This window comes from Elaeis guineensis, chromosome 3 (genome assembly GCF_000442705.2).
Source record: "Elaeis guineensis isolate ETL-2024a chromosome 3, EG11, whole genome shotgun sequence".
NCBI classification, from domain to species: Eukaryota; Viridiplantae; Streptophyta; class Magnoliopsida; order Arecales; family Arecaceae; genus Elaeis; species Elaeis guineensis.
This window is the reverse complement of record NC_025995.2, coordinates 5,820,912-5,893,000: the sequence shown is the minus strand read 5'-3', so window position 1 is coordinate 5,893,000 and position 72,089 is coordinate 5,820,912. Positions and strand designations below refer to the sequence as shown.

At 36.9% G+C, this 72,089-nt stretch overlaps 2 protein-coding genes across 6 annotated transcripts; both read right to left on the bottom strand.

Annotated features, from left to right (window-relative positions):
• Positions 1–17,483: 17,483 nt before the first annotated feature.
• LOC105042290 (5'-3' exoribonuclease 4) lies at positions 17,484–49,652 on the bottom strand. 3 transcript variants are annotated; one of them, XM_010919428.4, is made up of 22 exons: positions 49,296–49,652; positions 46,607–46,709; positions 46,431–46,507; positions 46,149–46,340; positions 45,859–45,978; positions 45,709–45,747; positions 45,213–45,359; positions 44,907–45,071; positions 44,625–44,702; positions 40,126–40,212; positions 39,111–39,191; positions 32,877–32,972; positions 28,701–28,771; positions 28,309–28,437; positions 28,142–28,218; positions 27,988–28,028; positions 27,819–27,893; positions 26,091–26,242; positions 25,890–25,994; positions 25,710–25,785; positions 22,853–22,935; positions 17,484–18,227 (listed from the first exon to the last, which is right to left on the bottom strand). In XM_010919428.4, exons 1-22 carry the CDS (start codon positions 49,500–49,502, stop codon positions 17,711–17,713), a joined length of 2,718 nt encoding a protein of 905 aa, XP_010917730.1. In that variant the 5' UTR covers positions 49,503–49,652; the 3' UTR covers positions 17,484–17,710. The 3 variants fall into 3 exon arrangements, with proteins under 3 accessions (XP_010917730.1, XP_010917728.1, XP_010917732.1); XM_010919426.4 differs by having other exon boundaries at positions 45,685–45,747; positions 49,296–49,651; XM_010919430.4 differs by having other exon boundaries at positions 45,685–45,747; positions 45,859–46,034; positions 49,296–49,368.
• Positions 49,653–52,084: 2,432 nt separating this feature from the next.
• LOC105042288 (photosystem II D1 precursor processing protein PSB27-H2, chloroplastic) lies at positions 52,085–69,967 on the bottom strand. 3 transcript variants are annotated; one of them, XM_010919423.4, is made up of 5 exons: positions 69,813–69,967; positions 67,541–67,671; positions 67,023–67,441; positions 52,626–52,805; positions 52,085–52,367 (listed from the first exon to the last, which is right to left on the bottom strand). In XM_010919423.4, exons 2-4 carry the CDS (start codon positions 67,623–67,625, stop codon positions 52,668–52,670), a joined length of 642 nt encoding a protein of 213 aa, XP_010917725.1. In that variant the 5' UTR covers positions 67,626–67,671; positions 69,813–69,967; the 3' UTR covers positions 52,085–52,367; positions 52,626–52,667. The 3 variants fall into 3 exon arrangements, with proteins under 3 accessions (XP_010917725.1, XP_010917724.1, XP_029119558.1); XM_010919422.4 differs by lacking the exon at positions 52,085–52,367 and having other exon boundaries at positions 52,392–52,805; XM_029263725.2 differs by lacking the exons at positions 52,085–52,367; positions 69,813–69,967 and adding an exon at positions 69,574–69,716 and having other exon boundaries at positions 52,392–52,805.
• Between the last annotated feature and the right edge of the window lie 2,122 nt (positions 69,968–72,089).

Sequence of the window (72,089 nt, the reverse complement as noted above, 5' to 3'; positions counted from 1 at the left end):
CCCAACCAACGTCAATCTACGAACCATCATTGAAGAAACCATTGTTTGCTTCTTCTTCTTTGACTATTCATCACCATGTCTATGGCAAATCTTTACCAACGATGAGGTAAGAAGCTCTCAATCCCATCTATTTTTCTTCTCCTATCTTTTTTCTTCTTGATTAAGCCTTCACCAATGGAATTAATTCTATCATGAAATCATCAGATTTCTTCTTGAGGACCAAGCCCATGTTTTCCCATATTTTTCAATCCAGTTTCTTTGATTCTTTGATGTCGATTGCTGCTGCGAACATTAATCAAAGGACCTCTCGGTTGCACTATCGTGGCCCAACCATTGCCGACCATAGCCATGGTCGACAGGAGGCCCGCTATTCTAGGGAAAGAAGGGGAAACTAATCTCTTGTTTCACTAGAAGAAAAAAAGAGAAGAAAAGAAGAAAAGAAAAAAGAAAGAAAGAAAAAGAGAAAAAAAAACATATTCTCTCTCTCTATCCTCTTCCCATCTCAACACTCTCTCTTTCTAAGAAGTTAGATGGACCTTGAGCATCTCTTCCCTACAACTCAATTTTCGTAACTAATTTTTGAACTATTTTTATGGCCAAGCATTGTATTGGTTTCTGTCCGACCTTCATCAAACATCACTAAATATTTTTGGTCATCCTTAATTTGCTATTAACACACCTATATAGATGAAGTTGTTTTGATCTGATCGACTTGAACTATTAGACACTACCATTTAGTCAACTTTGTTCCATCCTCTTAGTTTCTCTCTTTACATAGATTTTCTCTTTCTATTCTTTTTCCTATGATGCTAAGTGGACCCTAAAGTGTCTCTACCGTGTGACCTTGATTGATTCTAGTAAACAATTTTTGAACCGTCCTAGTAGCCAAGTAGTGAATTAGTCCTTAACGATCATCATCAAACACCATTAGATCTTACATCTTTCAATTTATATCAAACCACTTATACTCTAGCCAAACCTTTAATCAAATGTAGTTGCTCTAATTCATTTATCACTTTAAATCCAAGTTGACCCCAGTAAAGAAACTTTGAACCATCCTATGGATCGGGTAGCATGTTCGTACCATCCGAGTTTTTATCGAGCATCTCATGATCTAGTCTTTATTAATCTTTGTCAAGTTCTTGTATCTTAAGTGACTCTGATTAAGTAAAGTTACTTGATCAAATTGACCGTTGATCACCCCACATAATGTACTGGCCTCCACTTTGGCTCTTGCCGGGTACTACTAGATTGTTCACCTTTGATCTCTATTGAACATTTGTATCCTTGTCTAATCATACTCAGATAAAATCATTTTTATTGGATCGATTGAAATATCTAGCACTACTGCTTTGCCAGCCTTATGATGATGTCAAAACTTAAAATTTTTATTTGTAATTAGTTATGACTTAAAATTGATACTAGAATATATTTTGAATAATAGATTCTAAAGGATCCTCTCAGGATTAAATGGATCTATCCATTCATTATTTCTGCAAAGATAGTAATGAAACATCTTCTCAAGATATTTTATTTAAATAATTTTATTTTGAAAGTAGAAAAATTAGTTAATGATTTACATATGTATGAAACTTAATTTTGAATGGAGAGTAAACTTGCAAATTTTGAGATTTTTTTTAGAAAAATATAATTTATTGACTTGTTATGAAATATGCATGTGTTGACTAATATTATGACATGTATGTTACCTTACAAAAATATTTTTGTATGCATTAGATTTGAGCTCTCAACCTAACTATATTTGTATGCATTAGATTTGAGCTCTCAGCCTAACCATATTTAGTGGATCTTGCTAATTGGAGTTATGCATTGGTATTCAGTGGATCCTGCTAATTGGAGTTATACATTGGTATTTAGTGGATCCTGTCAATAGAGATTATGCACTAGTTCAATAGACCCTACCAATAGATATCTCATGTTTGGCACTCTGATTATCATTTAGCTCATTATTTCTATTTTAGTCCTGTCACAAGGTGTGATAATCCGACCCAATTGGGCCCAAAACCAGCTCACAAAGCCCACCAGAGAAAAAAAAAAAGAAAAGAAAAACAGAGCAGGAAGACTCCCGATCGGAGTCTTCCTCTTCCCCGATCAAGAATCGGAGTCCTAGGGCCATTGAAAGACCCTAGGACGAGCTCTATAAGAACCCTTCCCCTCTCCTCTATGGGTAGACCCTGCAGCCACCGATGATTGCTGGAGATTTTTCTTCGATTTTTCCGTTTGAAGCCGCGACTCCTCGACCTGTGTTCGCCGCGATTTCACACCGATGGAGGTCACCGGAGGTTGTGGTAAGGTCCCCTTCCTCTTCCTCTATTCTCTCCCTTCTTTCCCGTGCCTGTGAGCACGATGGCCGGCGACGGGTGTCGCTGGATTTAATTGGAAAGAAAAATCCCCTGTTCATGCTGCCTCTTTCCTCTGATTTTCCGGCGCCGACGGTCACGTCGACCGCCGGCTCTGGCCTCTCCGAGCCCGGGAGAGCCGCCCGTTGCCGCCGGCCACCACCGGGCAAGATATGGCCGGGATCGACCGGTCAAGGCATGGGGACCTCTAGGTCCCCTGTTTCGGCCCAATAAAAGCCCGGGAAGAAGAAGAAGAAAAGAAAAGAAAAAGAAAAAGAAAAAAAAAGAAAAAGAAAAGAAAAAGAAAAAAGAAAAGAAAAAGAAAAAAAAAAAGAAAAGAAAAGAAAATAAAAATATAATAATAAGAAAAGAGAAAATTTTTCTCTCTCCCCTCTTTTTTCCTCTTTCTCTCTCATTCTCTCTCTCTATTATCTCTCTCTAAAAAGAAAAAGAAAAAGAATATATATATATATATAATAAATATATATATATATATATGTGAGAGAAAGTTTCTCTCATTTCTCTCTTAAGTCTTTCTCTCTCTAGAATTAAACTTTCTCTCTACCTTCTCTCTCCATTTTCTCTCTCTAAATTTTCTTCCTATTTTCTCTCTCTAGACCTTTCTCTCTCATTATGAATTTCGTCTCTCTAGGATCATTCTCTCTCTCTGATTACATCACAGACCCTAGGATAAACTTGAGATGAAAATATGATAATCTGGGACTGCTCCGAAATTCATGCAGTAGATCGATCCTGATCCGATTCTTTTTCAAAATTGATAATATCAATCATGGTTAATCTATATTAAGTCACCTTGATATGATCTCTGATGATCTCAATCATGATTGCCACTTTTAAAGGATACGAAGATTCTCTCTCTACTTTCTCTCTCTACTTTCTCTCTCATGACTGACTTTCTCTCTCTAAAAAAAAAAAGATCTATGAATCCTGTATCGAGTGATGCCTTCATTTTTTAGAAGCTTATATTGACTCTAACAAGATGATCTGAAGTTGCTTTGATATCCGTGCTGTATGTCAACCTCATCTAATCGTATCAAAGATCTTTCAAATTTATTATTAAAGAACCCTATTGATTGATTTTAACTTTAATTCGATCTGTGCCTCACGATTTCTTGATCAAGTCACTTGAATCTGACTCTCAGATCAAAGATCCTAAATTGCCCTGGTATCTGGATGGTCCGACACATTCGGTCAATGATCCTCTTTCTTTATGATTTAATCTTATTATATTTATGAAATAGAATTTGTTAATGATTTGATATTTTAAATAGGATTAGCTGATTCTTCTTACGAAGTCTAAAGATCTAAGATGAAAGAGGTAAGTAGATCCTATGCTCCTTATTTATTTTTAAATGATCATATTTTTATGCAAAGAATTGCTATTGATGAAATCAAAATTTTTCATAAAATATGGATCGGCATATATGATATGAAAAAGCATGTTTTATTATGAGCATTAATTTTATGAATATGTCTTATAAAAATAGCATGATTATGAAGCATGAATTTCATTATTTTTCCATCTATGTATATGTATGCTTTAAGAAAAAGATATAAAGATTTCAAAGGCTCTCAGATGGCTATGAATGAATCCCTTCGGGAAGGTCGACATCCGGAGCTAGCATCCACATGAAACATGGCCCTGCCAGCGGGTATAAAGTTGGCACATGAATTAAGAACTCTGTCGATTAAGAACCATGGCCCTGTCACGGGTATAATAGTGACCTTAGCACGAATGTCTGTGAGCAATGTTTTGAAACATGACATGAATACATGATGAAAATGATTTATGATTCATAATTGTGAAATATATATGATTTATGCATGCATGATGAGCTTATAACTTGTTTTATTATATGCTCTATGAAATATTTATTTTTGTAATAATTGTTATTTGCTAAATGATGCATTATCATAGAAAACTTATGCTTGATCTGGTAAGGAAGCGGAAGTCTACTTACTGAGCTAGTGTAGCTCATATTCTTTTTATTTTCTCTTTCATGTACAGAGAAATAAGGCTAGGAGCGAAGGAAAGAGAATCCAAGCTTGGAGATCAGCAAAGCAAGTTTAGAAATTTTGCTCTAGAAAATTCAGTTTATGTTTATGGATTGTAGTCATTATGAATTTTAAGACTTAGATTATTTTATCTCTAGATTTAGATGCTCTGAACCAGTTTTGGTTTAATTAAATAATTTAATTGAATTTTATTATTACATTTAATGGAGATACACCTGTTATTATATTTAAGAAGATGGATTTTGGCTTCATGTTATCGTGGATCCATCCCTCGGTAGCATGGCCGTGTTATGTCCCGGATTCGGAGCGTGACATTTTATGGTATCAGAGCTTAGGTTATAATCTTTGGGGATTATGATATAAATAATATAAATGATTAGGATATGATAGATTAATATCAGAACTTAGGTTTAAGATCATTGAGATTATAAAGTGATATCAAAACTTTATGTATGATCAATAGGATGTGACCGAGTGGAGTATAATGGATAAAATCAGAGATTAAGATTATGATCATTAAGGACGCGATAGAATGATATAAAGTTTAGGTTATGATCACTAGAGAATATGACTTAAGTGGTATTTGAGCTTAAGATTATCATTATTCGAGATTGTGACTTTAATGATATTTGAACTTGAGGCTAAGATCATGAGGAACACGATAGATATAAAAGAAAGGATTCAATAATTTGATTTCGAATCAATAGATATTATGATGAAATTTATGTATAAATGGCATATGATGTCTATAATAAAATTGACGAGTTATATCTTAAATTTTAATTAGCAAGGTTGATCTGAGTACGAGAAGTGTTGACCCTAGAATGAAGTGGAAGGTATTGATATATTATGTTAGGTATATTTGATGATATTGGAATGCTAAACCTATATGGATAAAGGATATGATAATTTTACTGATTTTGATGTTAATTTCTTTGCAAAGAAAAAGTTGGTTTGGAAGTTGTCTAAATGATTGTAAAGTAAATCGAAGGTTAACTCAAATTAATTCTAGACATATTGGATTCTCGAGGAGTAGTGAAACTTATGTAATAAGTTCAAATATAGAAAGTGGATGAAGATTTAATTTTGATGTGCTATAGCTAAGAGATAGTAATGACAAGGAAACCTTAAATTTTACCCTTAATTGTATATGAAATCTGAAAGTTGGATCTAACTTTGATTGATTTAATATACAAAGATATTTTTGATAGACTTAGATAATTGGTAAATTGAGATCAGAGTGCGCAGCAAAAGCATGGTGGTCTGAATTGATTAGAAATATTAATCCTTTAAATCAAAAGATATTATGAAATACGTCAGTTGTAAATAAGAAAGGATTTTACTGATAATAAATGGATGCTAGAAAAAAAAAATTTCCTCTGAATTATTGATCGAAAAGAGCAAGTTCTAAGACGGCGTATCATTCCGTATGTAAAGATTCATTGGAGTAATCATGAAGAGAAAGAGGCTACTTGGGAGCTTGAAGACGATATGAAGACGAGATATCCACACTTATTTGAAAATGAAGGTATGTTAAATTTCGAGGACGAAATTTTTTTTTTAAGGGGGGTAGAATGTGATAATCCGACCCAATTGGGCCCAAAACCAGCTCACAAAGCCCACCAGAGAAAAAAAGAAAAACAGAGCAGGAAGACTCCCGATCGGAGTCTTCCTCTTCCCCGATCAAGAATCGGAGTCCTAGGGCCATTGAAAGACCCTAGGATGAGCTCTATAAGAACCCTTCCCCTCTCCTCTATGGGTAGACCCTGCAGCCACCGATGATTGCCGGAGATTTTTCTCCGATTTTTCCGTTTGAAGCCGCGACTCCTCGACCTGTGTTCGCCGCGATTTCACGCCGGTGGAGGTCACCGGAGATTGTGGTAAGGTCCCCTTCCTCTTCCTCTATTCTCTCCCTTCTTTCCTGTGCCTGTGAGCACGATGGCCGGCGACGGGTGTCGCCGGATTTAATTGGAAAGGAAAACCCCCTGTTCACACTGCCTCTTTCCTCTGATTTTCTGGCGCCGACGGTCACGTCGACCGCCGGCTCTGGCCTCTCCGAGCCCGGGAGAGCCGCCCGTTGCCGTCGGCCACCACCGGGCAAGATATGGCCGGGATCGGCCGGTCAAGGCACGGGGACCTCTAGGTCCCCTGTTTCGGCCCAATGAAAGCCCGGGAAGAAGAAGAAGAAAAGAAAAGAAAAAGAAAAAAAAAAGAAAAAGAAAAGAAAAAGAAAAAAGAAAAGAAAAAGAAAAAAAAAAGAAAAGAAAAGAAAAGAAAAATATAATAATAAGAAAAGAGAAAATTTTCCTCTCTCCCCTCTTTTTCCCTCTTTCTCTCTCTTTCTCTCTCTCTATTGTCTCTCTCTAAAAAGAAAAAGAAAAAGAATATATATATATAATAAAAATATATATATATATATATGTGAGAGAAAGTTTCTCTCATTTCTCTCTTAAGTCTTTCTCTCTCTAGAATTGAACTTTCTCTCTCTACCTTCTCTCTCCATTTTCTCTCTCTAAATTTTCTTCCTATTTTCTATCTCTAGACCTTTCTCTCTCATTATGGATTTCGTCTCTCTAGGGTCATTCTCTCTCTCTGATTACATCACAGACCCTAGGATAAACTTGAGATGAAAATATGATGATTTGAGACTGCTCCGAAATTCGTGCAGTAGATCAGATCCTGATCCGATTCTTTTTCAAAATTGATAATATCAATCATGGTTAATCTATATTAAGTCACCTTGATATGATCTCTGATGATCTCAATCATGATTGCCACTTTTAAAGGATACGAAGATTCTCTCTCCACTTTCTCTCTCTACTTTCTCTCTCATGACCGACTTTCTCTCTCTAAAAAAAATCTATGAATCCTGTATCAAGTCATGCCTTCATCTTTTAGAAGCTTATATTGACTCTAACAAGATGATCTGAAGTTGCTTTGATATCCGTGCTGTATGTCAACCTCATCTGATCGTATCAAAGATCTTTCAAATTTATTATTAAAGAACCCTATTGATTGATCTTGACTTTAATTCGATCTGTGCCTCACGATTTCTTGATCAAGTCACTTGAATCTGACTCTCAGATCAAAGATCCTAAATTGCCCTGGTATCTGGATGGTCCGACACATTCGGTCAATGGTCCTCTTTCCTTATGATTTAATCTTATTATATTTATGAAATAGAATTTGTTAATGATTTGATATTTTAAATAGGATTAGCTGATTCTTCTTACGAAGTCTAAAGATCTAAGATGAAAGAGGTAAGTAGATCCTATGCTCCTTATTTATTTTTAAATGATCATATTTTTATGCAAAGAATTGCTATTGATGAAATCAAAATTTTTCATAAAATATGGATCGGCATATGTGATATGAAAAAGCATGTTTTATTATGAGCATTGATTTTATGAATATGTCTTATGAAAATAGCATGATTATGAAGCATGAATTTCATTGTTTTTCCATCTATGTATATGTATGCTTTAAGAAAAAGATATAAAGATTTCAAAGGCTCTCAGATGGCTATGAATGAATCCCTTCGGGAAGGTCGACATCCGGAGCTAGCATCCACACGAAACATGGCCCTGCCAGCGGGTATAAAGTTGGCACATGAATTAAGAACTCTGTCGATTAAGAACCATGGCCCTGTCATAGGTATAATAGTGACCTTAGCACGAATGTCTGTGAGCAATGTTTTGAAATATGACATGAATACATGATGAAAATGATTTACGATTCATAATTGTGAAATATACATGATTTATGCATGCATGATGAGCTTATAACTTGTTTTATTATATGCTCTATGAAATATTTATTTTTGCAATAATTGTTATTTGCTAAATGATGCATTATCATAGAAAACTTATGCTTGATCCGGTAAGGAAGCGGAAGTCTACTTACTGAGCTAGTGTAGCTCATATTCTTTTTGTTTTCTCTTTCATGTACAGAGAAATAAGGCTAGGAGCGAAGGAAAGAGAATCCAAGCTTGGAGATCAGCAAAGCAAGTTTAGAAATTTTGCTCTAAAAAATTCAGTTTATGTTTATGGATTGTAGTCATTATGAATTTTAAGACTTAGATTATTTTATCTCTGGATTTAGATGCTCTGAACCAGTTTTGGTTTAATTAAATAATTTAATTAAATTTTATTATTACTGTTAGGATTTGACGCCTCGAGATTCAGCCCACATTGAGCCCACAGCGAGGTTCGCGGCGAAAAACGGAGTCCAACGAGACCAAGATCACCTGAAACGGAGCTCGGATGGAGGAGATACGAGCTTTCGAAGTCGGCACGAAAATCGAGGCGGCGGAGGATCGCCGGCGACCGGCGGCGAACGGCAGTGGCGCGGCCGCAGGCGGCGGCGCGCGGGACGCGCGACCCAGGCCCGCACGCGGGGGGCCCTTCGGCCCAGGCGCGCGCGGGCCCGCGCGCAGGCGCGGCCCAGGCCCCCGCGCGCGGGCCGGCCCAGGCCAGCGGGCTGCTGGCCCCTTGCCCCGGTCCACCGTGGATCGGGTGGTCCACGCATTTCTCGCGGTCCACAGAACTATTCCATGGACCGGAGCCCGATCAGACGGCCCAGGTGGCTCCCGATCTTGATCCGACAGTTCAGAGGTTTTTTGGCTTGGTTTAGGATTCCTAATCCTTCTCTAATCAAGTTTAAACCAGGTTTAAACCTATTAAAGCCCTGAGAATGAACAGAAGAGAGTGGGTTTTTGGTTTCTCGCCGCCGTACGAACCAGAGGAGAGAGAGAGGCGTGAGGCGCTGTGAGAGAAGGAGCAGGAGGCTCCTGGACAGCGGTCGCCAGGCTCTTCAGGGGTTCAGGGGGGTCTCCAAGAGAGAGAGAGCTTTTGTGAGGAAAACTTCATGTGAGAGAGAATTAGGTGTACAAGGGTTGAGGGTGAGGTCTCCTCTTGTAAAATTTTCTTTTCATAGTGAAGTTTGCATGCCCCGTGGAGGCGAGCCCTTTTGTGGCTGATCCACGTATTTTGATTGTTTTTCCTTTTCTTTTGGTTCTTCTTTCTTCCTGCTGCATCGCGTGGTACTGAAAGGATCTTGGGAGGTGGTGTCCTGACCAGTCATCCCCCCAACAAGTGGTATCAGAGCAAGGCGGTACAAGGATGCAGATTGCAGTGGTGGTGAGCAAGACTGAAGATGGAGAAAACAAGAACAATCAAGATGGAGATCAACAAGTTCGATGGTAAGAGCAATTTCTCCTTGTGGCAGGCATGGGTGAAGGGCGTGCTCATCCAACAGGGGTTGATCGATGCTCTCTTGTGCGATGAGAAGCCGACCACCATAGAGGTGCAGGATTGGAAACGGCTACAGATGCAGGCGGTGAGTAGCATCCGCATTTGCCTGGCGGATGAGGTGGTGATCCATGTGCTGAGCGAGACTTCCCCGATGGTGCTGTGGTCGAAGCTCGAGGAGTTGTACATGGCGAAGTCTCTCACCAACACTCTTTTCCTCTGGAGGCAGTTTTACCAACTGCGGATGACTGAGGGACAGAGCGTGCAGGAGCATCTGAGCCACTTCCAGAAGATCCTCACCGACCTTCTCAGCGTTGGCGAGAACGTTGAGGAGAAGACCAGGGCGCTGGTTTTGCTGGCGTCGCTTCCTTCTTCGTACGAGTCCTTGGTGACTGTTCTTCTAGTGGGGAAGAGCACTATCAAGATGGACGAGGTCACCGCGGCGATACTCCAGAACGAGGTTCTCAGGAGGGAGAACCCAGCTTCGAGCTCAGGTGGTGATAGCTCAGCTTTGGTGACTTCTGGAGGTGCAGGAGGCGGTAGACGGAGCGACAGGAGATCGCATCGAGGGCGGTCTAAGTCCAGGAGGGACTTGAGCAAAATCAGGTGTTACCGGTGTGAGGAGTTGGGGCATCTAGCCAAAGATTGCCCCCAACTGAAAAATCGGACGGTGGCTGCTGTAGCGACGGCCAGCAGCGATTCAGATGGAGATGTCTTTGAGATATCTGACGAGGTATCTACTTTTTTCCAGCAGTGGATATTAGATTCTGCATGCCCCTATCATGTGTGTTGCAGAGAGGAGCAGTTTAACTCCTTGGAGAACAGTGAGGGCACTGTATATCTGCCGGATGGATCGAGCTATGCGATCAGAGGCATTGGGACGGTCAACTGGAGGACACATGACGGTGCAGTGAGGAGATTGGGGGAGGTCCGATACATACCCGATTTCAGGCGAAATCTTATCTCACTTAGCAGACTGGATTCGAGAGGCTACAGGACGGTAGCTGGTGGAGGAATCCTGAGGGTGCTATGCGGCGATAGGATTGTGCTGGAGGGGAAGAAGGGGAGCAGAGGACATTATTACCTGGCAGGGAGCCCAGTGCGAGGTGGAGCATCGGGAGCCAGGTGGAGCCCAGAGCGAGGTGGAGCTCCAGGAGGCGGATCGGGCACGAGACAGGAGACTCGGGAGGACGAGAGGCGACGTCGCAAGGTAAGATTCCTATTGCCGCAGGATGATGCCCCGAGCAGGTCTCAGGTCAGGAGGAGCACAGCATACGACGGAGATGGGATCGAGCAGCCTGGCTCGACTCCCATGTTTGCCCATCCATGATCAGCAGGCGATTGCCCCAGGGCATGGGGGCGAGGATATCTAGAAGCTCTCGGAGTTTGGAGGAGGCCGAATATTGAGTCGAGGTGGAGATTGTTAGGATTTGACGCCTCGAGATTCAGCCCACATTGAGCCCACAGCGAGGTTCGCGGCGAAAAACAGAGTCCAACGAGACCAAGATCACCTGAAACGGAGCTCGGATGGAGGAGATACGAGCTTTCGAAGTTGGCACGAAAATCGAGTCGGCGGAGGATCGCCGGCGACCGGCGGCGGACGGCAGCGGCGCGGCCGCAGGCGGCGGCGCGCGGGATGCGCGACCCAGGCCCGCGCGCGGGGGGGCCTGCGGCCCAGGCGGGCGCGCGGCCCAGCGGGGCGCGTGGCCCAGGCGCATGCGGGCGCGCGGCCCAGGCCCGCGCGCGCAGGCCGGCCCAGGCCAGCGGGCTGCTGGCCCCTTGCCCCGGTCCACCGTGGACCGGGTGGTCCACGGCCCGGCCTGTGGACCGCGTGGGCGTTTCCCACGCATTTCTCGCGGTCCACGGTACTATTCCGTGGATCAGAGCGCGATCGGACGGCCCAGGTGGCTCCCGGTCTTGATCCGACGGTTCAGAGGGTTTTTTGGCTTGGTTTAGGATTCCTAATCCTTCTCTAATCAAGTTTAAACAAAGTTTAAACCTATTAAAGCCCTGAGAACGAACAGAAGAGAGTGGGTTTTCGGTTTCTCGCCGCCGTACGAACCAGAGGAGAGAGAGAGGCATGAGGCGCTGTGAGAGAAGGAGCAGGAGGCTCCTGGACAGCGGTCGCCAGGCTCTTCAGGGGTTCAGGGGGGTCTCCAAGAGAGAGAGAGCTTTTGTGAGGAAAACTTCATATGAGAGAGAATTGGGTGTACAAGGGTTGAGGGTGAGGTCTCCTCTTGTAAAATTTTTTTTTCATAGTGAAGTTTGCATGCCCCGTGGAGGCGAGCCCTTTTGTGGCTGATCCACGTATTTTGATTGTTTTTCCTTTTGTTTTGGTTCTTCTTTTTTCCTGCTGCATCGCGTGGTACTGAAAGGATCTTGGGAGGTGGTGTCCTGGCCAGTCATCCCCCCAACAATTACATTTAATGGAGATACACCTGTTATTATATTTAAGAAGATGGATTTTGGCTTCATGTTATCGTGGGTCCATCCCTCGGTAGCATGGCCGTGTTATGTCCCGGATTCGGAGCGTGACACAAGGTATAAATGTGGTTATAGTTAAAGATTGTTTAGTTATATATAATTTATTTCAAATCAAATTTTTAATTTCATATGTATATGAATTTTCTTTGCATAAATTAGCATAGAATATATTCTTCTATTTATTCATAATATTATGTTTGAATATCATGTCTTATGATAATTTTTGAAATATCTAGTTAAGATATTTATTACTTATTGAGCTATCAAACTCATTACTTCTCTTTTATTTTCAAATTCGAATAAGTATAGATATGGGTATTACTTGAGAGTGAGATTGAAAGTGAAATTTGGTACTATCAATATTATTGAACTAAGATCTATTATTATCTTTTTTAAATCTTTTGTAGAGATTTATTTGATGTAAGACTTAAATTTGGTTATCCACTGGATTGGTTAATTGATTGAATTTTGAATTTTAGTTATTTAAATTAATTTCACTATGATGTATTGATATTATGTTTAGAATATCTTACATGATTGTAAATAGAGTTTTTCATGAGTATTCGGTAGTTGTTATGACTCTTGGCTCACGATATCAGATTGAGGATGTGACACTTTTTCAATCATCTCTACTCATGGACATAGACCATAAATATAACCATTTGAATTTATGTTCTTCTCTCTTTATTTGTTTTGTTATCTCTAGATTTGGTCTCTTTACACAACAAATTAGTATTAGATCTTGGGTCTAGGGCTTCGAGATGCTATCAAGATTCAAAATTGAGAAGTTTGATGGTTCAAAGACTTTAGTGGCTAATCAAGATGGAAGCTATTCTTACTCAGCAAGGGATGGTTATGGCTTTTTAAGGAAAAAAAAACTTTCTAATCTATACATCTGATAAAAGAAAAGGAGTTCAAAGCTAAAGATCTCGCAGCAATTCAGTTGAACCTTAATAATGGAGTGTTACAAAATATCTATGAGGGAGAGATAGCTAATTAGATTTGACACAAATTAGAGAATATCTACATGTTGGTATGGTCCCTTCTCATATGGGAGCCACATCCTTTTTAAAATAAAAGAAGGGAATGCAAACCAATTTTTTTTGTGGCAAGAGAGTCCTTGCAGTAGTAGAAGGCCAATGGCAGAAACCAAAACAATAGGAGAAAGAAGAAAAAGAAGAAAAAAAAAAGAAGAAGTTTTTGGTGCTATTTTGATGGATAATCGGATGATTGATCAAATCCCAATTTTGATGAAATTTGAATATATTCTTTCCAACATCAAAAGGTACTCTATTGATTATTTTAACCATCCACACATGATTAGATCTATCCTTTATTTTTGTTTAATATTAAAATCTACCTTATCGGTAATTAATGTTTTTGTTGTGAAAGCCAAGATTCAATCTTGATGATATATTTGTATAGCTAGCTTCTAGTTGATGTAAAGAAGATCTATTGTAATCTCATTGTTCTAAATAGTGAAAGACTTTTGGCTAAATTAAGTCCTATAATTTTTCCCTTCATAGGGGTTTTCTACATTAAAAAATTATGGTCGCTCTATTTGTGGGTTGCTTAATTATTTTTCTTGTTAATTACTTATGTAAATTATAGAGATTATTGTCGCTTGATGAATCATAATAATATCTCATTTAATTATATAAAGAGAGAAAAGAAGTTTACGATATTATTGATTATCGATTGTATTTTTTTAACAAAGTGGATCGAATAAAATTGTTGGTGACTGAATTTTCTTATGTTGATTAAATAGAAGAACATATGGATGGCAATATGGTTGAACTCATATCTTCTAATTATTCAATTTGAAAGCTTCAAAAAAAATATTATTATTTTGTAAAGATTTGTATAATCTCATTGAAAAGGATAGTGCCAAACCAAATGACAAAACTCAGCAAAAATAGAAAAACATAAATAGAAAAATAGTTGGATTAATCTAATAGTAGATAGATGATAGTGTTTTTTATCATTTTGCTATGGAGATTAATACTCATAGTTTATGAAAAAAATTGGAGTCTCTATGAATGAAGAACTGCACAGAACAAAGCATTCATGATCAGAAAGCTTGTGAATATAAAATATAAGATGAAAAATTCAGTTGCTAAGTATTTGAGTAGATTTCAGGATATAGTAAATCAGTTGACTATTATGAAAATAATTCTAGATGATGAGTTGCAAGTATTGCTATTACTCAGCTCCTTACATGATAGTTGAGAAACTCTAGTTGTAGTACTAAGTAATTCAGCTCCAATGGTGTGGTAACATTGGGAATAATAAAGGATAGTATACTTAATGAAGAGATCAAAAAAAGAGAACAGGTTATGACTATATAATCAAAGGTATTAGTTGTGGAAAGACAGGAGAGTAAAACTAGAAACTTGTTAAATTTTATCAACCATGATAAGTTTAGGGGAAGGTTCAAACTCATAAAAGAGATAAAATATTTTCATTGTAGCAAGCCAGGGTATATGAAAAAGGAGTGTAGAAAATATAGAAGAGAATAATCAAGGGAGAGATGTGACAAAAAAAAGGAAAGATATAGCAGCAGTTACATCTGATGTTAATATTGTCATAATTTATGATGATGATTATGTAAACCTTACATATCATAATTATATTTCAATTATTTTTTTATATTATTTCTTTTATGTTATTTTTCGATATTACTTCTTCATATCTTATACCAGTGGTAATTTTGGTAGTGTCGAAATGGATAATGATAGAATAACTAAGATTGTGGGTATGAGAGGATTGCTTGAAAATCAATATTGGATACTAACTATTACTAAAAAATATGAGATATGTTCTTAATCTCCACTTGATCACTAGTGAAGTATTTGATGATGGAAGTTATCATAGCCACTTTGGTGAAGGTAAATGGAAGCTCACCAAATATTCTCTAGTAATAGCAAGAGGAAAGAAATCAAGCATACTTTACATGATACAAGCAAAATTATACAATGAGGTAAATACAGTTGAAGATTTCTCCATTGAGTTATGGTATAAGCAGCTTGACCTCATGAGTAAGAAGGAACTTGATAGTCTTGCTAAAATGAAACTTTGTTCTATAAAAAGTATGCCTCTAAAGATATAAACTCATTGTTTAATTGGCAAACAATACAGAGTTACATTTCAAAATCTCCTCCATATAGAAGATCACATATTTTGTATTTAATTCACACTAATATTTGCACTATAGATGCTAGAACTCTTGGTGGTGCTTTAAATTTTATTACTTTTATTAGTGATCATTCTAGAAAAATATGGACTTTTGCTTTGAAATTTAAAGACAAAGTGCTCGATGTGTTCAAACATTTTCATACTAGTGCTGAAAGAAAAATAGAAAGACAATTAAAATATATTTGAGCAGATAATAGTGGTAAATATAAAAATTTATTTGAGAAATAATTGCAGAGATCATGGCAACAAGCCTGAGAAAAATATTTTTAAAATATCTCTGTACAATGGAGTTGTTGAGAGAATGAATCATACTATTTATGAAAGAATTTGATATATAATCTCTCATGCCAAATTGCTTAAATCTTTTTGGAGTGAAGTGATGAAAACTGTAGTAGATTTGATCAACATTTCTCCTTTGGTTTCCCTTAAGAGTGATATGCTAGAAAGAGTATGGATTGGGAAAGATATATCTTATGAGCGCCTGAGGGTATTTGGTGGTAGAGCATTTGTTCATATTCTTAAAGATGAGAGATCCAAGTTTCATAGAAAATTCAACAGTGTATCTTACCATGTTATGTACATGAAAAGTTTGGTTATAAATTACAGGATATAGAAGGTTGTCAGAAGTAGAAATGTTGTGTTTTTAGAAAACTATGCTATTGAAAATCTTAAAAAGATGAAGCCAAAATCTATCACTAAAAATTATGTTGATCTAGTCCAATGCCTTTTATCATGGTGAATAATGATAAAGAGGAAGATGCATAGGAAGATGATAATAACACAGCAGATGAATTCAAATCTATAATAATGCGGCAGATGAGCATGTTGAGCAAACCCCTCCAGAACCACCAATTGAGGCTCAATTAAGAAGATCTACTAGAGAGCATTGACCTTCCTAGAGATACTCTCCTTATGAGTACGTGCTGATCACTGATGAGGAAAAATCAGAATGCTATCAGGATGGTATGAATCTTGAGCAAAAGAGATAGTTAAATCTCTCTCTCTCTCTATCTCACACACACATGCACACACGTATAAAACTTGAGTTGTTCCTTATTAAAATCCTTCCACCTATGCACCATGATATGTAATTGTTTCTTCTACTTGGAACAGGGGTAAACCTGGCTTTTAAACACCAAAATTGGTTGTTCGGTAGTTTTTTAGGAGACAAATCCGGAGATTTTGGACAAGGTCAAGCCCTGTCCATAAAGTAAATGAGAATAGTAAATTTTGGGGTTTTTTGGTGATTTTTCTAATTTACTTGAGTATTTTCCATTATAGCAGTTTATTCTTCTATATGGAGGCCTTCTTCATGCTTTGACCTGCATGTTAAAAAGCTTTAACCTGCATGTTAAAAAGCTTCAGAGTATTCTAGCGCATATTTCAGATGCATACAGAGTATCTTCTTGTTTTTGTGCAGCCATAGTCTTAGATCCTTTGCTCTCAATCTGCACCATTGAACATCATCTCATGGTTAACAGCATCTTGACATACTAAATCATTCTAACAAATACGAATTATGTATGTATCATTAAGTACAAAAAAATTTACAAACCACTTACAACATATTCACACCGGAGTAAAAGAAGGAAAAACCTCTTTCGTGCTTGTAATTCTTCATGCCTAATGGTATATACTTTGCTATATTGACTTACAATTTTCCCTACCATACATTTCCTATTTCTTATTTACCAGTTTGCAAATTATCCTGGAATTATGCTCGGCAGCCAAACTTGTAGCAATTTTACAGCTACAATCTCAGTCATAAGATCATCTAGGCATCTCCATGAAAAGCATAGGAAATTCAGCAAGATCCCTGATAACCTGTATTCGATTATTTCTCCTTAGCATTCTGATCACATTATTCGATTATTTCTCCTTAGCATTCTGATCACATTGCAGTGCATTCATGCACCTATATCTATATCGACAGCCGGTGCACACGATAAATGAATTTCTATCCCTTGATATAAAATTTGCAGTCAGGTATATAACACAGGTTCCTTAAATAGAGCAATTGTTACATTCATATCCGCCAGGGGATGGGGCAAAAAACAGAAGCTACAAATTATCCCATAGGTAACAAATTCCTTGACCCCTTATACACTGGTCTGACATCAAGAAACTATAAAAAATGTAATCTAAAAACAACCAGCCAAATACCAACATGATACTTTTAGAAGACATCACATTTCTGAACGTGTCTAGAAGATTGAGAAATTTGTTAGTGTACACCATTTTCACTGCTGAATTCTAGAGTTTAATTGGTTGAGCTCCTAATCTAATTGGGTACCCATCCTCCACCTCCCGCCGCTTCTAGAATTTAATTTGTGTTGAGGTGCTCCTGGTCCGATTGGGTACACAGCCTTCACCTCCTGCTGCTTTTCATGCTCGACCTGAGGGGTCTCTTACAGGTTGCCTACGGATCCAGTTTGTAGGAGGCGAAGGCAATGGAGGTCCATTTAGGATAAGCTGCTGCCGATTTGACCAGAACTCGTCATCTGACATCTTTGGATGTTGTTGGCAATTTTCCTGCTCTTCAATTCTCAAATTTAACATCCCTACATATATATTCTGCTGCTGATTTTGAGAATTCAACCTTTCCTGTACTCTGAGGTTCTGCCTGCTGCATTCAGCTTCATTGAAGTTCTGAACTGACCGCGAATTTGGAAAATCTCTGGGCTTGTGATTTGAGCAGTGGTAATAGTTCAGGTCTTGGACAAAGCTTCTCTTGTGCCCTAAGGTTCCAGTTGGCCTAGGCTTGTAAACTGCCTGAGGGGCATTCCTGTAGGGTCTCTCAAGCAATCCTGAGTTGTTGGCCTTCAGCTGTAGTGTATTTCTGAGGATACGATGGGCCGCTGCACCTAGGTGTGGACCTGACGCAGCTACAGACAGCTGTGACCTGGAACCACAATCCATTGCATAAAGAGGTAAATTAGATCTGGAGAATTTCAAATTTATATGAGAGAAAACAAAGGCAGCCACAATCCATTGCATAAGCAGGTAAATTAGATCTGGAGAATTTCAAATTTATATGAGAGAAAACAAAGGCAGGGAATCCAGAGATCTGACTACCAAAACATGTCACTACCAAAAAATAAAGAGAAACCTGCAACACGAGTACAGACAAAACAACTATCCTGGATTCTAACGTTATCCACAGGGTTGATGCAATATGCTACCCTATGAGTCCAAGTCTAATAATTTTCCTAGTGTTCATAAGCGTAGCACTTACTGCAGTCAGTAGGTGGAGTCCACGCTATCAGTAAAAGGCAGATGACAGACCAGGGGAACATAAAGTACTCGTGTGTCTCACCTGCTATGTGCTGCTAGAAAAAGGGGCAAGCTTCTTGTTAGAATTCTCTCATACCAACATAGAGAATTCAATGCTCCAGTTTTAACATCAAATAAAATATTAAATGATGAAGATCTGGAAGCCTTTTCCTTCATTAGGTAACACAATAGAATAAGAATCTAAAGAGCAATTTACTGTGGATTGCTGACAGAAGGATCTTCTAATGACTAGAGGTTGATGAGGTCATAACAAGATTTGAATTTCATTCTTTTAGCTTTCCTTTCGAGTCATTCTTTAAGGTCCCCATGCAATATCAGTCATCTTTATTTGAATGTACTTGGTAGAAGGCCAAGGATCGCTAGCATTTCAAGTGGGCTAGATGCAGAGCAAGATCCATAGGTGCAGTGTGGCAGATTGCAGTAAATCAGCAATCTTCCCTCTTCAGTTTCATGGTAATAGTTCTGATTTAAGCTTTGTAGCAAGATACTTCTACCAATAGGGCTGCACCAACTTCAGAATCTTTTAGGAAACTTGCCCGTTAGCCACTTCCTCTTTTCTTTTTCCTTTTTCTATCATTTTGTGTGTGTGTGTGTGTGAAAGAGAGAGAAGATTCCCCACATCCACGCTAGCACCTTCAACCGAATCCACTCCCACAGCTGCTCCTGATTTAGGTGACAGATATTAACCATTTAATAGACTTCATAATTTGCCCCTAAAACCCCATTTAAGTCTTATCGTTTGTTTGTTGCTAACCAAATAAATTACCTTCTTCGTTAAAAGAAGAGAAAGAATAACATGTAAAGGTTGTTTGGTTGTTTGTGAGTTTTCTAAAACAGTCACTAATAAAACGTGGATTTTGTAAAACATGTTTTATGAAAAAACGAAGGGGGGTTTGTTTTCATAAAATTCATTTTTCAGGTTTTATGACTTGCCAATTTTTGCAAAATGGGTTTTATAGAAAACAACTAAATGATCAATTCTAGAAAACTCATTTATCTCAAACTATGTATAAACTTGTTTTGGTAAAACCAATCAACCAAACAGTCCCATAAGGATTGTAAAGTGATATTTTGGAGAGTGTCTCCACATAACCTAGATTACTATTCTTAGTTACACATACTAAGTACAAGAAGAAAGGAAAAGAAATTAATAAATGTCCAAAGATAAGATGGTGGAATTGAAAGGGAAAAAATATGATATCTTTTAGGGATACATGATTATAGGAGGGAAATTGGAATTTAAGGTGTGAACCAACAAACATGTGAGACCAAATGGCAAACTGTTTTAAGAGGGTAGCTAAAGATGTTTTAGGAAAGACAGAGGAAAACGTATACCAAAAAAGAAAAAAAAAAACTTGGCGGTGGGAAAATGAGGATAGCAGGAAATTAAAATAAAACGAATTTGCTTTAGACAATGGGGAAAAAAAAGATGTCGAGGATACAATAAAATATAAGAAATCTAAGAAGGATAAAAAATGGTTAGTAAGCTGAGGCAATTCATATGATATGTTGCATTCAAAAGGAAGTTAATGGAATTCAGAAATTGCTATAGTTAGAGAAAGGAAAATTTAAGATATTGATCAAGTTAGATGTACTAAAAGTGAGGATCATAGGATATCAGTGAAAGATGAGAAAAATTAAAGAAGGATGGAAGTGTTATTTTGAAAAATTGTTAAACAGGAAGAAATCAAGGTTGTACTCGTATAATTTGCAAAAATGTAGTGGAGATAGCTTTGGAATGAACTCAAAAAGGTAATGCATTTAACCAAATGAAATACTAATTGAGGTCTGGAACATCATGGGAGATATTGGGTTAAATCGGCTTTAAAATTATTGATAAAATTATGAAAACTAAGAAAATATCAAATGTTTGGAGGAGAAGTCCTGTAGTACCTGTCTTAAGAACAAAGGTACAAAACTAATCTAATTATCAAGGAAACAAATTTATGAGTCACACTATGAGATTATGGAAAAGGGTAGTTGCACAAAATTTAAGAAAAATAACCACTATATCAGATAATGAATTTGGGTTTATGCATAAAAGATGAACAATGAAGACCATTTATTTCTTAAATAATTGGTATAAAATATTAAAAAAAGAAAAAATCTCCAATAGTCCTTATTGATTTAGAAAAAGCTTATGATAAGGTATCAAGAAAAGTTACATAAACGATATATTGAAATAATGGAGGACACGTATGCTAAAGCAGTTAACAAGTGCTAGAAATTGCTGCAAAACATGTTTTTCCAGTTACAATGGGCTTACAACAGGGATCAGCACTAAGCCCATACCATTTTGTATTAATTATGGATGAACTCAGCTAATATTCAAGATGCACCATCGTGTGTGTTATTTGCAGATAATATAGTATTTAATTGATGAAAAGAAAACTAGATTACATACTAAATTAGAGTTGTAAAGAAAAAATTTAGAAGATAAGTGCTTAAAAATTAATTAAAAAAAGACAGCATATAGAATGCAAACTTAATGAGAATGGAAATGATGATATAACATTGATGAAGATTGATGGATAAGAGAGACCACAAAGGTTTACCAAACCCATACCGCAGGAGGTGCCGGCCAACGACCAGTTCAGCATGATACACGTCCATATCATATCATGCCATTTTGGGGCATACCGACGTAGGGAGAGCCGGAGAGGGATGGGAAGAGGGAGAAGGGAGAGAGATTGGGAGGGAGAGGAAGGAAGGGGAGGGAGAGGTGGAGGGAGAGAGAGAGAGTTAGCTCAAAATCCCTCATTGACAGGGTTGCCTTTGTTTCATTTCGAAATGGAGGATCCCTTATTTTTTGCCAATTTCGAATTGAAATCAGCAAATACTTTGTCAATGCTGACATTTACTGATCTCAATTCAAAATCAACAAGAAAGAAAAGGGCTCTATTGTTTTGAAACGAAACAAGGGCAACCCCATCGATTCATCCTACCAACTGGCAAGGTAGTGGTTGAGGAATCCTATCCTCTTTTTTAACCTTCTAACTATACTGTGAAAGATAAAACCAGCTTTTCTAGTAGCTGCAAATATGCCCTTCTTGAAATAGACCAAACTTTCTTGTCTGAAGTCCATCAGTAAGGTCCATAAAATGAGATTAGAAGATTCCATTCCCTTCATACTTTCTGGCCCTCCTCCAAACTGAATCAGAGAGTCAAAAGCAAGGGATGAATAGGAAAAACCATTAGCAAGGAGGGAAGGATTGGTCTAACAAATCTGACATTTAGGAATGACTCTTGGCTTTCGAGCTCTCTCTCCCTCCCTTTCTCTTTTACTCTCTCCTCTCTCCTCCCTCTCCCCCTCCATAGGAGCATGAAAAACATTGTAGGGATTACATTTTGAACCAACAGGATGAATCATGCCAGTAACCAATTAGTCTTGTTCGGTATGCTTCAAACCGGCCGATTCAGCATGGTTTGATAGACCTTGGAGACCACAGAGTGACCGATTTCGTTATTCAGGATCCATTATACAAAATATAGAGAGATGGACGAAGATATGTAATAGAATTAAGAGGTGGTTGGATGAAGTGGAGCAGTGCATCTGAAATATTATGTGATGAGCGCACACCTTGGAGATTTAAGGGAAAATTTTAGAGAATAGTAAGACCTGCAATGTTGTATGAGTTAAGAGTACTGGGAAATTAGGTATATGAAGACAAACTATACGGCAGATATGAGAATGTTAAGAAGGATTTGTGGCAAAACTAGAAATGATAGAATAAGAAATAAATATATTTAAGGATCTATAAGAGTTGCACAAATGGAGCAAGTGATGGAAAATTGATTAAAATGATATGGATATACACAACAAAGATCAGAGGAGGCTCTTGCAATGAGAGATACTTTAGTTTGTGTAGAGTTGCAAGAAAAAAAGATCTAAACTGACATCAATAGAGACTATGAGGAAGGATATGGAGAAACCTGAAATAACATTAGGTTGATCTTAGATAGGAATACTTGGCAAATGAGGATCTATGAGGACAACCCCAAATAGTTGAGAAAAGGCTGCATAATTATGATTATGATTTGTTCGCTGCTAAACAGAAACTTAGCCCTCATTTTCATAATTTTAGTGAACCTGTGCAACCCTTAATGGCTGTCCGGCATCACAACAATCTCCTAAAATGTTAGGTGATGAGTCTACAAACTAAAGCACTAGCAAAATCCATATAAGGTCTAAAGCAACAATATGTGATCATAGAAGCAAAATAATAGGGATACCTCTCTCTGCCACCTTGATGTCGACTACTGTTGTCTTCATGCCATAACACAGGGAATGGTTTAATGTCTTGAGGTTTCAAAACCTGTGACATAGCAAGATCGGATGAAGTATTTAACAATTATCAAGAAATTAAAAAACATCAAAATAGTAATTAATAAACACAAAGAAGTCATTCCAAGGTTCAACTCCAAATAACTCTCAAATCCAAAAAGGAAAAAAAAAAAAAAATATATATATATATATATATCAGCAAGTATGCTCATATACATGTACAGCTTATATTCACACTTTTGTATTACACAAATAGCAAGGTAACTGCTTGAAATGAGAAGATTGCACCAATAAATAAAGTAATTACATAAGGATCATACTAGTAATAACATAAGGATCATAATGGTCCCCCACATGTACGTATACATCATTACCATTGACAAAGAACATCTTTGGATTTGAATAACGAGTGCACAGGTAAAAGTAGACAGCATGCACGAGACAACGAGTTAGAAACAAGCATGCTGCTATAGCTTATAGTAATTACAAAACTCAAATGGAATATAAATCCATTCTAGCTCAGCCGCAAATGCTCTTGGAAAGCAAAGATAACAAGATGGCTATAGACCATTTTTATAGTGTGGATTTCCTATTTATAGATTTCATCACTTATTTTGCATTGGCAGGACTGAGACATTGGTCGTCTTGGAAGATCCATAAATATATGTGACAGAGAGCGAATGCGCTAAGTCTTAGACTAGAGTCTGATTCTAGTAGCAAAAATAATTGGCACTGCCATGTTAAAGAGAACCTAAACCATATCAAGTTCAACAATGAGCAGCAAACGAGGTGCCTAGTCAATCACATCTAGATGCATGGATTGCTCAACCTATTAGACAAAACCTAGAAGGCACTAGAAGACAAAAACTTGATGAAGAGGGAAAAAGATAGAGGGCATTGGACCACATCAATATCTAAGAGAAGATCAAGTCAATCAATGGCATCAAATCGAAGTAAAGGCCAACAAAGAGATAGGAACATGAGAAGAGAAGAACGGGCCTCTTCCAAAAGCATACAAGAAGAAATGAAGAAATGTTGATATTGGATAAATTCCATATTTAAGAGAAGATCAAATCAAGCAACGACATCTAATCAAGGCAGAGACCAAAAAAAACGAGAGGAACAAGAGGAGAAAACCTTGGTCCTCTTCCAAAAGCATACAATAATATATTGAATAAATGTTTGTAAATACCCAAATTCTAAATTCGGCAGGTAACAACATTTCCACGTACTCCTTGCAGATAGAATCATTTCCGTCAATGAATCCCCATCTACCACAATTTTGCTCTTTTACCCATCTACTAGCCAAATAAACTTGTATGAAACATTAACAGCAATTTGCATTGCACCTAATTTCAACTAACAGTTTTAGATGGTAACAACTCAGAGTTAAGTTGGCATTAACTCGTAAATACCTTTGGAAATGCTGTTTTACTGTAGAATGTAGCAAGGTATGCTGTGTTGCCCGATGGTACAGTACAGTACTATGCGTTCCATTCCAGATCATACCAACACAGTCCTGCCAGCAAGGGAGGGGGAGAGAGAAAAGAGGAGAGAGAAAAAGAGATAAGGAGGGAGGGAGGGAGAGAGGCCCAAGGAGGGCTGAAGGTGGCCTCCATTCCCCTTAAGTGAGGTCGGCAACGCCTGCCAACTTTATCTCACAAAGCCAAAATAAAATAAGAAAAAGAACCTTGGCAACTGTTTCGTTCAAAACAGGGGAACGGAGGCTGCCTTCTACCCTCCCTCGGCCTCTCTCCACTCTCTTCCCCCTCCCACTCCCCCTCTCTCTCTCCCTTCCTCCCTCTCCCTCCCCCTCCTTCGCTCACTTTTCCTCTCTCTCATTCTCGGTCTCCCTTTCCCTCACCAAATTTCTAAAGACTCAGGGCAGAGCCATGCCAATCCGCCCTTAGGACAGCTCGGTATACCTTGAACCAGGCAATTCAGGCCGATATAACATTCCATGGAGAGTAGTTTTACCTAACATATTAGCTCGGCTAATATTAAGTTTGTAAATTTTAAATTGAAACAAATATCCACCAACAATGTTTTCGATATAATTTCTCAGACCATCCAAAATTTGCAGTTAAATATAAGTCAAATTATCAGATCCATTCCATCATACTTAAGACCTTGTAGAATATGAGATATGTTAGTATGCCTTTGCTGATAAAGCATGATATGAAACCATTACCATACAGTACAGGTACATGCTCAGTTTTCTTTAGTACATAACACAACGAAAAATTACTCTGCATGTTATCCAGTAAAGAAAAAGGAAGATGAACATACTATATTTCTGAACTATGCCGACATCAAAGTTGAAATCCTCCAAGAACGTACATGTGAGAGAAGGGGGAAAAGCCATATCATATGAAGACTAGCTATTAGTTCAAACTCAATGAATCGGTGTGTGCTTTATGTTCAACAACATAAAGTGATATTTATTCTTGGAATGGAAAAAAGTATGCTTTCTTACTTTCAAAGCCAGATGCATGATTGCAATAATACCAAAAAAGATCATTCTATAAAGTCAAAAGATAGTGATCTAAGATATAGAATGTAGAAATATATTGTTATATACTTTGGTGCAACTATCACAAGTAAAAGCAAGTACAGTCACATCGCTCGAAGTCCCAAAGCCATTCAATTCTATACTTCTATCATTCACAATAAATATTTATATTAAAAAATTAAAAAAAAATGACATAATTCCAGAAAAGAGTAGATAAGTTAACAGTGATTATGCTCAATGTCTGCTTCCAAGTTTTCTTTTGCAAATATAGAAAGATACTGCTCCAGAAGTACCTTTTCAGGTATGATCACACCTTCAGGAGGTTCTGGAATATGTTGGTGGTATGTAGGATTAAGATACGTGGCATTCCTACATCATAATAGCAAAATGAAACAAAAGCAACTGAGAATTTCCGAATTGATGGTATCATTTTTTCTTTTACTGCTGCAAAGTAGAGGTTGCTGAAAACTTACAAAACTTGGTTATTTTCAAGTCTGCTCAAACCTTTCACTGGCGCAGGTACCATTATGCTGTAAAAGTTCCTCTCACGCAGACAAAGGAATCCATTCATTCCATCACTGCAACAAAGTAAAAGAAAATATATATTTAATAGGAAAAAAAACACTTACATATAAGAATGCACATGAAATAACAAAAAAAAATCGGCTACTGACCTAACAGCTGCATCTATCGGAGTAATTGGTGCCTCTTGAAAAGAAAGCTGATAGCATATGTGATATAGTGTATAAATTTGTGAAGCCACAGAATGATTTATGGAAACATAAAGTATATCACACATCATTGCGTTCCGAAACTTTTCTTCTTCCTGTGTAGGCTCAAAAGATCACAACAAATCAATACATCAGGAAACATAATAAAAACTAAGGTGGTGTTTGGTTGCAGAGTAAGTGGAGGAATATCCCTTGCAGATATCCCTGGCAGTGTTGAAGGAATAGGCCTACTCCACGAAATAAGCCTGGTTGATGAATAAGTGCAGGGAATAGCTGGAGGGAATAATGCACATTGGACTTCCCAATGTTTAGATTTTATTGCAAAAAAGAAATTGCCCTCGCATCTTTTTGAGTGTTTACAGAGTGGATAAGGGCAAAATGGTAATTAAAGACAATTGGGACAAGCTTATTCCATGGTATAAGACTATTCCACCTAGGGATGGTAACGGGTAGGGTACCCGCAAAATTTGCCCTACCCATATCCGAACCCATTTAAAATCTTACTACCCACACCCATCCCAAACACAACTACAAAATTAACTGAAAATCCCGAACCCGTCCCATTTAAAATTGGTATAACCGCCGGTACCCTAACCCCCCCAATTACCCATCATTGATTTGCCTTGAGTCCTTGTCTCTCTTAGTTTGTGGTGGCCGGTGCAAGACACATCAGCCCTTGGAGTTGAATAGCAGAAGAAAGGCCTTGTTCAAGCATCCACATGACAACTCAGAAAGGTGGTATCATACTTCTACCAAGATCAACCTCTCAAAACCCCAAGGAACCAACTCACAGCACACAACTCGCACAAAGTCCTAAAAAAACCCCAAATGGAACCTAAGAAACCCATCCAATCTCCCTCAGGTGCTCTCTTTCCCCACAGAACTCCAAAAAGAGAATGATATGAAAAGAAAAAAAAGCAAAAAAGAAAAAAAAATATCAATCTATGTGGGAAAAGGACTTACCTTTTAATTTTTCACGTCTTTCCTTTGTTTTCCTGGATTTCTCCTATGTTTTCCCCCGATTTCCTCTGTTCTTTTCATCCTCAGGAATCTTAATCGGATGGGAGGTTTGGAACCGCGCCAAATAGGGAAGCTTATATGATGGGGGTTTCCTATGTTTTTCCCCGATTTCCTCTATTTTTTTTCATCCTCAGGAGTCTTAATCGAATGGGAGGCTTGGAACGGCACCGAATAGGGAAGCTTATATGATGGGGGTTTCCTATGTTTTCTCCCGATTTCTTTTTTTTTTTTTTGGTCCTCAAGAGTCTCAAATCTCAATTAGGTGGGAGGTTTGGAGCGATGGCCAAATAGGGAAGCTTACATGATGGCCAGGGTTTTGTGTTAGTTAACCAGGTTCCGGTAGTAGGTACTCAAGGGATAAATCCCAAATCCATTCAGGTTTTAGTTTTCAATCCCAAACCCGTCCCAAACCCTGTAGGATATGCAAAATGGGTCCTATTAGGGTTTGGGATGGGTCGGATACCCAGAAAAACCCATCCCATCGCCATCCCTAATTCCCACTATGTGGGGGGATAACCCCTCCCCCCCAATGGTATAAGCCCCAATTCTCCGGTGTTTGGCAAGAATTTGGGGGCATATCCCCCTATTTATTGCGCAACCAAACACCAAAGTTATAACAAGAAAAGGATGCATAGTCGACGAAATCCTCACCGTCAACGTATCCTCAAGCTTCTTCGTCTCAGCAAGCAGACGCCTTTCATCAATGAATGGCAACTTAGCAATGCCCTGAGTTCAATGAGATATTGAAGCACAATCATTTCCTCAAACATCAATTACCACATGCAAAAAGGAAAAAAATGAATCTATAAGTGCAGCTGACCTGCCATGCAAGGCGTTTACCATTCATGTCTATTTCAAAATCTGTCAAAAAGAAAAAAATATAAAACTTTTGGGTTGCAATTTTATTGGGTAAAATAAAAGGAGAATCAAATTAGGTAGACAGAGAAAAAAGATGCTCAATTATATAGGTATACCATCAGGATAAAAGGAGCTTAAAGGTGATTTTGGATCTGTCATCAATGCTCCATAATGCTTGGGCAATGCATTTGAACTACACAAAAAGATAAATCATCCATGGAGAATCGTAATCCCAAATTTATTATGTAATTACACAAAAACTTTCACTCAAGCCTATGCAAACCTAGCAGCAGGGAGTGTTCCCATTAGCTGATCAAATGGTCTAAATGGCTGTCCCAAGAAAAAGGTGATTTCCACATCAGCCAAGCCTCTAAGATCAGATGCAAATGGAGCATAATGGTATGGGTAGAACCTGAAAAATAGACAACACAAATTTAAAATTATAATATAAGTTAAAGCTTTGGTTGCATAGAGACAAAGAATAACCACTGCAATAGTACTTAACAAGTTTCACACGGGTGACAATAAACAAACTACTTGTTAGTCCTCACATTCATTCTGGACAATGGTGAAACACCCCATGTAATTATAATTAAGAAAAAAAAAAAATTGGGACAGGTGCAAGTGGGAGAAAATGCATTAAACAGTTCTTAGATATATTAAAATTCAACTTACCACTGCCATGAACAGACACCTTGATAGTAATATCGCATGATCCAGCAAAGGCCTTCTACATAGCTCTGGACCTGCCAACAAATCACATCACCATCAATCTATCAAATGATTGGAAACAAAATATTAGCATGTTTTCCTTGAACCACTCTTGGAAGTTCTCTATCCTGTTCCCTAAGCAGGCATGACTGCCCCTAAATGAGTATGTGCCACCACTAAATCATGAACTCCATCACAAACCTAATTTTAAGAGTAATACTAAATGTAGAGGCATACAACCGATAGAACACAAAAATATCCCTACATATTCATGCCGCTTCACAGAATCAAGAAATAACAAATAATTAGCTCAAAGTTGCAATTTAAATCTAACAAGATATCAATGAAACATGTAATAATTAATTAATTTAATTTGTCAATAAAATCAGATTACATCCAAGCAGCAGTTGATGTCCTTTATGTCCCAATGCCCTGGAGAAGTTATAGAGCAATTAAATTGAACATGGAAATAATATGTTAAAGTGCTACTGTACAGGAGTTCAGGATGAGCATAAGAGAGAAAGACAGGACTCAAAACATAAACATAAAGACTAACACGCTAGTTCATATATTATTCATTTATAGTTCATATATTATTCAGGGGATAGAAAAGATTTTGCGTCTTCTGATGGTGATATCAGGACGGACAGGTTTCTGACCTATTCCAGTCCGAATAACTTTAACTTGGACAAGAATTTTAGTCTGAAATTTTAGCTGGAAAATGTTAAGTCATGGATCATTAAGCCATGAGATGAGTCTACTTCTTAATTATAAAGTTTGATGATTTCAGGATTTCCCCTAGGAAGAAACATTTTTGATTGGACCAGCTATTAGTGATATAGACCTGAGAGATGAAAATATCTAGATTAATCATGAATAAAAGAATGGATAGACAAAAGCTAGCATTTAATCCTCTACTACCTCATTTTGAGGTTGATTTTTAATTGTTCGAGAATTTGCAAGACGTTCAGTTAGCACGAGAAGGTAAGTAGCCTCAACCAAACCAAAGTATTTCTAATTATATATCTCAAATATGTATTTATGCTAACACTGTTAAATGCTTTGAAAATCGCATAATCAACTTTGTACGCACCTAAATTCGATCAAGCAAGAGATTGTTATGCCATTGATCATACACATCTTTGAAATTTATGTACGTTCGTAATTATAAATTATTATCATGCTTGCAAGAATTACTTAAAATTTAAATCATCAAAAATCTCTGCATGAAACTTTGAGTTGTGCATTTTTGAAAGTGTTTGAAATAATTAGTTGAAAACCATGCATGTATGTCAAATATTTGAAACTCTTGATACATATAATTGAAGATTTTATGAACTGTTTGAGCCATATTTGTGATTGGAAAATAAGACGAAATGATATTTATAAAATAATTGGAATTTATGTGTTTGTTTTGGCCTCTCAAGCTATGTTTTGGACTCCATCATGGCATTATACATTGGCATTTGACCGTTTCGGGACTCGATTAGTTTGGACCTATGCCACAGGGATTAAATACAGTACTTTGAACCTATTCCACAAGGACTAAATGCAATACTTATGACATACTGCAGGGATTAAATACGGTTTGGACCTACTCTGCAGGGGTTAAGTATGGACCTTCTCCACAGTGGTTAAGTATGGTACTTTGGACCCTGCCATAAAGACAATGTTGTTGTAGTCTCATTATACATTAAATGCAGTACTTTAAGCCCCACTGTAGGTTGTAGTCTCATAGACTGATGAGTTATTAAATACTAGTTTGGAAAATAGTTTATAAATTGATTATTGGATTTATATGTGAAATATTGATTTAGAAAATGGTTTTGAAAAGTGACATATTGATAGAAATACTTATATAAGTGATATGTTGGTTTTGGAATCTGACTTATAAATCACCCTTTGGAATTGGAAGTAAAACACTGGTTTTGAAAAATAGTTCGAATATTCATATTAGGAAATAATTGTATATGAAACAATGATTATGAAATCCTCACTCCGATAATGGTATTGTTCGTTTTATTTGATAAATTGTTTCAAAAAGTGATCATAAATTGCTTAATGAAAACCTTGCATAAGATAATTTAGTTTTGGTGATGACTTATAAAAATACTACTTGGAATTATAATTGGAATACCAATTTGGAAAATGATTTATATATAGCTCATTGGAATTAAATGTATAATTTTGATGACGAAAACCCTATATTGTTAAATATGTTATTCTTTATCGTGCATCGGTAAATTGTTCAAAATTTATTTGTTACACTTGCTCTACCCTTTTGGTCAGGGGGTTGGCTGTTTACTAGGCTTTTTAGCCCACCCTTCTCTCTTTTTCAAGGTCCAAAGTTTAGTCGATTATGGGTTGCAATTGGGATGTGAGCATAGAGCAAGATGCTGAATTTAGTTGGACAGGACTTTATGATTTTGTAACATTTGTCATAATTTGAAGGATTTAAATTTTTTTGTAGGTATATTGTAAATTGCCTTAGGTTGCATTTGGTGCATCACCAGACAATCTTTGAAGGTAATGTAGATTGCCTTCAGGATAGATTGCCAGTAATGTTGATTACTGTGTTTAGTACGCACAGGTAATGTTGCAGTAAAATTATTGAAAATCTTGATGGACATATTTGGTATGATAATTAGATTACCGGTAATGTGAAATCAAATTCTCAAAATACCCCCAATAATTTTGCCATGGGTGCTCTTCTTTTTTCATGGTGAGAAGAACGGAAGTGATGTGGGTGCGGTGGTGGCGCGGAGAAATGGCAGGCCGAAAGGTGTGGGGAACCGCGGGCACTGGGGGGTGGGCGCGTGTGGAGCCATGGGGGTGGTAGAGATGGGTGTAGAGGAGCCACAGGGGGTGGTGGGGGACAAGGGCAGAAGAGCTACGAGCAGACAAAGGAAGATGGAGGAGCCGCGGGCCGGAGGTGCACGCAAAGAGGGGTGGGTGGGATGGGGAGGGTTGGGCAATAGGTTTTGTGTGATTTTTTAGAACGATAATTTTGTCCAAAATTTTTATTACGACATTGCCAAAGAAGTGGTAATCTGGATAGCCACCCCTTCCCAAGACAATCCAAATTGCTTTCCATGAGACAATCTGGATTGTCAAGGCAATCTGAATTACCATCCAAAAAGCATACCAAACACAGTAATCCAGATTACCACACTAAATTGCTAGCAATCTAGATAGATTGCCAGCTACCAAACGCAACCTTAATGTGTAATTACAGCATTGTTAGTAGCAGTTCGGGATTGGCATGCGGCCAATTCAAGTTTGGAAAATTTTAATTAGCCATAGAAATTCTTGTCCTACCTATGTTATTGATTGTTGTTACTTCGTTATCTTTGGCAGGTCATATCACCTTATCTGCATGTGTGGCCCAGCCGTGTGCATCTGCAGTGGGCTGCCACATCCCTCAACACCCTGTGGGTTGGGGCACGACAATTTTCTATTCTACACTAACAAGATTAATTTAAATATAATCTCTTCTTATATATATCATGGTACCTCCTTTTTTACCTCTTGCAGAGTGCAATGTTGATATAAATAACCATATCTAATGCTCTCATTTAACTCCATGCAACACTGGTCTTATACAAAGAACCTTCACTGAAAGAGGAAATCAAACTAAGAAAAATAAAAACATGATGAATGTGGAGTTTGGGTTACATAATAGAATGCATTTTAGTATAAACACCTTTCCAAAATAAAGCCACATAAACTATAAAACACTGAAATGCCTGAAGTCTGAACCAATCAAAGGTCACACCAACCCAAAATTTTAATATCATGTTGCAATGCATATTACTAATGCACAAAAGATCCAAATTAGCTTTTTCAATCTAGAGTTACATGATGATTTTAAAAGAACATTACACCCACAACAGGAAATAATATAAAATCATAACCATAAAGCAACAAGAATTTTCTTATCAGTTTGCAGCTGGACGTTATAAATTCTTCCCTGACACTAGTGCAGGAAATGGGCAGTAAGATAAATAGAGCAATTTTGCTAGCTTTATACAACAGGCAGACTAACTGGTATATGTGCATTTTTTATGTAGCCCACAAGAAAATTATAGTATTTCATGAAGAACCTCAAGTGCAATTGGTGAGCAATAAGAAGCAACTTACAACATTTCTCCTGACATCATCAATTGACTTAGACTCTTTTACTTCAAATTTCTCCATGTAGTACCTTTCTTTATATCCAGGTTCTCCTAATTTTACCTGAAAATGGATGACAGAACTTCATGTTCAGTTTTCAGAAAGAATATTTCCAGCTTGTAGCCGATCATGCATGTGTGAAGATGAAGATACAGCAAGGAAAATCTCAGAACATTTCTTGTACAGTGTTCTCAATAGATTTCAGGAAGCATATAACCAAATTTTTTTCATCTAAAGAGCTCTTCATGCAAAGAAGCATCAAGACTCTGTAACAGAGGCAATAAAGTGGGTCACAAAGGACCCAAGCTTAAGCAAGAAACATCATAAGGGAATGGATGTATGAATCATTCACAAAATTGCATGACCTAAATCATGTGTGAGCAATTCTAAAATACAACAAAGTACAAAGAACAACAGATTTAGCAATATCAGAAATAATTAGAAAAAGAAAACAGAGGCCACTATTCAAGCATCTTCTGGTTCTCTCTAAACTCATGGTGGATAGCATACCATTCCTTTAACAAAAGAGATAGAAGGATCAAAGGTGTGGTGACTCTCTCAATGGGAATGTTAGCTCCAGTATTAGCAAACCAATGAGCTTTGTTACATAAAATAAAATATGTTTCTGTGCCAGAGAACGTCAGCAAAACTCTCAAGGAAAGTTATTAGGAAGCAGGCATCCAGGAAGTGGATGTGGGATCAAAATTTCAAGATATCCCAAAGAATCCTTGGTGAGGGGGGAAATGGACTAAGCAGCAGGTGCAGCACCACAAGTACTACAGCTGTTAATGTAGTAGATAGTTAATCAGACAAAGATGCTCAAAACCAATGAGGGGCAGAGATGCCTTTTAAGAAAGCATGATTACCATTGGAAGCTTATGATCACTAGGAAGTGCCAATAAGATAAAAGCAAGAGAGCAAGCAAACGAGTGTGCGCACATATGCGCGCGCACTTGCGAGAGAGAGAGAGAGAGAGAGAGAGAGAGAGAGAGCAACGGTGCCATGACAGTGATAAGTTTCATATGCAAATAAGCTTAATTGGCATGAGACAGGCTAAATTATGTCATAAAGGACAAAACAGTTTTGACCCTGAAAATGCTGTGAAAAATGTGATCCAGTCTTTGAAGGAAGCCTGGATAAGCATCAATGATTCATTGTCACCTAGTGAAGGGCTACATCATAACATAGACAATCAAGCTGGGGAGGCTAGAAAAACATTCGGGTGGCAAGGTAAAAAAAAATGGGAAGTTAGGTAGCAAAGAAGTGGATAACTAGCTGTGGCAACAAGGTTAGCTAATGGACAAGATATAACTAACCAATGGGCAAATATATAACTAATGTGAATCTACACATGGATAATGCCGATTAGACCACAGCATATGCCGGGCATAACTCGAGTTGGCTCTGTCTGATATCAGTAAAATTTTCTTAGGCCCAATCCCAGCCAAAAAAGTAAAAGACCCGAACCTAATCTGATTGTCTGGGGGAAGGCTAGGGCAAGCTAGGAAGGTTTACTAGTGGTGCATAGCTGGGAGGAGGTACTAAAGAGAGAAAGAGAGGGAGGCAGTGGAGGTCAGCAAGAGCAGGTGCAGAGAGAGAGCGAGAGAAAAGGTGGAGGTGGTGGCCAGCAGAGGATGGTGTTGAAAGAGAGGAGAGAGATGATGACCAGCTAGAAAAGACGTAGTGAGAGAAGGAAGAAGGAGAGGGAAGTGGCCTGTTGGGTGTGCGTGGGGAGGGAGTGGAGAGAGAGAAGGCCAGGTGGAGCCAATGGAGTGACAAGTGGCAGCAGCAAGGAGAGGACACAGAAAGAAAGGCAGGGTGAGCGATTTAAAGTTCTCCCAATCCCCTTCTCCCTTTTCTAAATTTTGAATTCTACATTAGGATAAAAGGCAGAAATAAACAATATAAATACAAAATTATAATATGTATACATATGAGGTCGCTAGGCTCCGACCAACTAGATTTGAGCCCAAATCCATTCGACTTCCCCACCATCCAATGCGCACAGATCTCCATGCAGAGAAAAAAAGTTAACGGCCGTTTTTTTCCACCCGTTTGAGTTTTGAGAAAATATATATATATAAAAAAAAAGGTTAGGCCATTAATACAAATGGGATGGAAAAATATAAAAAAAGCCAGCCCATTAATACAGATGGGATGGAAAAATATAACAAAAGCCAAGCTATTAATGTGCATGGGATGGAAAAATATAAAAAAAGCCAAGCCATTAATGCAAATAGGATATAAAAAAAAAAATCAAGTCATTAATATAGATGGGATGAAAAAAATATTAAAAAAATAGGCCATCAATGCAGAGATGGGATGGGGTGGTGGTCGAGGTTGTGTTTATTCTGCAGCATTCGTGTTTATTCTAGAATGTTTCTGTTTCTTCTGTTTGTGTTTATTCTAGACATATTTATGTTTATTCTAAAAGGGTTTATATTTATTGTATTTAAAGTTTGTGTTTATTGCCGAAAAATGGAAAGTGGCCGGTCCCACCATTAATATAGACGTGACAAGTCACTTTTCGTCTCCCTGCAATCAACACAAACTATGTAAGATAAACACAAAGTTCGGATAGAATAAACACAAACCCCTTCAAAAAAAAATACAAACCTATCTAAAATAAACACAAACGAGTTCAGAATAAACAAAAACAGAAAAAACAAAAACACTCCAGGATCAACACAAATTCGGCAGAATAAATAGGAAACTCCAAAATAAACACAAACTCAATCCCACCCCTATCTCATCTGCATTAATGGCCTTTTTTTATTTTTTTCCATCCCATCTGCATTAATGTCTTGGTTTTTTATATTTTTTAACCCTAAATAGATAGAAAAGTGGCCGTTAACTTTTATTTTGTTGCATGGAGATCCATGCAGATTGGGGGGATCAAACAGTGGAGAACTCGACCGGATTTGGCTCCAAGTCCGTCGACCATATTCTAGCCTACCTCTATATGTATTAACAGGTTAGGGGTAGCTTAAAAAATGCCAAGCCCAACCTGTCTTGATTTTAAATCAGACCTAAACTTTTAGACTCAGGCAGGCCCATCAGGCCTAAAACCTTAGCTCAAGCTCAAGCTTGGGAAAAAAAAAATCATGCTGAGCCGACCCAAGCAGGCCAAGCAGGTTTTGCTTAGGTCCAATGGCAATTATCACACAAGCTCAAGAAAAAACAGGCCATACATGGCAACAAATTAGTCAAGAGCTGTAGCACGCATTTCCACACAACAAAGCTGTTGGAATTCGGGATTTGGTGCATGCATATGTATTTCAAAAACTTTATTTTCTAAACATCGCAGCGGAGAATAAGATTAAAATACTTTTAATCTGAATTATGAATGAATGAAAACATAAAAAGACATGGATCTTTCTCATATGCTGAAATTGATATATGCTGAATTCAGATTGTGATCAAATCACATACCTGTTTCGCAATCTTTTTCTTCGAATCTGGATCTGGAAGAGAAGAGGTTCTCTCTTAGCCGCACAAGTGTCTGACCTCTACGAGTATCCACTCGGGATCAGTCTGGAACAGTCCTCTTTAATCTGAATTTTGGTTCTCTAAAATTCAGCCTGCTAAATCTGAATGAAGCCTGAATCGCGATTAACGCTTGATCTTTCTCATTGATCTTCTTCTTTTCCTCTTCTCTAGAGTTTCTCCTTGCTTTGTGCTGCTACAAAACACCAGCAACTAGCAAATTGTGGGACGCCCAACACCTTGGGCGTGGAACTCCTTGGGACTCGCGTCCCAAGGGATGGGCGTGTAAAACGCCCAAAAGAAGAGAACGGGAGAGGAAGAGAGGGCATAGGGAAAGCCTTTGGGCGTGAGAAGCTGCTGGTTTGGATACTCTAGGGACTTTAGGGGAGGTCCCTTTAAATAGACATGAGGATTGAATCCTGTTCAATCTCATAATACAAGTCCTACTTGCATTGGGTTTCCTATTAACTTAAGTTATTCTACTTACTTTAGGAGACCCTTTAGGCGCCAACAATTGGGACCTTCGCACCCATAATTAGACACCCCAAAACACACCTAAGAGACGCCCCATAAGAGAACTAAAAGCCCTCTAATCAATGGACATGCCCAACTTGATCAAATCAAGGTGGTGCCCAAAAATAACTATCAAAAAAATTAATTAGGAACTTGCACCCTTAATTAATATGATCCATAACCTTAGACACCCAATAATTGGAGTCTCATGAATCTTATATTCATGTAGGTTATAAGCAGGTAATTAAATTAGAATTATCTTATCAAATAAGTAATCCCAACGGAAAGAGAAATTGGGTCCAACCATGTGCTAGCAAGATTATCATGAACCTAATGGATTTTTCTAAACCCATTTGACACTTCATAAGCTTAATTACTTATTCCAGACCTAATCCCTTTGTTGTGTGACCCCATAGGTTCAATTATATCTGATAGTAAGATATACAATGATCTCCATCATTGTATCATTGAAATTCTTTTCAATAGGTCGGAACAATTCCACTCTAACTCAACAAAGATTGTCGATCCAGAACGATCCTAGTGAGCTCTTACAATCCACCAGTGACACCTAGCAGTATGTAGTAGCAACCCAGTAGAACTGAAATGAACCTCTAGGTGTAGTTAACGTGTGATTCGATCCCTCTATCGTGAGTTCCGACTAAATGGCAGGTCATGGATAAATCGTCGAACCTCAACATCAGTCATGTGATAGATTCGATTAGCTCAAGTTCAGTTGTAACTTCTATGAACTCTTTTCCATCAATCACACTACTATGGCCATAGATTCTTTGACTTAATCTTTCAAATCTCATAGGACTACTCTCTATCAAGGTCGATAGATCCTATCTTGATACGCACCCTACTCTTACAGTGGACCAACTGTCACCAACATCCATTACAAGGGCTCATTGAGATTCATGTTTATGTGTCAGTCAAATTTCAGCAGCCTCACTGCAAGTAGCAGTATCATCTCAAGTCAAAGGATCAGTCATACAACTACAGCATCGAGACAATCACTGACGATTGAATAGAAATCCAAGTGATCTCTCGTATCGTCACGCTCAGTACTAGTTGTTCTCTAACAACCACCTGTACTCGTCATCCTGTGTCTCTACACAGTAGACCAAAAACTCATCTATCCCGAAGGAAGCGATTTGTACGCCAGTCTATCCGGATCTATCACCGTCCTCATGATGATCCTATGACCGAAAGCATTTAGAAATTAAATACATGTCTCTAATTCTCAACACTTTGAGAATATGTATCGAAACTAATTCCATGGACGATTCAAAGACACATCACACTTGAATGAAAAAGAAATTGCTTTTTTATTGATCATATCAATATATTAAGTACAAAATTGTGCTCTAGAATTATTACAATATGTCAGCTATATAGGCTTTTAGGACATACATCAAACAAAAGCAAGACCGAAGAAACAAAGACATAAGATGTCAATGCATCTGAGGCAGCAGCAGGTAGTGTAAACCTGCTTTTCAGAACATAATAAACTACGGGTTTTACTTCAGAAATAAATTTAAAAGCAACAATGTGAACTGGAATTCTTAAATGAAATTATCATGCATTCACATTTTAAACTCAAAAATTTCATTCTAACCATGGACCAAATAATAGCATGCTGAATAAAAGGAATTCAGCTGCACCTGACCAACCAGGTGTTCATACAGCACAGATGTGAATTGATTGATTTTAGGACATCACAAATTTTCACTTGGATAGGAAAGCATAGGAAAAAAAATGATACAACGGATCAAATGTCACTGCCAAACAAACTAGCAAGACTGCGAATAGTTTTCAGATATGTGAGAGGCAAGTAACTAGATTATATTTAACATTTAATTTTATCAATATGATTTATTCCAGTGCCTTTTGTCTGGAATATAAGAGCTTACAGCAAGGGGAACATCCAAGGTCATTTGGATGCATAACATTTGTTGCAAAAGATTTGAAAAAATTAACCTTACGACTAAGAAAATGCTGCAGATCTCTAATCTGTTCGAGTTCTACTGAATCAAAATCTGCAGTATTGCAAACTTAAGTCTACATATAGCATTTCTTTAGTTTCATTATAATAATAATGATAAGATCATATCAACTAAACTAGGTTCAGAAGTAAACAATTCAACTAATGTTTTCACAAATATTTCTCACCATCTTCATAACCATCACAAAAAGAGATACCTTGTCTGGAGACACAAATAGAGGATCCTCAGGATTCTCTCCCTTCAACTTAAGCTTCTGCTCTTCATTATTTTTAATTGCCTGAGAAACATTTATCAGAATGTGTGATAATAAGTAATGAAAATAAATTTCAACAAGTCAATTCGAACACTAAAACTGTGTGGAAATATGCTGATCCGAGGTAATTTTCTGAAAGCATGAATACACAAAGGAATTTTATTTGATCCGATCCAAATATCAACATGAAAAGAATTTACACAAGCGATAACCAAAAAATAACCACAAAAGTAAAAATAATAAGGTCAGATATTATACATTTAACTGGGATATCTTAGCAAAATTCATAAAGAAAAAGCATGGATCTAAATTAATCTCTTGTTTCATTATAACAACCTTTTGAGAGATGAAAGTTGATGATGCCAATATTCAACCTTTACAATCTCCATATTCTTTGAATTATTTTGCTAAATTTGACCATTCTTTCCTGAATGAAATGATTCTAAAAATAACCAAGACATCAATGTCATACAAATTTTCTTGAGCTTTACAGCCTTAATAACTTTGACAGCATGAAAACTACCATGTTTAATAAAATATTTCAGTAAAATTTCACAAGCTAAGGCAGACCAATTGATAGTCCTAGATCGCTGCTAATCTTATAGCATAAATCAACCAGAACTATATATGTCTTGAGTCTCAAAAACATTCTCTAGCTATATTGCTAATACAGTCTTTCATCAGATTCCACCCTTTATTCAGACTCCTAAATGTTGCACTCAAACAATTTGCCAGGCATTTTACTTATAGCTCCACTGCATTACTCATAGTCATCTTTCGCCACTATAGCTATTGGCCTATTGCTCCTTGTGTTCATATCAATAATTTAAGAGACATGGACGGTAACACATAGATTCTAATGTGTTATTGCTACTTGTCTAAGAAATGGTAACCATTATTATACGTATAGCCTGACAAGAACAAAGCCATACAAGACTAGCATAGGATGGTCAATCACCTGTTGAATACGAGTACGCTTCTTAAAAATTTGCTCTTCATAAACTGCAACTGCTTGGATAAAATGTTCAACTCGGTCCAATGAAACCTAAACAAATAAAACCATCTTGTGTTAAAAAAAAAAACAACATTAAAGCAGAAGCCAATTCAACTCAATCATCTAATTTGCTGTCTGCAGATACTAAGCTAAGAATAAGAAGCATTAAAGAAAAATAGCATTAGAAGTAACACATCAAAATTGAATTAACGTGTCAGTACTCAATACAAGGACAACAACATGTTTTTCCAATGTAGAGAGAATGTACTGTTGCTTCTTTCAGTTATCAACCACATGGTTCACAACCTCTGGAAAAATTAGAATCATAAGGTAGAAGCAGCTAACTGTATTTAGAATGACTTTGATTAAAATTGTCAGTTGCGGCTGTATGGATGCATGTCTAAGAGCTAGATCCTTTTAGCATCTAACAATTTCCTCTTACGGAGCCACATCCAAGTGTCATATCAATGTCCTTGTTAATTGTCAGGTACTGGTACATTGGGCTGTATCAAAAGGTCTGGGTAACATAGACATGGAAAACAATGAATAGCATGAGGACAAGTACACAGGCATCCAAAAAAAATATTATTGCTTGCTGAAAAAGGACATGTATTCAGCTTAAGAATTGCTCATATAACTAAACAAAAACAAAAAAAGTGAATTTAAAAATCATATGGAAGCAGCAAAGAAAAGAACATAAAAACAGATAAGAGAAAATAGTTTCCTCAACTATCATGTTCATTCTTCAAATGGTAAGAATTGTTTAAGGATGCTCAACTTCCTTCAAGTTTCACATTATTTACTTAGAATTCACAGAGAAACTCATTATCACTAGCCCATTTTGCCAGAGAACTTTAATCATGTTATTTTTGTTAACTTTCATGTTATTTTTTTAACTTTCATTTCTCAAACTTGACATGGTAACCTCTGTAGACACCCAATTTGACCGCTGCAAAAATATCTGGGTGTCTATAAGCAGTGCCGTCAAAGGCACTCCAGGCATGAGGCGAGAAAAGGAAACTCTTGAGCATTTTATCATCCCCAGGCTAGGCAGGTTTACTGAGGTGATGTGAAGCTGTTCACCTTGGACAAAGTGCAAGGCATTTGAGCGAGCGCCTTGCCAATCTCTAGCAGCAATATTCTTGTCCCTTTTTGCCCTGCTTTAGAGATCTGATAGCATCATATGGATGTTGATTTTGGTTTAATAGAACCCTTACAATTAAAGGTGTATTCTAGAGTTTACTCTTTGGCGTTATGTGTTGTTAAAGAAACATGAAACATATTTCAGGAAGCAGTATTCTGCTGCCATGTTTGAACTTTGAAGCTATTTAGGAAGTCTAGTGGTTTATTTTTGCTGAATTTTGTTTAAAAACATGGAATAGGGAGTGGTATTTTGAAATGGTGTTCTGAAAGATATGAAACATGATATCTAATGGTCAAGATGATCATGATTTAGGATGTTCAAACCTGAAAAGTTAATTTTTTGATGTTTGTATAATCTTAGATATTGAATATTGTTTATTTTTAAAACAATTTTAGAGCTTTCACAAACCAGCACCATGTTTTCTTCACGAAAGGGCCTTTTTGGTGCCTAGCACCTCGGGCAATATGGGGCTCTTGCCACCCTAAGGGTGGTATTTTCTCTTGCCAACCTTGTCTACAAAGATAATCATTATTTGGAATGTAATAGCCATTTAAAACTAGTAATTATCATTTTTTGTGAAAATCTTTATTTTCAAATCAGTGCAGATTTTTATGCTTCTATTCAAATAGCCACACTTTTCTAACGCATCAATTCAGAAGTTTCCATTTTTAAAATTTAAAAAAACAAAATCTGAGTAGATGCATAACTGACATGTTAATGCTTATCACTTGTGTGTTCATTGGGAAAATTCCTTTCTTTACCAAACTTTAGATTTAGAATTTCAATCTTTTAAATCAATGCCTAATTCTTGTGTCTGAAATGGTGCACATTTTCCAATCTAGAATCAAAATATTTCCTTTCTTACAAATATACAGATCCTTTTAAATCTATGTACTAATGCACCACTTTAGTGTGTTAATATAAAAACTTCCTTTTTAGAAAAAAAAGATGAAAATTCAAAGTATGGGAACTGCTGCATTTTTTAAGTGTGTTTGTTTGAATAAATGCATATATTTGCACAAAAAATAGAATTTTTTCCTTTCATACCTCAAATGCATAGCAACAAATTAAAAATTTTTAGCTGCCCCCGCATACCATTTTCTCATGCTCATGCTTTACCTGTGTTGCTCTCTTCTTCCACTTTAAGCCCATTAATTCTCATCTAGAAGTAGGAAAACTACCTTAGAACTTGTTTGGTTGATGGAAAGTGGAGGAGAAAGAGGCACTTCCTGGGAAGTGGAGAGAGAGCCTCTTGTTTGATTGGAGTTTTAAGAGAAAGAGTGGAAAAAGCCCTTCTCATAGGAAATCACTTCCCACATTTCATGGGAAGTGGAAACTTATGGGGGAGGTGGGTTTTGACACTTTCCATGAGATGGAAAGTGGTGCTACTTTTTTGTTTTCCAAAATATTCCTTTAGATCCGCGACTAAGATTTTACAAAATATCAATGGATGGTTAGAATAAAATACTGAATAGTGATATAATATTATATTAATATTATCCTAATATTCATATGAATATAATATTAATATTATAATATTTATTATATTTTAATATTATTTTAATATTTATACTAATATGATATTTTTATTAATTAATATAATATTTATATTAATATAATATTTATATTAATATTATATTATATTTATATCTATATTAATAAATTTATTATATTAAAATATTAATATTATATTAATATATATTAGTATTATATTAACACAATAAATTATTATAGCCTACTATTATATTATATTAATATTATATTTATATAAATATAAATATAATATTTATATTTATATAAAGTTTATGAGCAAAAAAAAAAAGATATAGTCTTATATCTACCAAGGATATAATAGATATTTTATACAGTTTTCTAAAGAAAATGGGTGCTCAACCAAACATAAGCTACTCTGCAATAAGTCACTTTTCCACGATCAACCAAACATGCCAAAATCTTATTCCTAAAAAATAACTTTCCAGGAAGCTACAAAATGGATGCTCAACCAAACATAAGCTACCTTGCAATAAGTCACTTTTCCATAATCAACCAAACATACCAAAATCCTATTCTCAAAGAATAACTTCTCAGGAAGTAGCTTCCTGAGAAGCTACTTCTTGAAAAAAAAAATTTCTTCCCGTAAACCAAACGAGTCCTTAGTGTCACATAACATCTTTCTCCACCTAAAACCTCTCTTTCCATCCATGCTCCATTCATGAGCACCCATCTTTGACCCATACACCTTCTTGCCACCTACCATCCATCCTTCATCCACCATTCTCATCCCTTTGCACGATGATAAAGAAGTTGAACTTGTTGGGGGTTAACACTGCTTGAAGAACTTGGATGGTTTACATCAAATTGAAGTTTTCCATCTTTTGATCTCTCCTCTCAATTCCTCTTATTTTATTTTATTTAATGTTTGATTGCTTAGTCTGCACCCATTTCATCTTCTTTTAGCATAGAAAATTATTATTTTCAAATACCTTGGGGGTTTTAATTTGAGCAGGGAGAGTTGATATCTTCATCCATCTCGTCCCCCTAACCCCCAACCAGGTGCATATCATCATCTATTTATTATTTTTATTAGTCTAGAATGGATATTGTACCCCTATAATGTTTCTGATTCTTCTCTTTTTCTTTCCTAGGTCATCTCTACGAAGAGCCACTAGACAGGGCACGCCTTGACCTAGAAAGGCAACCCACATCAGAAAACCTCGCTGGAGCATGTCATGAAAGAGTAGAGCTTCCCACAAGCCACAAGAAGCAGGGGTGGCAATCATGGGCCTCCTTAAGCTAGGTCAAAAAACAAAGTCTAAACCTCATGGCAACCCTTCAGTAAGTGTGAAGAATGGAAAAAAACAAACCCAATACTGTCAAGCAGTATAGAGGTTATCAACAGTTAGGAACACTGCTAGTTTTACAATTAGCAATTAGTTAGAACATTTGGCAAGTGGAGAGGGAACTAGGCACCATTTGGATCAATAGATTAGTACTTCTAGATATGGTTTTATGCTATCCACACTGTGCCTCTGATCATCAATATGTTGAACTTGTGGAGGTATTGATTTAATCAAGTCAAAGAATTCAACATCAACAAAGATATCTATTATCTACTGATAACCTAAATATACAAAGAAGAAAACAAATGCTCATGAAAAGAAAAAGGGCTTACAAGCATCAATCCTATTAGAATGCAACTACAATGGTACCAGCATCTTAAGATAATCATTCTTCACACCAGACACAATCATCCCTTGCTAAAGCAACTAAAAAACTTCTAGCATTTTGCTCAACGAAATCTAAGTAATAATATAATTACCTCCCCTGCATGTGTGAGATATCCACCCATAGCTCTAAACTCTCTCCTATAAACAAACATTAGTAGATGAATTGCACCCTGAAAAATAAAAAGCACTTTTAGCACAAGCATACAAAATAACTGAAAAGAGTCTAAATTGTAGATCACTCAAACATTTTTTTTTTAAGTATCCAAAATTGAAAAGGAATAAAATGATGCTATTGATTTGAAAGGAGACCGCTTCTAACATTTGACTGTTGTTAAACTTATAGACTACAATTTGAAATTAGGCCTATCACAAACCTCACGGATTTCCAAAGTGGGCATATGTGGGAGAAAATCATTTCCAACAAAGAAACATAAAAAGACAAAATCATCCACAAGCCGCTCAAAGTTTATCTCAAAAGGAGAATCAGGAATTTGCATGTCATTCTCCAAGTACTCTCGCAAAACCCAGATATTAAGGAACTGCAGAGAACAAATGATTAAGGATAGGCATATAATGTAGCCAATAAATGTTGATATCAAACTACATAAAAGAGCAAGAGAAGAAACATTGCACTGTTTAAGAAAACATATGAAAAACCATTTGTAGATTATGAACTGAACCTGATATTTCTTTTTGTGAATTGGGGTGTCATTCACAGCCTGCAACTCTGAAGTTTGTTTATCAGCATTACCTCTACAATCAGCAGCAAAATGCCCAATTTTGCCACAGAGAAAACATTTCTCCTGCTGTCCAGGCATCAAGATCACCTGCATGTTCAGTTTAAGGGATCTTCAGTCAAACCTTAACTTATATGCAACAGTTACAGGTACAAATCAGAAGTAAATTTATACTGCAACATCAACAAAATACAGCTGGACTTTGAGATCCATGAACAGAGCACCATACATGCTCAAATGAACAAACAAATGCCCATTTGCATCAAGTTTCTGGCATATATCTGATGTTCGCAGTCATAACACATGGAAACTTTTGTTTTCCAATTGGTATAACTAACATGCATCCATGAACCAGACATGAATATCTAAATAGCATAACTGTGGGCATAAACATGAGGGAAAGAAATCTATAAACCTCTCTTAAAATTGAGAAGTGAACCTCATGAGTAGCCAAAGACAGCATGATCAGATCTGCATCCTGCACATAACAGATCCACTAGGCATCAAGAGAACAGAATATAGAACTTTAGAAAGAATGGAGTCCAAAAATTAAAAAACCAATAGATAAAGTTAAAAATTACAAACTCACCAATCCATATAGACAGTGCCGTGTGTTTGGATCATAACCAGGCAGATTACGCTGTAATCTGATGTAGGACATGATTTTGTGTTCTCCCTCACCAGGAACATTCGCATCAGAGAGTATAACCTTCAAATAATTATCCAATGCAATGCTCCATGAATACATTTAGAGAGAGAAGTATCCTGAAAACCAAAGCAATTTTAAGGAAGTAAAACAAGCAATGATTGTACAGCTGAGTAAGGAACCAATATAGGATCCTAACACAGACATCTACTTGATACCGATCATATGCAGACCTTAATATATTGCCAGCCAGAAGTCCGGTTCAGTCTTAATTGTATATAATACTGAAGCGCAACTGAGAGCACAGCCATAAACTGAGTCCCTGGAGTGATAACATTTGAGTCAGATGTTTCAGGCTTTTGCTCAGGGGACAAATTCCTTCCTTCAGCCTCAAACTCTTTTCTCAATCTTTCCTCCTCAGCGGCCTGAGAAACGCGACATATAGGTACTTGAACAAATAGATGATTCAATGTCTATTATTATAATAATCTGGAAAATGATATGCATATGCTTACTGCCTCAGCTGCATCCTTTGCAGCTCTAAAACGCCGAGAGCGCTGTTGATTCATTTTAGCCCTGGGAGCAACACCATCTGCCAAACTAAAAAAAGTTAGTATGTTCAGCCAGTTCATTCCAAATATAAAATAACTTAATTCAAATGTCAGCATGTCATAAAATCAGAACAGCTCACCTATTGCCATGTATAGCAGCTTTCTTGGGCGAACAAGCCCAAATAGATGGTCAATGTAGGCAAATATAGATCTAAATACATCGTCATATGTGGCAGGTGAAGGCTGCGTCAAAAGAACAACCATTATTGTTCAAATACTGATACTAACTTTGGTATAGCTCACTTTGGAAGGTTTGCATATCACTATTGCGAGTCCAGAACCCAAATCAAAATTGCGGAGGATGCTGTTACGTTAAAACGCACTCAAAATAGCATATCAAACTATGAAATGAAATGAACTAAAGGTTCATAACAAGAAAATAAGGTAAGAAAAAGAATGATGGCATTTGCACATTTTACCACATTTCAAGATTCCAAAAATATTGATCGTAGTTTGTTGACAAATCTCATATTCTCCAATATATACATGCATGTATAGCACTGGAAAACCTTTTCAATAAGCAATTCACTAGTAAAAATTTATGTATACATGCATGTATGGTACCAGAAAACCTTTTCGATAAGCAATTCACCTGATAAAAAGTTTTGCATGACGCCTGTAGACGATGTGAGGTTCAAGTCAAGAACATAAAATGATTATCAACAATCACGTTTTTATGTCAGTAAAGTACACCCAAATCATTTTTGTTGTATCCATGCCAAAATACAAATAATGAGAGCAGAATTTAGGCACCACAGATGCTCTTTGGTTTTGAACAAATATTTGCTCTCATAAATTTCTAATTTCTTTTCGATTCCCACATAACTTGTTTAGAACATGCTATAATAGTTACTTTAATAAATAAAATCAGTAAATGGATGCTGACTAAGAAAGTTCAACAAAAAATATTTAAATGGTGTCTATAGCATCGCGAGTAGAACAAGCACATCATAGTTGGACATATGTCCGTGTGTCTGATTCAGCAAGATGGAAAAAGGGGGATACAGGGATATGAGAAAAAACCTATATATTTATCTTTTAATATTGTATAAAAGAAAATATTAGAAGATATTAGATGTTATATGTGTTTTTCAAACTTCCTGATTCGTACGAGGGCACCGAAAAAGGATATTTTGCAAAGTTATTTTAATACCTTCATTCTCAATCAATCTTCAAAAAGCAAACGGGTCACTTCCAACATTATTATGGTGTGTTGAACTCATTACAGAAAGACTCAAATTATCCACCAATCTAGAAAAGCAAGGGGCAATAAAAAAAGATAAATATCAAAGTGTTTGATGCATACCTGTTTTGGATATACATCCAACATGTTGGAGCTAGATGCAATAACCCAGCTTGGCAATTAGAATGAACTAGATAAAAAATGGTAAGTTGAAAGCAAGATCATACGTACGCATGGTACAATCAGATTTGATCAAAATCGCTGGGCCTGACTGTCTAGTTCCAAAAATTGGGTTTGGCAAATAAAAGTTGACCATATCTACGGGATTTTGGCTACATATTCAGTTAATAACTGCAATCATCAGCTTACAGGCAATAATTCTTTTTCCAATTACTGAAAATGTATTAATTTATTAATGAATTTTGTTCCTTAACTGAAGTTTGGTGAGACAATTATAAATTATTCAAGAATTATTCACTGATTCACAAATTTTGTAACTTTTACAAATACATATGCTGTATTCAAGAAACACTCATAGGTTGCAAACTAATGGTACTAACTATTGTTGTTAACGGTATTGTTATTGCTAAACTTATATTGTTCTTATTACTCCAACTCTTGTTTCTATATGAACAAATATCTAGACATATCAATATTCTTTTTGATTTTTGTATATCAAATCATTTCCAAACTTTTGTCAAGTTTCTTGTATTTTTTTCTGAATTCCTAATCTATGCATCTTGCTGAATTGTTCCCAAATATCAAACATGCCCCAGCCATGATGTGGGGTTAATTTTCCAAGTCTTTCTTTTCCTGTACCGCATGTAGATCTGGAAACTGGTTGAGACAACACGTGACCTGACCCAATTTGGATAAATCCAACCAAGTTATCTAGACCGGCTGGTTGGGTCTGGGTCAAGAAAATGAACTTAACAATTTCGACGCGCACTTGAAGTTGATCGCCAACCAATATATGGGCAATCAACAACACAGGAAACAGAAGTCTACTAAGAAAATTAAAATAGATGACAATCAAGAACCCCCAACTGCTGGAAATCAATATGTCGACCAACCCAAAAGAGCAAAACAAAAAAAAAAAAAAGAAACACTTTTCAGATCAAGTTCATTTCTTTGTGGATTCTCCTACACTTTGAGCCCTAGTCTGGCAAAAGTTCTCACATCTGAAGCAAAATCAGTGAAGGAGAAGGGATTGGGAGACAGAAGAAGGAGATTCTTTATCTATAGTAACCCTAAGAACACAAACTTGTAAGTTCCAAAAATCTAACACTCACAACGTTAGTAGTGCAAACGTCTCAATTTTCGAGCATGGTCAGTCAAGGCATTGGGTTTCAACCGGGTTCAGGGAAAATTTGCAATTAGTTGCAATGGGGCGCTCTGGTTTACCACTTGCAACGTATTTCTTATTTTTTCTTAATCCATCATAAATCAAAGATCGGCGGCACAAACACAAAGCATCAATACGCAAATCAAATTCGTTTCTTGATGGATACCCTTAAATTCTTAGTCACAATCTTGCAGAAATCGGTCAAAAAAGAGGGCATGGAACAAAGTGAGAAAACTAGTACCCGGCCTTCGGGGTGGAAGCAGGGATGGATGATGCCGTTCATGTCGAGGTAGAGATTGTCGAATTCGACGCCGTTAGGGTTAGGTCTGGAGGGATCCACCGCGAGAGGGAGGCCATCGGCGCCGACTCCCGGCTCCTCGTCGATCACGTCCGCCACCGTGAGAGGATAGCGGTCCGCGAGCCACCTATAGAACGCCGGCACTCCCATGGCTTCCCTGGTCTTTTCCTCTCTCCCTGATGGCTCTTCTTGAAATAGATCCAGGAGCTGGAGAGGAGGTGATGGTTGGTAAGAGAAGGCGAGAGAGGAGATCTTTAATGAATCCGGATCCCAGCCGCACTTTTATCAGGGTACGGCCCAATACGGCCTCATAATAGATTTTAGGGATGGCGCTACGAGGCCCTTTTGTTCATGTTCACGAAAAAGGTGGGAAATGCCCTAACCAGCCATTAGATCAGGACGGTTGCCAATTTTTTTCCTTTTTTTTTTTTTTTTTTTTTTCTGTTGAAAAGTATTCTAACTTAGTGAAACCAAGTTGGGAATTTGTGATTTAAACTAGGTCCGCGCCACCCTTTTGTATCAAAAAAATATATTTATTTTTTACTTTTTCAACCATCTCCTCCCATCCTCAATCCATCCCCCGCGCATGAACCCGATTGCTCCTCTCCGGTGCTTTCTAGCACTGCTCGCTGTCCACCGCCGTACTTTCTCTTTGTCACCTCTTTTTGCTTGCGCTCCCTTTGCAAGCCACCCCTACTCTCAACCATTTTACACCCATTGGCCACTTCATGTGGCCCCATAATAAAAACAATCCCATCCGCCCTTAACATCCTCTTCATTTTTTTTTTTTTACTTTTTTTATTTCATATATATATAAATTTCTGTACCATTATGTATCTCAATATATCATAAATTATTCTAAAAACCGTAGGTATAACTTCACTGCATAATATTTGACTTTGAATCATTAAAAAAAGATAATTTTTTAAAAATTTTGATTAAATAAATAAGTAATCAAAAAGTATAATTATCAACATAATGAACAGCTCTATACAATGAATTTATAACATCTCTTGTTTATTTTTATATATATTTATTAATTTATATACCCATAACTGCTACTTCAAGATAACACCCCATGATTGCCAGAAAGAATTATATCATTAATGTATTTATACTCAGCCATCCCAATCTAATTCAGCAAAGTAACTGAGTTCTGACATATCGCATTTCATAATCATGCCACCCAAACTTCAAAAAAACTTGATTAATCCACTTCAACTCTTTCTATTCACACCACTTTTGAGCCTCCATTCATTTTTTATAATATATAAAATTTATTATTTTTGATCCATAGATTGTAACCATAAGATTAGCTTCACATTTTTTTTTTGAAAAGGACAAATCTCAAAGAAACTAGCAATCATCAAATTTGGTGATCTCATGGTACTAATCGGAGAAGAGAATCATATATTTTATTTTCAATTTTTTTTTATACCAAAATCTCAATCTAAGTACCGAGCTCAAACCCTCATGAAAAAAAATGATTGAGACTTATACTGAGCTAAAAAAGCTAAAAAATCATTGTCACTATTAAGATAATTCTATGTTGATCCGAATCTGATCTGACCCAAATGATCTATTGTCCTAGATATTTGATCATAAATTTGATCTGACTCGATCCAATCTTCTATTAAGCTGGATTTTGACTCAATATTCAGACCTGATCAAAAAATCGGATCTGATCAAAGTCGCTCATTATCCAATCCGACCCAATCCATTTGCACCCCTAAATATACAGACAGCTAGTAATGCTATTATTTATCTATATTGCTCATAATCCAATAGTAAAATACAAAATTGTAAGAGCTCCATAAAGACTTAGGCTAAGTTAAGAGATGCCATAGTTTGGATGAGCGTTTGGATTCCATATTGGATTTGAGTCGGATTGGATCATTTATCTTAAGATCCAAATTAATCCAAAAATTTCTAGGATCGGATCAGGATTTAGTAAACCTAAATCCGATCCGAAAAATGTAACGAATCCAATTTTAGAATCTAATCTGTCTCTATAGGTTTTTTAAAATAGTCTGGATCGAATCTATATGGGTTGGATCGGATTGAGTCATGGGCCACCCGATCCATTTGCACCCCTAATGGAAAGAAATGAGAAGGCCAATTTCTTTTAAATAGGACCGGTGGGGATTGAGACTCTAATCGGTAGTCCATCGAAGAAGAAGACTTCCAGTAAAAGTCTTCTTTCAATCTTTTTTTTTTTTTTTTTATGCCCCTCCATCGCTTTAAAATTGTGTGACACTCTTTGTGCTCTTTTCAATGGTTGGGCCGATCGAGTGGCCTAAGCACAGTTGTTCATCATTCTAAGAGAAATTCTTTGTGAACCATGGGCAGTGCAGAATGCACACACCGTCTGCGATGATTGGCTCACGCATGGAGCTAAGACACGGCGCATGAAAAAAAAAAAAATTTTCAATCCCACATGTGAGCCAATCATGCCAGTCATCACGGTACACAACCTTGTGCACCGCCCCCCCGGTGCACAAAGAATTTTACCCATTCTAATGGCCAAAAGGCTTTAGCTCCGGTGTGGCCGTAGACGGCAAAGTTAAGAGAATCCACGACGAAGAAACACTAGGATTCATGAATCATCAAAAGAACCTTCTTCTGTTTTAGCTCTACGAAGAAAACAATGAATGGCTAAGCAACGTTGGTTCCTTCCTTGTTTTAAGAGCATGTCATGCTTGATATAGCAAGGCATCCAGACACACCAAGCCTGAGAACCAGAACGAGGAAAGAAAACCTCTCGCATTGTCCATTTTCTTACTTCAGTATTCTGTACAAATCTTGCAACGATCGGATCCAGGTTATATCTTTCACGCAAAAGAATGAATGATCTTCTTTCACAATGTCAGACTGGCAGACCACGTCCCACACAGCTCGCAAAGCACTCCAAACTCCATTCATCCATCTGCACACATCTCAACGCAACCATTGCATGAATCCTCTTTTCATGCCAAAGATACAAGCCTTGTCCACGGTGATCCATAAGGACAGTATCTAGAAAAGCAAACAAAGGAAAAAGAAAAAAAATCTTAAATCCATTGCAACACCAAAACGATAAAGCTGCTGCAACTTGAGTAGGCATTTATGGTCTGCATAGCCTCTGTTTATCACGTTGCATGCGAGACATCATGGAGATAACATAATTTGGGTTGGAGTAAGATGCAACAATTCCTAGTCTCATCATTTGGCAAAAAGACGAAGGACATTCACAGATACAGCTTCAAGTTGATATTAGCTATCAAATGAACTCACCATAACATAGAGATTGCAAGGTTACTAGTCACCATGGCTATATTACAGAGAGGCCTCTGCAGTCTCTAAGTCATTCAGAATGCTTGCTTTAACCTCATCTGATGGTGTAGCAAAGGGGCCTGCATTTGAATAGAAATTGGCCAATGATCTTATTGCTTTCTCCAGAGCAGCATATGACTCCTGAAACAAATGTCAGATTATTTTGTCATCGAGCAGTCTCAAAAAAATTTATGAAATATCTTGGTTCATCACAAGATAATCTTTCGTTACATAGGTAATATGATTTATTTATAGTACATGAACCAAACGAGTTACAAAAAGAAAACTTGAGTATGCAGCTGAGAAAATGCATACCTTGTTGGAGTCTTTCATCATTATAAAATGCCAGGATTTGCTTTGGCACCTTTTTTTCATTTTTTTCCACTTATTTAGAGACTTCTGATTTTACTTAGGGAAAAATTGAACTTCTGGAGTTCTACCAAGTCAAATGATTACTAATTTCTGTGTTTGATACTTCCAAATCTGCATGTCTTACTCCATCTTTGCTTGTTCATGTTTCCTTGCTTTCTGTCTCACCAAGCTCACTCCATTAACTTCCTGAACCCAGCATCATTTTCCACCATTCTCAGGCTCTCAATTGACGGTCCATCACCAATGGGAAACAATTTGCACATTTTAATCACTTTGATCCCTCCAATATCCCAGCAGAAGTCTCCATGGAGTTAAGACAAAACATAGAGAAAAGAATAGAGAATTCTTTTCATAAGAAAACAATCACAAAAAACTCAAAATGTGATTTCTCTCTTTGGTATCTCTCCAATGTGATGAGGTTGGTTATCCAGAAATATCAAGATAATATATATAACTGTGCGTAACAGCCCCACAAAGGTCTAGTCTGGGTCCATCCAACTCTCACTCCTAGTTTTATCTGGTTAATAAATTCAGGAAATACACCACCAGCGCTGAACCTTTCCTCTTCAGATTTTGCTCCAGATCCTTGGGGAATAAGCACTACATTGGAGCCAGGCAGGAGCACCATGATGAAAAAAGAGACGAGGATTTGTGCAAGATGAATGAGTTTGTGCAAGATGGAAAAGAGGCGAAAAATATGAGACGAGGACACATCCCAAAAAGCCCTTAGCTCTAAAAGAACTTACTACTTCATCGGTATAGCTCTAAAGGAACTTACTACTTTATCTGTACCTTTCACCAGTACATCCAGTTGTGGTCAGTTAAAAAAGGTTAATTCTAAGTCACCCCATCAAAAACCATGGATGTTTTAAGGAGAAAAAGGAAGGTACCAAAATGCCAGATCTCCATGTCCATAGATTCATATGAAAGCCTGAAACTCTACTCCAAGCTCCAAAAAAGCAGTGTTTACTGTTTGGTGCATTTCATTCCTACTGCATTCAAAAGAAATAGAACAAATAGAACATACTGACTACTGTACACATGGAGTAGAACAAAAGAAGATTTTCAAGACTAAATTGAGCATTCTGAGATGCTCATACTAAAGTTTGATTTTAAGATCCTAAAAATAACCTTATTCAGACTCGGATACCATTGGGTCCTTTTATAGGTAAAACACTACAAATCTCCTTAAATATATAGAAGAGGATAAAAGAGAAGAACTGATACTGAGTGGAAGAGATTTGATGACAAATAATATGTAATGCTGTTAAAGCAATTTTGGGTTTTAAGATATTGCTTCTACCAAATTTCACTCCACTGAACAACTTGAGTCTCTATGAAACTTTCCATGTCTTTAGATTTGATGTCCATCAATGCACATTTGAAATGCTCAAAAGAATTTGGGTTAATTCTCTGTCACATTGATGATAATGTCCATAGCTCTAAAAAATGCCACCTCCAAGACAAGTTACCTTTGATAAACAAATCTCAAACTCCAATTCACCAGAAAGAGTGAGAAAGAATAAGAGAAGAAAAGAAAAACTCCAATATCTAATAACCGATCAAGTGATTAAAGATTTCACACCATCGATATTTTTTGAAAATCCTTTTCCACAACCCTGCTACATCAAAGGAATATCATATACTCACCAAAAAGGAATGTCATGCATAAATCTATTTCCTGTCAAAATATATCACATCAAATGTGGATGCTCTTTTCACCATGTATATGAATGCACATTTTAGAGGCAAAGTGAATGAACATATTCAAGACAAACTTCCCATCCGTTTGCAGGAAGATTTAACAAAAGGATGCATATATTAAGAGGGAGAAAAAGAAAGAAGGTAAGCGATATAAGGAACTTAAATGGCCTTATGCAGTTGAGCAGAGAGGCACTCATCAGCTCAAGTAAATGTGTAGAACACACAGATATCTAGAATGGTTTCTCACTCTCCCAGGATCCCAAAACTAACAACAGTTACCAGTTTCAGAAAAAAAAAGGGATGCAGTTGACTTTTCAGAGTAGCAAGTCGAAACAAATATTACAATTTAGAGGGGTTTCCTCCAAAAGCAAAACCATAGGAAAAAAATTGCAATTGACCAAGTACTTGTTGGATGTGTGCCCTAGAAGCCAATCTTGGCTGATATATTTCATATCTCTAGGACATGATGTTGTACTCATTGGGCATTTATATTACCATTCATATTTATGTGTCCATGAATCATCCAAGGAATTAATAAGATAATGACATATATTTTCAAAGAATTGAGAATTTGAGACATGTGTCATTGATTGTTAGTTCCTAAATTGCTCCTGGTCATAGGATCATCATGAGGATGGTAATTGATTCGGATAGACCAGTGCACGGATCGCTTCCTCTGAGCAGATGGGTCTCGAGTCTGCAGTGTAGAGACACTGAAGCGAGAGTGTAGGTGGTTGTTAGAGAACAACTAGCACTGAGCATGACCAATATGAGAAGTCACATGGATGTCTGCTCACTCGTTAGTGATTTTCTCGATGCTGCAGTTGTATGATTAATCCCTTGACCTGAGATGACATTACTGCTCGCAGTGAGGCTGCTGGAGTTTGACTGACACATCAACATGGATCTCAATGAGCCCTTGTAGTGGATGTTGGCGACAATTGGTCTACTGTAGGAGTGGGGTGTGCATCAAGACGGGATCTATCGATCTTAACAGAAAGGAGTAGTCCTATGAGATTTAAAAGACTGAGTCCTTAAGTCTATGGCCATAGCAGTATGATTGATGGAACAGAATTTTCATAAAGTCACATATGGACTCAAGCTGATTGAATCTATCATATGACCGATGTTGAGGTTTGACGTTCATCCATGACTTGTCATCTGGTCGGGACTCACGATAGATGGACTGTATCACATGCTAACTGCACCTAGAGGTTCATCATTTATTCTGCTGGGTTACCACTACATACTGCTAGGTGTCACTGGTGGATTGTGAGACTTACAGGTATCATCTTGATGATCAATGATCCTTGGTGGGTAGAGTTGGAATTGTTTCAATCCATTGAAAAGAGTTTCCATGATATTATGATAGAAATCATAATATATCTCACTAGCAGACAGAATAGAACCTATGGGGTGACACACAAAAGAGGCTTTTGACTAATCAGATGGTTGAATTACGATTATGAATCATAACAGAATTTGATTATCAATCTGATTGATAATTGATCTAATGCAAATGTTGTATTATGTGACTGACTAAAGAATTAGTGAGTTATAGGATGATTGATTAGCAATAGGATTGCTAATTGGCTCAATTTGATTGAGCAATGGGGCTTGCATTAAGTCCAATTTAATTGAATTTTATTTGACTCAATATGGGTTTGATTTGATCAACCCCAATAAGGTTATAGGATAACCCCAAAAAGATCGGATGATTAGTCCCAATTGAATTAGGATTTAGGTTTGACCCAATTCCTAATTAGACTAGAATGTATGAATTCTTATTTGAACTAGGAATCCTCATGGGTGCACCAAATCCTAATTGGATTAGGATTAAAAAATTGAGTTTGACTCAAGCACCAAGAAAGAGTCCAATAGGACTAGGACTCCAATTAGAAGACATATAATCTAAATAGATTGGGCTCCAAATCAGGTTTGATTTTCCATCTATTTGAGTCTAATCTGGTCCTAATGTGATTAAGATTAATTGGTGTTTTAAATTGGTTTAAAACAGCCATCTAATGAAGAGTCCCAAGGGTTTAAAATTCTTCCTTCCATGCACCACCAAATAAGTGTCACATTGAACCAGATTTGTACCCACGCCACAACCAGTTTAACGCCACTTCTTTACTCCCTTTTTAGCGTGTAAGAATCCTCATTAAACCCCCTCTTTACCATGTAAAAATTGGGCTGAGATCTGATTGTATATGGGCGGCACAAAATTAGGAAGAGTCCTAACTAGTTTGGACTCTATCTCCTTTTCAAATTATGACTCTTTGTTGGCCTATAAAAACCACCAGCATATGGGACGGTTTAGATGAGATTTCCATCAAGTTATGACACCAAATAGAAGCCCCTTTTGTGCGTGAAAACCATAGGAGAAAGGTGGGATGGCGTGAAAAGATTTGGCGTGAGGTAAGTTGGTGATTTGATCTCTCCTTTCTTATAACAACCAAGTGTTGGTTGTTTAGACATCTCTATCTCTCCCTCTTGTCCATGTTTAGACATGGATGTCTCCTCTTCTCTTTATCCAAAAGTTGGATAAAATTTTTATATTTCTATTGTAGAGATTTGGTGCATAGATTTTAGGAAGAAAAGATAAGAAAGAGTTCTTCTCATAATCTCTAGCTTAGAGATCAAGATCCTCCTACATCTTCTTGTTCTCCAAGGGTGTCTTGAGAGAAAAGAAGATTTTCAACTGTCAAGATACGATCTCTGTAAGGGAGCTAGCACCCCGGTGAGATCAAAAGGTTTCTGATCAGATCAGAGTCTCGTGTGAATATCTGTAGAGGCCGGACGCTTATGCGGCTAAAAGAGACTTTCGGAAGACATCCATGATCATCAGTTCATGTTGAAGATTGATCCATGTCCAAGTATGTTTTATATTTATTTTTTTCTATTTGATTTTTATATCTGAATCTTATCTCACATATGATGATTTTATTTATGGTTTTATGATTTGATCTTATACATGCTTAGATTAAATTAGATTTAATCTGAAAAATTTTTAAATTCCGCTGCGTACTTATTTTGAAAAATCATATGTGCATGAAACCATAAAAATCTAAGAGTGATATCAAAGCCACGTCATATGCATGAGATTAAAATTTATATTTGAAATCTGTAGAGAAAAATTTCAGATCTGAATGGTTTTGATGTCGTTCTGATATAAGATTGTCCTGGCATAATTTATTATGCTGAATAGTTGTCCTAGAACGATATTAAAATTTTTAATTAAATTGAACTTTTAGATCTGATTTTTAAAGCATATATGTGATATATGTTTTGTTAATTAGATCTGAAAAGAGTTTTGAGATCTGTTTTGATTCATATATATGATATATGAAAGTATGTTTAGAGTTGAAATTTGTTTCAATGATCTGAACTTGTTTATGTATGTGATACATATTTGTATGTATGATCTGAAATTATTTCGAGATCAAAATTTACAAGTCATGCAAAGAATTTAGATCTGAAAATTTTGATTTAAGATCTGAAATTAGTGTTTGTACATGAGGGATTAGTCATGGATAGATCAAGTTAGGTCCTGTAATTTGATTACGTTAAAAAGTTTTTGATTTGATCATATTGGGTCTAAATCAATTTAGCAGTTGATCAAACTGAGTCAAGTATTGATTAGGATGAGGTCAATAGAGCCTGAGATCATACAATTATTGTTGATCGAATCGATTGACACCCATATGTAGAATCAATTAACCTAAAGACCTAATTCGACTCTATGGCTCGAGTCTGATTCACTTAAGCTAATCTATTCAGGTCAATTGTCCAAGTGGTGTCTAAGACAAGTAATTGAAAGGTAGTTATTTAATTGATTCCGTTCGCTTACCTGACTAATTTATTGATGTCTAAGAAAAGCAATGGGGGGACCCCACCAATCTCCATTTACCTGATCAATTTGAAAGATTGAGTCTCAAATATGGTTGCTTGGTGGTTTGATTTAGCCCATGCCAATCACATTAGTCATGTGATGACTGATTAGATGAAACCTAAACCTAAATCTCTCCATCAAATATTAAGTCCAAGATCTTCCACCATTGTAGATGTGCGGACGTGCTACCGGTGTTGATTGTTTTCGGCTGGTCACAGTGGTTCGGTTGCATCGGAAATACACAACCACTCTATTCGCAAGGAGTTGCTCCAAAGTAAAGATGGGGTTGGGCCCAATAACTATTAGGTGAGGGATCCAATAACGACTTTACACCTACTTGTGTACGGTGGGTCTGGCTTAACTAAAGAGTGCGGGCAATAACTGTTAGGTGAGTCCACATGACTTGGAGATCAAGTGGCTGCAACGTGCTTAGAGAAGCATCTGGGCAAAGAGTTGTCCACGCATCGATGTTCATTCGTATTACCAATAACTGTTAGATGAGGTGCACGATATCAGTGGGACCGCAGTACCCACTAGAAACCCACTTATCGTGTTATAATTTTCGTTTTATCACCCGGAGAGTGTGGAAGATCTGATAAAATAGTGGAAGTCTCTTTTTGCATCTAAAAGTCTCTAAAGCAAATTATGAAATAAGTACAAACATTCAACTAGAATCTTTGCTCTCTGCTGTTCATTGTGTTAGCTTTCAATTCTCTAGCTTGAATCATAGATATCAACCGATTCACCGAAACTGATTACATAGACTGGCTCACAAATTTAAGAATTATTCTTAATTTTAGAAAATTAAGCTATGTTCTTTACCAGGTTATTCTGATGTTAACAATCTGTCCAACCCATAGTTAACGAGCTATACTTGATGAGTGGAGGGACAATGACAATTAAGATAGGTGCTATGCATGAGCACATGTTTACTGCCTACGACACGTTGATTCATCTGCAAATATTGTGAGGTGATCAGAGTCGCACAGTGCATATGATGCATGATGGACAGTCAGTCTATGATTGTTATTTGATAATGATCAAATAAATTAAAGAGCTTGAAAGGCTTGACATGATCATGCACAAGAAATTGCTTATAGATTTGATCCTGTGATCCCTGATTAGTTTATATGGACAGTTTATGATAAATTACCATATAAAAGATCATCATGGCGTCTTATCTAAATTGATCAAAGTGTTGATAACAAAGAAACCTTGAAAGAGTTCAGAAGTAAATACCTAGAGAGCCTAAAGAAACAATGACACGCCTAGAGTAGGCATGTTAAGATTGCTCAATGTTATCCTTACGATTTTTTCTTCTCTCAGTTGAGCTGTAGACTCTAGTGTAGAGTCGATGGGAAGATAGAGGACTGAGAAAGTAACCTTTGAATTGGCTCTAGGGCAACAGTTGCTGCTGCGGCCATGGGTATCTATCCTTCGCGATCATCATTTGGATTTAATTCTTGGAGACGGTCTCTATCATTTGCATGATGATGCATATATAAACTTACTTGAGCAAGTAGTGAATGTCATTGGATCTGAGAAATTCAGAGTTGAGATAAAACCTAGAGTATATGTGAAACCTATGGCTAAGTCATATTGGAGAAGAAATGATTAACAAACTGGAGAAATATGGGCCTTTGGTCTCATTGACTGTCGAGTCATATCTAGTTTGTGCATCATCTCTTTAAGAAAATATGACCAAGCTACTTTTATAGGACAAGAGAAAAAAGACCACTGAAATATTTATCATTGTATACATTTGATGTGTGTAGCCGATATGATGTGCTAACCAAGGAGTTGTTTCTACTTCGTTATCTTTACCGATGATCAGTCGTGATATGGATAATTATATGAGAAATGACATAGTTTCATATTGGACTCCTCTTAGTATATCTCAGCTCAACAAGATAAAAAGAGTCATGGAACTATATGAGATATGGTTTGGTTCATAATGAACTTCACTGATTTATTTATGTTTCTTTAGGGACATGCTTTATTTTTATGGAATTGGGTTCTCTCTAAACTTGTTCCTACCACACTGTATGAGATATGACATGGTGAGAACTAAATCTTGATTATTTTGAGACTCAAGAATGTCCAACCTGTGTCTAAGACAGCTGATGGATATGTTAGAGGATAGGTCTATAAAGCTCATCCGAAAAGAGTTTGGGATACTACTTTCTGAAAGGATCACAATATGATTGTGACCCGACATGCTGTCTTCTTGAAAAATTGTTTAATCAAGATGAAATAGTGGGAGGAAAATTAAGCTCAAAGAGAGTGTCTCTGAAGAGCAGCGAGCTTTGAGACCTTAAGAACCTATGAGCCAATAGACGTATATTCCTCCTCCACCTTATATATATAGTAGCGTCTCCTATTCTCTCGAAAGGTACTTGGGTATGTTTGATAGAGGATGTAGAGAAAGTCATTTCTCATAGGAGATGGGAGCACAGAAATGATCCTAAAACCTACAACGATGCGATGTGAGACATCGACTCCAAGAAAGGGATGTGAAATAGCTTTCTTAAGAAGAGATCTTTTGAAGATTTCTGTATGGAGTAGCCTATGAATTTCACTTCTTATGATAGGAGATCACAAAAACTACAATACTCTTGGAGTTGAAACAATCATTTCGATGATATGATTAAAGTGTTTGATCAAAAAAGAGAAATTATGAATTTTAAAAAGGGTCAGTGGGAGTATCCAATACTGACATCGGTTAAAATATGGTTGAATATAGATTTCTCTATAAAAGACATAAAGCGAGCATCCTAAAGATCTATAGAAATAGATGCAATTAGATACTTGTATTTTCACAGATAAAGTACAGAGAGTAGATGCTGAAAGGGTTCAGCATAGAAATCTAGAAGAGGGATCTGCTACCCTCTCGGGTATAGTCGTATGTCATGTCATGTACTTGAACTGATATAGTAAATGTCACAAGTAAATATCAGTTGTATCCAGACCAAGAGCGCTGGATTGCTATGAAAACATCTTTAAGCTCTTAAGAAGAACTGAGGATATGTTCTTAATTAGAAGAAGGATCAAAGCTAGGAGTGGGAGGATACACCGATTCAGATTTTATATCTAATGTTGATGGTAGAATGTCTACATCATAGGGTGTGTTCCTGTGTCGATATTCTGGAAGGGTCCAAATAATCGATCAATGGAAGTTGAGTACACTACAGATGTGTAGGATGTATTCTGATTCTAATATTAGTTGCAGAATTAATTGTCATGCCATCAGATACCGTGACACTATACTGCAAAGACAATGGCATCATAACCCTTGCTAAAAAGCCTAGATCTCACCAGATATCCAAGCACATAGAGCAGTAGAACATGCGACTACCTCAAGTAGAAATACATAGAGGTGCAGAGAGCAAACTCTACATGTGATGTGGATGACTCACTGGTAAGTCACTTAGCTAGCCTAAGACTAAAGCCTGTCTTTTGAAGATGAGGCTTGGTACATGACAGATTGGCTTTAGTGCAAGTGGGAGATTGTTGGATGTGTGCCCTAGAAGTCAATCTTGGCTGACATATTTCATATCTCTAGGATATGATTTTATACTTATTGGGCATTTATATTACCATTCATGTTTATGTGTCCATGAATCATCCAAGAGATTAACAAGATAATGACAGATATTCTCAAAGAGTTGAGAATTTGAGACATGTGTCATTGATGGTTAGTTCCTAAATTGCTCCTGATCATAGGATCATCATGGAGATGGTGATTGATCCGAATAGATCAGTGCACGGATCGCTTCCTCCAGATAGATGGATCTCGAGTCTACAGTGTAAAGACACTAAAGCGATAGTGCAGGTGGTTATTAGAGAACAACTAGCACTGAGCGTGACCAACACGAGAAGTTACATGGATGTCTGCTCACTCGTTAGTGATTTTCTCGATGCTGCAGTTGTATGACTGATCCTTTGATCTGAGATGACATTACTGCTCGCAATGAGGCTGCTGGAGTTTGATGACATATCAACATGAATTTCAATAAGCCTTTGTAGTGGATGTTAGCGACAGTTAGTCCACTGTAGGAGTGGGATGTGCATCAAGATGGGATCTATCGATCCTAGCAGAAGGGAGTAGTCCTATGGGATTTAAAAGACTAAGTCTCTAAGTCTATGGCCATAGCAGTGTGATTGATTGAAAAGAATTTTCATAGAGTCACATATAGACTCAAACTGATTGAATCTATCATAAGACCGATGTTGAGATTTGACGATTCATCCATGACCTGTCATTTGGTCAGGATTCACAATAAAGGGACTGTATCATATGTTAACTACATCTAGAGGTTCATCTTTTATTCTGCTGGATTGCCACTATATACTGCTAGGTGTCATTGGTGGATTGTGAGACTCATAGGTATCATCTTGATGATCAATGATCCTTGATGGACAGAGTTAGAATTGTTCCAACCCATTGAAAAGAGTTTCAATGATATTGTGATAGAAATCATAATATATCTCAGTACCAGACAGAATAGAATCTATGGGGTCATACACAAAAGAGGCTTTTGACTTATCAGATGGTTGAATTACGATTATGAATCGTAACAGAATTTGATTATCAATTTGATTGATAATTGATCTAATGCAAATGTTGCATTATATAACTGACTAAAGAGTTAGTGAGTTATAGTAGGATTGATTAACAATAGGATTACTAATTGGCTCAATTTGATTGAGCAATGGGGCTTGCATCAAGTCCAATTTAATTGAATTTTATTTGACTCAATATGGGTTTGATTTGATCAACCCCAATAGGGTTATAGGATAATCCCAAAAGGATCGGATGATTAGTCCCAGTTGAATTAGAATTTGGGTTTGACCCAATTCCTAATTAGACTAAAATGTATGGATTTCTATTTGGACTAGGAATCTTCATGGGTGCACCAAATCCGAATTGGATTAGGATTAAAAAATTGAGTTTGACTCAAGCACCAAGAAAGAGTCCAATAGGACTAGGACTCCTCTAATTAGGAGACATATAATCTAAATAGATTGGGCTCCAAATCAGGTTTGATTTTCCATCTAATTGAGTCTAATCTGGTCTTAATATGATTAAGATTAATTGGTGTTTTAAATTGGTTGAAGACAACCATCTAATGAAGAGTCCCAAGGGTCTAAAATTCTTCCTTCCATGCACCACCAAACAAGTCTCACGTTGAACCTGATTTTGTATCCACGCCACAACCAGTTTAACGCCACTTCTCCACTCCCTTTTTAGCATGTAAGAATCCTCATTAAACCCCCTCTTTATCGTGTAAAAATTGGGCTGAGATCTGATTGTATATGGGTGGCACAAAATTAGGAAGAGTCCTAACTAGTTTGGACTCTATCTCCTTTTCAAATTAGGACTCTTTGTTGGCCTATAAAAACCACCAGCATATGAGACAGTTTAGATGAGATTTCCATCAAGTTATGACGCCAAATAGGAGCCCTTTTTGTGCATGAATACCGTGGGGGAAAGGTGGAACGGCGTGAAAAGATTTGGCGCGAGGTAAGTTGGTGATTTGATCTCTTCTTTCTTACAACAACCAAGTGTTGGTTGTTTAGACATCTCTATCTCTCCCTCTTGTCCATGTTTAGATATGGATGTCTCCTCTTCCCTTTGTCCAAAAGTTGGACAAAATTTCTACATCTCTATTGTAGAGATTTGGTGCATGGATTTTAGGAAGAAAAGAGAAGAAAAAGTTCTTCTCATGATCTCTAGCGTAGAGATCAAGATCCTCTTACATCTTCTTGTTCTCCAAGAGTGTCTTGAGAGAAAAGAAGATTTTCAACCGTCAACATGCGATCTCTGCAAGGAAGCTAGCACCCCAGTGAGATCAAAAGACTTCTGGTCAGATCAGAGTCTCGTGTAGATATCCGTAGAGGCCGGATGCTTGTGCGGCTAAAAGAGATCTTCGGAAGACATCCATGATCATCAGTTCGTGTTGAAGATTGATCCATGTCCAGGTATGTTTTATATTTATTTTTTTCTATTTGATTTCTGCATCTGAATCTTATCTCACATATGATGATCCTATTTATGGTTTTAAGATTTGATTTTATGCATGCTTAGATTAAATTAGATTTAATCTGAAAAAATTTTTAAATTCCGCTGCATACTTATTTTGAAAAATCATGCGTACATGAAACCATAAAAATCCAACAGTATTGACCAAGTAGGATTAAGAAAGGGAAAAAAAAGATTTTCTATGATACATCGAGCCACACTGACAACTGAAGCCTATGTGCCATGATAAGTGTGCAGGATTGCTGAAATAGATATACTACTTTTTAATTGCAACACTGGGTTTAAATGGTTAAAAGGTGTTTTGACTTCTAAGCTTGACCAAGCAAAACGCTTGCAGGTGACCTATCAACCAAGAGCAACATGCTAACAATTAATGTTCAAGTTACATTTTTGGATAATTACATGTATTTGATATCTACCATCCCAATAAAAAAAGAAAAAAAGAGAGAAACAAGAAGAATCAATCACATTAGTTGTGAAACCTTAAAATATATTTCATATCAGATTGCTTAGAAGATTTTATTTCACATTGACAGAAATTTTAATTAAACTTGCCGTTATATTTTCCTGTGTTTTTTTTTAATTTTAAAAGAAAAAGCAATACTGCCTTCATCATCCCCTCGAATAAGATACATTCTGAAATAACATGATGAGGGGTCATAAGCTATTGACTGTATTATGCTCGTAGAAAAATACTAATGTTCCACAATATGATAATGTAGTCAAGCAAAGGCACATTCCAATAGTACACATGAAGGATCATGAGTTCTAGAATTCACTAGTTGGCAAAAAAACAAATGTGAAGACTCAACTTGATATACGTATAAAAAAGTATGATCAGCAATAACGAAGCCATCATTTGAGTAAGGAAAATAATAATAGATGGTAAGAACAGAGAAATGCAAGGCAAAGCAAGAAGATACCAAACAGGAAGGAGAAAAAGTTAAAACATGAAAAGAAGTAGAAGAAGAAGAAGAGAAGGAGACAGCTGATCAGTTGTCCAGGCCATGGTCAATGCAAGAACATATATCATAGAAGAATTCTCCTACAAACAACCATGAACAATCATTGCCCTCTCCATTAAGTTTCTTCACACACTAATAGAAGTTTGATAGTTCCTCCTTTAGAGCTCCAAAAATTTCCATTCAATGAAAACATTTTCCATTTTAGACTTTGAAATTACTGCAAGACTATATCAAATTGAATCGTCTTCTGCAACGAAGCTATTCTAACCAATAACTATGAACACTTTCCCTCTCTATCAAGTTTTTTCACATGCCAATAAGAATACGAAATTGCCTTCTTAGAACTCCAAAATTGCCTCCTTGATGTTTTCTTCACATCCCATCCCAAGTTGGCTCCAATAACTAGTATAATCTATCTTAAACATGACTAACACAAGTCTAAGTAGCTGCTTGAACCTTATTTTTCACATATCTCATGATAGCAACTAGATCATAGAATGCTCAAAAATGTTCTGAAGGAAATCACAGAATCCAAGGCTGAAAAATGGCCAACAGAGCTCATTTAATCTCTTTGTTGCTATGTGAACCCAGGGTAGCAAAATAATCACAATGGATGTGAGCAAGCAGGGTCAGTTGTTCCAGCACATCAGAATGAGATGAACAGCTAAATAGAAACTTATAGATTGGGCTTCTACATCAAGGCAAAATCAAGTAACTGGGACAGGCTCCGCTAGATCCTCTTGGCATGATGGACCTTGTATGAACATAAATTTCTGTTAATATATAATTATATACTTAACAGCCAGATAATTACAAAGTGAAACAAATATCATTGACAAGTGTTTAAATCTAGAGTCAAAGTTTATTTCGGTAATATGCAACAGCTCAGACACAAGGTATCAGGAGAAAGAGTATTGATGTAAGCCATTATTTAGTGTTGACAAAGAAACATACTAGGGATCATTGCAATGTTCCATCTGATTCTGTGGAACAAATCCAAAGATCAATAACTTCCCAAAGAGACAGATTGTGCAGTTTAATTTATTTGGCAGCGCAAAAGGAGCTGGGCCATTATTTTTAGAGTTTAAATTTAAAATGCATTGCATAAGAACAAGCTTCGAGTCAAGGTTTGCTGTCATAATATCAAAATCCATACCGATACCATCCTATTACAATGTTAGTACATAGTACGGAATGAGACGGCGAAAGTACCGAGTGTTGATGCGGTATGAGCCTATGTATCAATTTGGTACTGGTACGGTACAGTACCGACTAATATGGCAAACCTTACTTTAAGTGAATTTGGGTATGATTTGCCAGTATTATGGCATCTTTGTACCCCAATTATGGAAAAGCAAAATTACGATCAACAGGATGAGTACCTCTGCTACAACTGCTTGCTGTCCCCTCCAACCACTTAAGTACTCTCTAATAGACTCCTTTGCAGCATCAGCATTCCTTCTGAATTTGGCGACATCCTTTGTACCTTCCTCTAGAGACTCTCTAAGTGTCTTCACTACTGCCCTTGCAGCCTTTAAGTAGGCCTTTGGCAGTACTTTACCAGATTTTGTTTTCTCATTGGGATCCAAAAAGGATTTGATTGCTCCAATAACACCAGCATCACCCTCAGCCTCCTTATCTTCTGGGTTTTTTTCTTCTGCCTTGGCGGGTAATGCAGTTAAGTTATAATTTGCTGTTATACTGGAAAATAAAGAGGCACCACTACAAAATATCGCAAGCCTTCTGTTAACCAAACTTTCATTGGAAGATATGATTGAAGAACCTTTCACTTGCAGTTTGTCTGCTCTGTTGCATAAAAAAAGTACCATTAAACGAGGATGAATTAGCTAAAACATATGTCTATAAACTAGAAGAGTGGTGCTCAGAAGTCAAAACTTACAGGGAGAGAACTGTTTTGCCTTCTTTTTAATGCGTTTTGCAGAGCAACAGCAGCAATTTTCTGGTAAAGAGAGAGAAGAAATCATTCTTTCCTGGATAACCAACAAGAGAAGAGGACTTTCGCAGAACTTCCTACATGTTAGAATCACTTGGATCAATGACTGCATAAAGAAAGGAAGTGCTTTTACCGTATCATAAAAATTTCCATTACAATGTTGTTCCTCTTATCAGAAGGATACTGCCAGAGAATTTCAAAGGAATGCAGTAGCCAAAAAGCATAAGAAAGGGAGCATATAATTTAATGTTCATTTTTTTTAAAAAAATTAGAAACCAAGAAAATGGATAAAATGGAATACATAAGAAGCAGTGTTATTGGTGCATGAAAGCATATCTAGGTGTTAGGCAGTGGGAGTGAGACTTGAGCGCACAACAATTTAAGCGAACAAGTTGAAGCAACATTGTATGAGAACATATTACCCATCCTTGGGGACAAGGGGCGGAATGACCTCTCAATCTACTTACTGCAGCCCCGGACCGGCATCGTCGTCTAGGCCATCCCTCTTGCTCTGATCTCCCCTATGCCTAGGACATTGTCTGAGCCAGAGAACTATGATTATGGAATAGTAAGAGCCATGAGTGGCCTATCATGCAAGACCACTCATCTCAATAGTCGCATTGAACGATCATGCATCACTCTTTACACCATATGGCTGTCACTCTAGGACATCAGAGCATTGCCAGAATCTAAGACTATTCCTTTTTAATTGATTGCCAACAAGTTCACCCGATTGGACTCATAACTTCATATTCCAAAGGAAGTTTATCACTTTATCTGATCGTGGAACTGGGCATGACAAACCAACATCTTAGTTATTATTTCATCAGTTAAGTATTTCATTGAGAATGCAAGATTCTATTCTGAAACTGACATGATTAACTTGATTGAATTTGCACAGTATAGACAAGCATCACCCCTCCATTACCGAAAGTCTAAGAAGTTATGTCCCTTATAGATCCTTGCTCCCTGCCTACTCCCTTCTTGAATCTTAATAATTGAACCCTCAAACCACCTTTTAAAATTAAAAAAGAAAGCCAGCAAGAGCTTTTCTTTTTGCTGTACCCAAGATCCTTCAGCTTCTTTGTCATTACCTATTCTTCTAGCAGATTTAGATCGAAATAACAAATTATGAGAACTTTTTACCAGCATGGCCAGCATAATTTGATTTGAGGAGAGGCTTTTCATAACCATGTTAGGTCTTTTTTTTTTTTTCCTTCCTTTTTTAGAATAATGATGGGAGCACCACCTATGAGAATGAACTGAATGCTTGAGATCCAAGGCCGGCATGATATAAATTCAGAACCTCCTCCCATGAAGAAAAGGGGCGCAACTGTGGTGTATAGCCCAGTTTGCATTTCAATTTGATTATAATTAAGCTGCAAGTTCATCATCAAGCAGAATATGACTGATCTGGCCAAGCCTACACACACCATAATCCAACATCATGTCAAGCCCTGTTTTATATATGCAGCCAGTCCTTAAAAATCTAAGCAGAAGATACCGGCTCCATGTCCCTTTTCTGTTTATCCTCCACACCAGTATATTTTAATTAATAAAAGAAAAATCAAATAACAGATTAAGTTCTTCTCCCTTACCAGATTCTTTCTCTCTCCTCTTCTTTTCCTTTCCAACCATGTAAACTCATGTTCATCAATTCTTATTTGATTGTGAACTTACACGCAAATCCCTCATACCCTCATAGGAATTTTCCACTTCATGGAAAAATTTATGGACCGAAACACTCTAGCATTTCTTAGCTAAGTAAACTTCAGGTTCAAACAGCAGCTAATTTCATGCAACTATGACCAGAATATGTTGAGAAAAGAGAAATGGAATTCAGCAGCATCAAATTAAAAACCAAATTGTGCAAAATCTCAAAAAAGTAAATAATCTTTGCTGTTCCTGAAGTAGGAAAATCAGTAAATGACATTGCAATAATCTTTAAAAAAAAAAAAAACAAACAAATAAAACGTAACTGAATCTTCAAATCTAAATCCCACTTTCACAAAAAATGCTATCCAATTTCTCATGAGCCATTAAGCTACTACTCCTGGTAGAGTTTTCCAACCCATGTTTCAGAAATCAGTCCAACAATTTAATGAAAATATATATATATATATATATATATATATATATATATATATATAGCAAACTACATCAACCTTACGTGTTAAAATATGAAGGAAAAAGAGGATATGAGATTTGAGAGGCCTACCTCTATATTATTCGTTGTAAAATCCTTGGATTCGGTGTGTTTTCCCAGCCACCCAAAAGAAACTTCTCTTGCTGGTCGGTTGCTTGGCTGTCGTCCGCCAGGGCCTTATCCCATGGGTTATTACGTGGGACCGGGAGGTCCTACCCACGATGGGAAATTTGCGGGTTACATAAAAGATCTTTGCATCAACGGGATTGCTGATGAGCATTAATCATGTCACAAAATATCCCAGACTTCTCAACTGTTTTTTTTTTTTGGTAGAACAGACTTTTCAACTGTTGCTGACTTCTCCTACTCCTTGATGCTGATCGCTAATGATTCTTTTTCTTTTACTTCCCCCTTCCTCTTTGTAACTCTGTTCTTTATTCTCTAACAAATCCGAGGAAAGACTTTCTTCCTCCATTTCACCTCAAGAAATTAGCAAATATAGATAGAATGAATCAAACCTTCTCCGATTTAACGTTGACCTAGAACCAGAGATGTTTCATTCTATATTACCGGTCATCCATGGATGTAGAATGCCCAGTGATTGAAGGAGGCCGACTTGTTCATACATAATGATTAATACATGCACGACACATGATGTAGAACAAAATATCCCCAGTTAAACCTCGAAATTGGAGAGGATCTTAAAAACTCGGAGATAATTCTGGAGCGTGTATTGTATCCGCGCTGATCCCCGTGGTGCGCGTGCAGCACTACAGGATGTAATGCACCCGCGAATGGCATCCGCCAGCCACAAAGCAATATACGTGGCATGGCGCACAGTCTATGTTGTTGCATGGCCATCTATCCTATGATTAATAGCATCCATGGATCGATAGACCGCCTTCCATAGCGCCCCGCATGCACATTGGAGATCCGTGCTGTTGTTATGTGGAGTATGTTGTATATACGTGCAACCATAAATAATATGCTCATCTTCTGGTTATTGTAATTATCATGCACGTTTGCGTTTACATCCTATCTCAATATCTTAATTGACAATCATAAGCACCACATGAAGGAGATTAAAACGAGTCAGAATAAATGAAAGTCGTGCGAATCTTACTAAACGAGGTTCAACAATAACAACCTTACTAGATATGGAGGCATCGGTTGAAGGAACCAGATTCGACTATAATATTAATAGGATGACAATTGGTTGTATATGAATCGGATCAGTCAATATCTATATCTATCCTATAATTCGAAATTTCATATCTATACTAATTTTATATCCACTTTGAGTCGGATCAAGTAGAAGTATGGATTGTGTTGAGTTAAATCAAATTGGATTGAAAAATGAATTTATTATATAAATATTATAAAATAATTATAATTTTGAAAAAAAAATTAGATTAAAATTATATTAGATTAGATTCAGAATGGAACATATCATTATCTATACATGATCTGAACCTATTTTAGATATTTTATTCTAAAACTCATACTCATTTTAAGTTGTAATCAAATTGAATTGAATCAAATATCTAGTAAACCAACTAAAATTGCAATCTTTAAATATTAACCAAAGAAATACAACTTGGTCGACTATGATGCATGGATACGAGTCATGAGCTGAAGATATTGAATTGTGATTTGGTTTACTATTATTCCGTACATGGGATAATAGAAGCAAATTTTCGAAATCACAAACAATCATGATAATAGACGGCTACAGAAAGTCAACGATTATTTTTATAATTTTTATTTTATATATAAACAAATAAATTATACTCTGAAATAGATTCTCAACACATCAATAAATTTAATTTATCATTAATTGTTTTTGTATTACTTAACTTTATCTTACTCTTAATCGGTAGGATTCTATCTTAGCAATAACGATAACAATAGTTTTCTTCAAACCAAGATGTTGCGGTACTTTGCTCAACGATATGTTTGAGATAATAAATTTTTTACTATTTAACTGAAAAAATATCAAAGAAAGACTCGGTCGTACCTAAAAAGAAGAATAATTGGATTAGTTGTGAAGTCGCCCACTAGTTTGGTCTTTTCCTGATCTCTTGCGTGGATTTTACGTTCTCGTTCTTAACCACTAAGCATGCAGGGTGACAAAGTGGATCAAGTGTATCCATCAACCTGATGTCACATGGAAGTAGGAGGGAACAGCAGTCAAACCAGCCACCAACCGGTGATCTTTTCTTTTGAAAAGCATGAGCCCGTTGACCCGTCAATAGATTCGATTTCTATCTGGACACAAATCCAACCTGCTAAAGTCAAAGTACGAAATGATGTTTTAGTCAATAACCTAAAAAGGACGGATGCGATAAC

What these genes read in the sequence shown, in the direction of transcription:
- LOC105042290 (XM_010919426.4), bottom strand. Translation starts at nt 49,502, where the DNA reads ATGGGAGTGCCGGCGTTCTATAGGTGGCTCGCGGACCGCTATCCTCTC. An exon ending in AGCGTACTCGTATTCAACAG is followed by an intron (nt 39,192 to 40,125) that starts GTGATTGACCAT and finishes AATGTTTCTCAG; the next exon opens with GCAATTAAAAATAATGAAGA. An exon ending in AAGCTCCTTTTATCCTGATG is followed by an intron (nt 28,029 to 28,141) that starts GTATACCTATAT and finishes TCTTTTTGACAG; the next exon opens with ATTTTGAAATAGACATGAAT.
- LOC105042288 (XM_010919423.4), bottom strand. Translation starts at nt 67,625, where the DNA reads ATGATTTCTTCTCTCTCTTTACCAGAAAATTGCTGCTGTTGCTCTGCA. An exon ending in GGCAAAACAGTTCTCTCCCT is followed by an intron (nt 67,442 to 67,540) that starts GTAAGTTTTGAC and finishes GCAACAGAGCAG; the next exon opens with ACAAACTGCAAGTGAAAGGT. An exon ending in AGCAAGCAGTTGTAGCAGAG is followed by an intron (nt 52,806 to 67,022) that starts GTACTCATCCTG and finishes CATTTGTTTCAG; the next exon opens with GAGTCATATGCTGCTCTGGA.